This window comes from Vigna unguiculata, chromosome 6, assembly GCF_037176805.1.
Source record: "Vigna unguiculata cultivar grain cowpea cultivar isolate G323 ecotype 2 chromosome 6, ASM3717680v1, whole genome shotgun sequence".
Taxonomy (NCBI): domain Eukaryota; kingdom Viridiplantae; phylum Streptophyta; class Magnoliopsida; order Fabales; family Fabaceae; genus Vigna; species Vigna unguiculata.
In genome coordinates this window covers 45,861,842-45,919,908 of record NC_140797.1, presented here as the reverse complement: position 1 = coordinate 45,919,908, position 58,067 = coordinate 45,861,842, and the positions used below count along the sequence as shown (strand labels likewise).

Below are 58,067 nucleotides of genomic sequence, written 5' to 3'. Positions count from 1 at the left end.
TCACTAATTCATTTAAAATTAATTCCAATGAATTTAGTAACATTCATTTACATATAATTTAACCACAAATTCTTCTCATATCATAACATTCCGTTACTTGCATACAACCAATAATTTATCATAACACTAAAATTAAAACCATCGCTGCATGAACTTCATCGAACTAGATAAGGTTTAGTTGTTAAGCAAACAAAATTCATTGAACAAATTGTATAAATAAAAACTTTGGGTGATTCGGTTATTGATTGAAAATTTGAGAGTTTTGATTACTATGGGAGTTGTTTTTCATTGAATGAATGGTTTTTTATGAAAAGCTCCTAGTGATATAGTTATTGGACAAGTATTTTGTTCATTGAGCAACTAAATTTCTTTTTGCATTGATGCCTTTGGCTAGGCAAATAGAGTGATGGTTGGACAAATTGCAACATATGATTTACTAGATGAGCTAAATGCAAAAGAGTATTTTCTGAATTCTAAAAAACATGTTTCAAATGTTTATAAATGTTAAAATTTGTTTGTCTTTCACTAAATGATTATATTTTTATCGATATATTGTGTTGGATGTTACTAAATGATGATTGAGATATAGTATTGCTAATTGAATTGAGATGAATTGTATATAAATGAGATTATATGATATTATGATTGTGATATAACATGTGATGTGTTAGGTACATAATTATTTTCAGAGATGAAAATTGTACGGTGATGTTTAGGTTTTATGTTGAATTAAAGATTTTGAGGAATATGATTATGACTGTATGGATATTGAACTCAAATAAGAAAAATAACATGTAGGGAGAGTCTACGAGTGTTCTTATGACATAGTTTGTCACGTGAAAAAAAAGATTTGGTAGGTTATAAAAATTTATCTTATTAGTGAGTTTCTATAATTTTGTTATAGCAACATCCTAGTGAAGAGAATATACAAATGTAAATCTAAAAGTCTAACTCAACACAGATCTTTGAAAAATAAAATTCGAGTGATTGGGATATATAATGCGTAAAAAAGTTTTTTTAAGAACTAGTTTTTCTTGTTTTGTTTTGTGTGATTCTGATCGTAAAAAATAATCATCATATATTATACATTAAAATAAACAATGTTGAAAGATGATCATCTTAATAGAAATTGACAAAATAAAATAATGAGATTAAATGTTTATATTTTGTTTACTTCTTTTCTTGAAATTAAATGTTTAATTATTAACGTAACTAATAACACGATGTTACAACATTAATAACATATATTAGTAATTAAAAAAATTGTGAAAATGTTATAAATTATTTTTACCATTTTTTATCCAATAAATATTATATTAACTTGAATTCATTATCGGTTGTAAATGTGCAACTTTATGATCACAAAAGATTAATTATATTTTGGTTTTTTAATATTTAAAACTAACTAATTTTAGTTCTTTATTACTATGTTCTCTTATCTTAACAACAAAAATGTTAATATTTTTATCACTGATAATAATTTAGTTATTTATTAACATAAAAAATCTATATTTTTTTAACAATTAATTTTAATGTTTAAAAAAAGCTTTTAAGTTTGAAAAATTGAATAAGTAAATACGATATTAAATTTTTATAAGATTAAAATTGTATATTTAGTGAAGTTACGTGAACCAAATTCATGTCTATTATTTGATAATGTTACGTGTTAGCTTACTTTTTTTAATTTAATCATTGCTGCAACTATCTTTAATTATTTCTAGAAAGTAATTCCTTTAATGCATTTTAAACAAAAAAAATTATATGAATTTATGAAAAGTGCTTTTGAGAAAGAAACTAGCATTTGTTTGAAGAAGCAGTTATGTGGCGTCAGGCTTTTTGTGTGGTTGGAAAATGTGTGTGAGCAGCGAACTTGGCGTTTGGTGTGGTGCCTACTGCTGCCTCGTTACAGTGCTTCTCTGGTTAGTCAAAAGACCCTAACTCCGCGTTTGCTTCCAAATTACAGCTAAGCATTAACACTGCTCCCATCGCTTTTCCCAAGTCAACTCTCCTTCCCCATCTCTTCAAACCAACTTATAAAACTTTACCTAATGAAATTTAACTTATATCAAAGTTTTTCCAATCATAATCGATTTGATTAATTTTAATTCAATTTGGTTGAAATTCTATCTTTTAAAAGATTTGGACCAAATCCTGGGTCAGTTTTTGGTTCAGCCAATTGAACCGGCCGACCTAGTTCGATTTTGATAAATCAATACATTAGTGGAAAATAACAAATCTAATAATGAGAATTATTACTATATATTGTTAGAAGTGTCGATTTTTTATTCCATTGTTGACATTTTCACAATAATAATGAAATTTATACCTATTTCTATACATCCAGGTAAATGTTGTTATAGAAAAGAAAATGTGAATGGATCATTACCGATTCGGGAAATATATGTGCAAGAAACTAAAAAAATTAGACGATGATAAATGATCCTGTACCCATTTTCGAATTAAAGCAAAGGAAGTACTAATGAAAGACCTGAAAACGGTAGCAAATGCATCTACGAATGGTTTCTATTTTCTTGTATTGTGAGGGGAAAAAGAGACATGATGCACAGATATCAAGGAAGTGCAAACAGTGTGGACTTTAGGCAAATTTGAAATCATGGCCGAAGAAAGCAAAAACGGACGAAGGGCATCAAAGGCAGTACCTGGAATCAGACGCACTGTTCCACCCACAAAGTCAAAGCCAAAACAACACACAAAGACTCAAAACATCTTCGTCAATTACCGTTTAAGCCCTGTATGAAAAGAACAGCACTGTCTTTCTCAGACCATGCCAAGATGACCAGAATCGTAATTTCGTACAAAAGTGGAACCCTTCTTTTTTGGGTTGACAAGCCGAACCCATCTATCTATCTACCTATCTTTAACCCTTTCCTTTACTCTTTCCCTGTCTCGCTGCAAAGCAAAGCAAATCCAAAATAAAAATACGAAAAATAAAAAAAAAACGAATGGACTAGAATCTGCATGATCAATCCGTCAAACTTAGGAAAGTCCTTGTCACGCAGGCTGCATCGAAACTCCTACGGGATTGAAAAATAAGAAAAGAATTAAGGAAAAACGAACACACAAACAAAGTCTTAGCAAATTCACTCCTTCTTTCTTTTCTTCTCTAACTCATACGCGGATTTCCTCCATTTTTTATTTCTCCATCCCCATTGCATCTTCTTATTTCTTAACCCTTTCAACATTCAAAACCCCACCCAAAACAACAACTTCTTCATACTCTTTCTTTCTTTCTTTCTCTCTTTGCCAAGCTAGAGTTTCTTTTCCCGGAAAATTTATTCTCTCCCCCTCCCCAGATCTGAAACTTCCGCAAGTTCTTATATTTCACCTTAAGCGCTTTCTGGGTTCTTAAAATTGCCATCAGGGTATCGAAGACAGCAACGTATTGAATTCCTCGACTGTGTTTTAACGTGGAAACCCTAGAACTTCTTCAATGGCTTCAGGAGCAATTTTCTCGTCGCTCAGGCGGAGGAGGTCGCCGACGTTGGACGCGTTTCTTGCCCCAGTTGACTTAAGTGACGTCGCTTTGGTTCAGACCCTTCTCTCTGTTGCCCGCGAGATTGTGTCGTGTTTTTCGAACCGTTGCATCTTCTTCCAGCGCAAAAACTCGCGGTCTCTGATCCGAAGAGTCGAGGCTTTCCAGTTGCTTTTGGAGTATTTGCGTGATTCCGATTCAGGTTCTTCGTGTCTTCCACCCACGGCGGTGCTTTGTCTCAAGGAGCTTTACCTCTTGCTCTACCGCTCCAAGATTCTCCTCGATTACTGCGCCCAATCGAGTAAGTTGTGGCTCTTGCTTCAGAACCATTCCATCTCTGGTCACTTCCACGATTTGAACCAGGAGATTTCGACCCTTTTGGATGTTTTCCCCGTTAAGGATGTGTTGTTGAGTAAGGATATTAGGGAACAGGTTCAGCTCTTGCAGAACCAGTCGAGGAGAGCTAAGCTTTTTATAGATATGAAGGACGATGCTCTCAGGATTCGTTTTTTTTCCTTTCTTGAGGAGTTTGAGAATGGAAGGATTCCGGATTCTGCTGAATTGAGATCTTTCTATGTTGACAAGTTGCAGATTGCGGATGCAGATAGTTGTAGGACTGAAATTGAGGCCTTGGAGGAGCAGATTGTTAATCACGAGGGTGACATTGAGCCTACTATTTCTGTGCTTAATGGGTTGGTGGCTATGACTAGGTATTGCAGGTTTTTGCTTTTTGGCTTTGAGGAGGATGAACTTGGTCTAGAGAACGGGAGTCGGAAGAAGCCTAAGAAGAGGTTGATTACTCGGGAAATTGCAGAAACGTTTTATACTGTTCCTAAGGACTTCTCCTGTCCAATTTCGTTGGATTTGATGAGAGATCCTGTAATTATTTCCACTGGTCAAACATATGACAGGAGTTCCATTTCAAGGTGGATGGAAGAAGGGCACACTACTTGCCCCAAAACAGGTCAAATGCTTGCACACACTCGCCTTGTTCCGAACCGTGCTCTGAGGAATTTGATTGTGCAGTGGTGCACCGCACATGGAGTTCCTCTCGATCCATCGGAGGTGATGGATGCGATGGGTGAAGGTTTTACAACAGCTTGTCCCACCAAAGCCGCCCTTGAAGCCAACCGAGCCACAGCGAAGCTTCTTATTCAACAGCTTGCTGGTGGGTCTCAGGCTGGGAAGACTGTGGCTGCTCGGGAGATTAGGTTGCTTGCAAAAACGGGAAAGGAAAACCGCGCCTTCATTGCAGAAGCAGGGGCGATTCCCTATCTTAGGAATTTACTTTCATCTCCCAATGCTGTCGCTCAGGAAAATTCCGTGACTGCACTGCTCAATTTGTCCATTTTTGACAAGAACAAAAGTAGGATCATGGACGAGGAAGGGTGTCTAGGATCAATTGTTGATGTGTTGAGATTTGGACACACCACAGAGGCAAGGGAAAATGCTGCTGCAACGTTGTTCAGCCTATCGGCCGTCCATGACTATAAGAAAATAATTGCAGATGAGATGGGAGCAGTTGAGGCCCTGGCAGGGCTGTTGCAAGAGGGGACTCCAAGAGGAAAGAAGGATGCTGTGACAGCTCTGTTCAATCTTTCCACACACCCTGAGAATTGTGCTAGAATGATCGAAGCCGGGGCAGTGACAGCACTTGTAGGTGCTTTGGGGAATGAAGGAGTTGCAGAAGAAGCAGCCGGTGCTCTGGTGTTGATCGTCCGGCAGCCTATTGGGGCCAAAGCAGTGGTAAATGAGGAAGCAGCAGTTGCCGGTTTGATCGGAATGATGCGATGTGGAACGCCGAGAGGTAAAGAGAACGCCGTTGCAGCATTGCTCGAGTTATGCCGGAGTGGAGGTTCAGCTGCAACAGAAAGAGTTGTGAAGGCGCCAGCTTTGGCTGGGTTACTTCAAACCCTTCTTTTTACCGGGACAAAACGTGCAAGAAGAAAAGCAGCTTCACTTGCGAGAGTGTTTCAAAGATGTGAGCATGCATCTTTACCTTACGGCGGATTAGGTGTAGGCTACGCGTTTGCTGGCAATTCAACTGCAGCCAGGGATACCAGCTTTGCCGGTGATGTTTCAGTACCAATGTCCATTTCTGTTTTATAGTGGTAAAACTCCTGTGTTTACTAAGTTCCCAATTTTTGTTGTAAGTCTTTACAGATTCTTTCATTGAAATTTAAAGTCATAAGAAATTATAGCAATATCTTGTATCTAAGAGATCCACAAGTGTTGTGGAGCAGTTAGCCTCAACACATATGTAATGAGTTAAATTATGTAAGAACAGAGAATGCTCAACAAAAGAGACAGGAACCATTTCTGATATCATATTTGTTCAGTGCCACCCCTCCCATTTCTTTTCTACTTATTCTCCTAATCGATGATGTAATTGCGTTATTACTTTTTACCACAAATTCACAAACAATGTACCAACTTCTTACTACATGACTTGATTCTTTTATCTCCAAAAGTCTAGCGGTTGGACCAGCCTAGTGATTTGTGAGTATTGAATTAAAAAAACTGTTACGTTGAAGCATAGTGTGAACAAGTACAATATTTGTGTGTTTTTGTGGGTGGTGAGATTTTGTTTAACGTGTGTTTTCGTAAATTGAATCTGTTCCCCAGTGAAAGAAGGGGGTGTTCAGAGTGAGTTGCGTCTAGCTGGATATTATGTGGGAATAGCTGAAACGTGCAGCATGCGCGATTCTGAATTGTGAAGTTAAGTTAGCACAGTCCACTAAATCTGTTCCAAGAAGAATCTAGACTAGACCATGTTAGCGGTGAATGTTCTATCCTTTTTGTGATTGATACACTTTTTCTTGGCATAAAGTTAGAAGGAAGGTGGATCACACAGAGATGAGATGCTCTGTACCTCGACTCTCTATCCATACGTGGTCTCAGAAGCAATTGGATCGTGAAAAGGTACGAGGCTTTTTCTTTTGGATTAATTTTATGAAGATCCTCAAGACAATGTTAGGAGGTACATATTATTTCAAACATGGATATTATTCTCCAAATTAAAGTAATTGACCCCTTTCAGTGGTGCAGGATTGTCATCACACTCATCCTTATTCTTCAGTTCCATAATCATCACCCTCATCACCCAACCGCCTTTCCTCCACTGCGTAAAAAAACTTTATCACATTCTTTTTACTTTTATTTTCAATGCCAAAAATCACTATTTTATTTTATTCCTTTCAACTATTTGCACTACAAATATATGTTTTTCTTTCAAAAATTAGTTTAAGATCGCTTACCAACGATGAAGAAAAAGTATTGAATTCAGTAGAATTTTCCATGTGAAGAATAAGGTGTTTGAAACGTCACTCTACTCTCAAGCCTGGTATTTTTCTTAAGAAAATTCCTTATATTTTATCTTCCTTTTACGTGTATCTTACATCATAGATATTTTCAACAAACAAGAAGAAAATTCATAACCCTTTGATTTAAACATTCAATGCATGACTCGGTGGTAATGACTCTGTTGTAGCTTGTTTCTACCATTGTTTTTTTGGGCAGCGAGTGTTTGACTAAGAACGTCAGCTATATGTAGACAAGTCTTAATAAAAAAACTATAATTAAAATTAATTTAAAATATATTAATTTCACTTAGTAATTATTTGATCTAAGGTTGAAAATGAAGAGGAGTGAATGGTAAGGGTAAATTCCATTACAGACACAGTATCGATGAGATAAATGTTTTTTCGAGGATGAGGTAAGGTGGGGCATGGGTTCACGAGATGAGTATTTAATATTGAAGACTAAATGAATGGGAAAGAAAGTGGAGGAGGCACAGAGGACACGAAAATGAAAAATAATTGGAGTTTCCGTCAGAAACTTATAATCAGAGACATGGTGGTAGTTGGGGTTGAATAATATGGTACAGTTGGAGAAAGAGGGTTGTTAATGGTGACATTGTATAATTCATTTTCAATTGCTTTATTCATCCCAACCCATTATTACCTTTGTTGCTCCATCATTTTGTTAGACTAAGAACCAGCTCCAAAGGGTTGCTTCCACCCTTGAAAATGGACTTTTCTTAGAGTTCTTTTTAATCCAAATTAGAGTTTAATCTTAGAACTCTATGCTAATCTTTAACACAAATTTTAAATGCTGTTAAAAAAACTCTATTTATTACATTAAAAATAAGTAAGCAATAGATTCTTTTAAGATATAATTTGATTGATTTAATAAGAGATAAGAAATTTACATTAAATCTTCATTCACAAGAATGTGATTGGATCCATAGTTCCGTAGAAGAATCATTGAGAAAAAAATTTATAAAAGGTTCATAAGAGGGATGTGATTGTGAACACAAAGATATAGTAAAGTTGTAAGAGATGCATTTTAAAGTATACTTCACTTGTAATATTTTTTTACACCATTTAAATCATGCAATATTAAAATTTTTTTGTCACCATATATATGTGATAATATTATATATATATATATATATATATATATATATATATATATATATATATATATATGGAGAAGTTTAATTAATATAACTATGTAGCTTTATGTAATGGGATTTTGTATAGCTTGCATTTAACTGAAATGATGGGTGATTATCTATATGATAATTAATTTAATGTAATATAATATATATCAAATTATATATGGATATCACTTAAATTAAGATTTTAGATAGGGTGTCAATGTACGTCATTTGGATCCATTTAGGTTCAGTTCGCACTTGGTCCATAAAATGCATGTCAGGCCAGTTCGTTTTACATTCTTACCGCGAGTTGGAAAGTCTGGTCTGCTCTGTATAAGTGTGGGTTCATGGATCAGCGGGCCAGTCCACCTTTATTTTTTAAAAATCTTATGATAAAACTTTCAATGTTTAACAAATTAGAAAACTTTAACAACTTTACAAAATTAAACACAAATTTTGGAGAGTTGGATGATAAATTGATAATTTAACATTTTTATCATATTCATATTCATACTTTTGACATACACTATATATTATTCAAATTTTAGCACATTCAAAAATATATAATACTTATCATTTTCAAACATACAAGAAGTTGGAATAATCATTAAGAAATCCAGAAATAAAGTAATTGATATTCAGAAATGCAAGTTTTTTTGTTTTTTTTTTTGCAGGATGCGGGCTGAACTTCAGCATGCTTATTCCGTTTCACATTTTTTTTGACAGACCTATGAGCGTCAGTCAAACCAAGTTCGTATTGTCATTCCTAATTTTAGGATATTTATGTACTCCATTTTAACGTGCTATCTTCCCACAGTTTATAAATAGTAGTTGTTGTTATAAAATGTTGCCTGAAAGTCAATTTGTTCATGCATTTTAACTTTTATGCTATTGAGAATTACTATTTGAACATTCCAATTGCATATAAAATGATTATCACGTATTAATAATAAGCTTATTTGTTTGGTATATTACTTCTACGTTTTTTTTTTTTCCATACATTTAAATATCCATGCATCTCATATTTTATGTTACAAGTTATTATAGTTGTGAACATTTATATTTTACAGCATGTTACAAACTTGAAATATAAATAAATTTTTAATTAACTTAACATTTTAATAATATATTTTTATCTTTAAAACGCTTTCTATTATTAATAAATATGATTAACGGTAAATTAAGAATCATTTTAATATTAGATGACTCAAACACGAAAATGTCCGTTAATCTATGTATATTAATATAAATAAAATTGTAATAATTTGATTGTGCAGCATATGAGGGAAATAACTCTTGAACGGAATATGCAGTTTGAAACGATAGCTTATATTCTGTTTTCAAAAGAGCAAGATTAGTAATCAATTCTTCCGAAATAGAATAAGAATCCATGATTAAGACAAACGTGTAAAAGAACATAAACTGCGTAATACAGGGACACGATATGAATGCACAAGAAGAAGAAAAAAAAACCGAAAGTGTGGCACAACTGTTTCCAGAAATACTAAATTAAACATAGGACGATTAATTGTGAATTTGCACGGTAGATATATTCCAAGTGTTATCTGCATATTGAAAAGCTTGTTTGAGGCCCAAGAAGCCTTGCAAATGTGAAAGCAATTGATAGCTATTGGGCTTTCTTTTTGAAACTTATTTTCATAATTCCTTTACACTAATTGGTATGTGTATTTGAAATGGCAATTGTTTACGAACAGACTTTTTATTTTATTTTTTAATTCTTGAGCGGGTAAGATAATGTTTTTAGCCCTCCACATATTCATCATCACATCTATTCTCATGATTAATTCCTCTTAATAACATTCAGTGAACCTTTATTTTCTTTTTTAAAAGTAGTTTTATTTCTAATTTGTTGCCATTTTCTATTTAAAGAAGTTTGGGAATAGTTTTGGAATAATTATTTTAACGTAGTTTAAATTATTAATCTTGTCTTTTTTCTCTCTAGAATCTCATTTGAACAATGACTTAGTTTCAGTTTGACACGAAATTAGCACCTCGATCACTTGAGTGGGAATTTGTATGGAAGTTATGTAACACAAGATTACCTCAATCCCGCAAATATCTAAATATTTCTTTGGATGCAGGCTTCTCAACTGTTAAATTTCCACGACGAGTGGCACATATTAACTACCACCAACAAATAACGAAACTCATACTTATAAACATGATTTTAGTTTAGATTAAATTATATATACTAAAATCTTACTTACAAATATAACTTTATTTTAAATTATCAAAATTTGAAATTATGTTTAAAATACGATTTGAACATGAATATTAAAAATAACAAAAGTCATATTTGGAAATATGATTTTTTTTACCAGATCAATAAATTGTATAAATTATATTATTTTAGTGCTTTGACACTTTTAATTTATATCTGAAATATAATTTTTTATCTTTATTTTATTAATTAATTTTATTCAGAAAAAAATATTTTTAAAAATTCATATTTAAAAATATAGTAGTAGTTAATGAGAAGTTATTGAGTGATCTATAACTGCCATAATTTTTACTTACATTTATATGATTCATAATTGAGTATTACTAATTTAGCAAATTAACAATTTTTTTAATATGCATAACGTAAATATGATTAAGATTATAAATACTTAATTTTGGAACTCAGAAATATGATATTTTGGGATTTTTAGCGTTCAATTGAGCCTCGATTTTCTTAATACATTCCAGTGAAATGTTTCATTAACAATAAATTTTAGCGACCAAGAGTTATTAGTTAATATAGTAATCGATTTAGATACCAACTTACAAAAAAAAAATATAAGTTACTAAAATAGTCACTATTATGAATAAAAAAATATAATTGATTGCTAAATTGATCACTAATTAATTAGAGACTAACTTAAAAACTTCTTTTGGTGGCAAGAACTTTGGTAGTTAATGTTTAGTGACTAATTTCTTTTGGTAGTTAAAATCTTGATAAGTAAATTTAAAAATCAATTTAAAGATCAATTGTAATATTTTATTCATAATAGTGACTATTTTAGTAACCAATACTTTTTTATTTTACAAATTGATATCTAAATTGGTTATTATAATGATTTTAATAACTTTTTAGTCACTAGAGTTAGTTTTTAATAAAATATTTTCTTATAGTGTTACTCATTTTTGTTTCTAAACATATCAGTTAAGAATTTAATATGACTTTGTGTAACACCCCAATTTTGGGATGTCACGGAACGTTAGAAAATTTTTGCGTTTCGCGGAAAAAGAAATAAACATTGAAAATGTACTAATTAAAAACTTTTAATTTAAAAGTAAATAGGTAATCCAAATGTTAATTTGAAATAATAATAATATTAAATAAACAAAGTTCCAACTAAATACTAGAAATTAAAAGAAAATTTCATAGTCTTCACTGTTTGATTTAAATCAACAAAATAAACCGTAAATCCCCGAGTCCACTCCATCCTTTCCGATATCTACTTCGAGTCAGAAATATCTGCATTACCGTCTGCTCCCGCATAACACACACGTTATACGATCATCGCACAGGCAACAAACATACAACAAACAAATAGGGGTAAGCTAACCATAAACAATGATATTCATAAAAGAAATTTATACATAAAATATATGTCTAAAAATACTTAACGTCGCATTCCAGAAACAATTAACCAAAATCAAAATAATCATGCTAAATTAAGTATAACATCACACTCATCTCAATTCTTCAAATATAGTAATCATAACAATCCTTGGTTTTCCGCGGCCTCTCACCCCACAACAACATCTAGTTTCCTAGAACAGATGGTTTGATGTGTCCTGCTTAATGCAGCCAGACTGTCTCCCTTATTCCTCAAGGAATTATGAGTAAAAACGTCGATGCATCGCACATCGAGCACTATACTCGCAACGAGCCGAAATAAGGAGAAAACATCTTTCCCCTCCCCACTGCTTCACACAGGCGAGAGGGTACAACACTCTAACCAATCCTCTACCACTGCTTCACACAGGCGAAGAGGACCCCTTTCCACTGTTTCACACAGGCGAAAAGAGTCTCCACTGGGCTCCTAGGTACGGAAAACCTCACACAACATTTAATTCCACCAAGAGCTCTTCAAGCAAGACAAACACTTCCAACATACAACACATAAAAATCACATATCGGCAACAAAGTACTCACCACCACCTCATGCATAGCAACCCAAGTCCATAATGAAAACAAAATTCATATTCCACACCTAATTCATGTGATCAAATAATTAAACCATTGAAACACCAATACATATAATATATTCAGCCATGAAAACAAGAACCTGCTCCATGTTTTTACCAACCAATTACCACCCACTAACAAGTACATATTTGAAGAACAACAGAATGAAGCTGCACCAAGATAAAACTAACGTAAACAGAATACAAGCATCCCACCCAAACCATATTTTCCTTATCTCATACATATCCAATCAGTCACGCATACCGAAGAAAAAATAATAGACACCATTGTATCATGCATTCACGTGGGAAAACATAGAAAGAGTGAAGAAAGAGGAAATAAAAAAAAACGAACCAACATACAACGTAAAAAAAAGCTAAAGAACCACTGCACCAATTTAATGACCACGGCACCTCACAAATATCAAATGCAGTAATTTGTCTACCACAATCTCCTATTGGGCCCCACATGCTAAAGTTAAATTTAAAAGGGTTTGTTTCCATAAGCCTATTGGTGTTTAATGTGGATAGTCCCTGACACATAAAGAATGGAAAGAGAAAATAAAGAACCCGTATGGAAAGCTTCACTGCATCAACGAAAAATAGGAAAACCAGATTATTGGCAAGCACGTAACCTTATGCATGAATCAAACGTAACTGCAGCAACGCACATAACCACCTTGCACCCATGCAAAAAGATATGAAACACAAACCGCGACCCTACAAAACTGTGACAGCACCATGTATATTGACCCATAGTAATCTTCATGATTCATACTCGAATAAGTACCCATCCAACAGAGTATCATGAAAATTTGGAAAAAAAATAACCACCATGCATTAAACCCAACAGGAACCAAACCCCAACGAAATGCATGCGTCATTTATCAAAAACAAAGCCACCAAGAAATCATGCAGACACGCATACAGATGTTAACGGTAATCAAAGGAAACTACACCATTCAATTTAACAACAACCACCTCAAAGCTTTATTCATCAAATAATCAAGGAATAAAGAAAAAAAAAAGAAAGACCAAGAACAACAAACTTCAAACGAAAAGAAAAGAAAAGGTCAACTTCCCCTACCTCTCTAGATGATTCCTCTTCTCTACCACAGCCACTGGAAACTCTAACTTGCACCCTTTCTCTCTTTTCCTTCTCCGGTCTCCCTCTTTTTTCTAAAGAATATTTCTAGGGTTTTACTTTATCTATTCCCACCTAATAATTCTGTTATGATTCTCCCAGTTTAAATTATTTCACTGGCCCATTTTATTTTTCTTATCTTTTAACCCCAAAAGATAAAAACCAAAACAGAAAGATAAAGCAGAAAAGAAAAATAAGCACATATGAAAAATAAATTGGCTGCAGTGAGCTTGAACCCAATATTTCCGCATGCTGCATGCTTGGAAACCACAACCCTATTCACTCTCCATGGGTCCCACTCCTTTCAAGGAGATGAAAAATTGAATTTAAAATAAGACAACATTAAGGCCCTTTCCGTCCGCAAGGTTCGAACCCCTGCACCTGCTCATCAATGCACGGAACTCCCACCACCAGGCTACATGCCATCACGTGATTTAATTTGCATTATAAGCATTAAAGTCTTATACTCTACAAACCATAATTTCTTAAAGTAGATAAATAGCAACTCTAATTACCTATTTAATTAAATTTAGTCCTAGATCATGACTAAATTTATTTATAGATCCATACCAGAATATAAATCACTATTTAATTTTTACCTAAAATGTTCCAAGTTGTTCGTGGATCTTACACTTTGAAATTTCATATTTCATATTACCTAAAAAATGTGGTAAAGAGTGAATTTTAAGTCTAACTCAACTGACTTGTAAGGTGGTGAGGTTTACACCCACTTATATATATTATGAAATCGTCTTATTTTTAGTCAACGTGAGATTTCAAACACACTACCTCATGCTGAGACTGAGACATATGCATATAGAGAGTCAGTCTTGATATTAATAAGTAAGTAGTCTGATAACTGTTAATAGTAGGTGACATGATATGTCCAACAAATAACAAATTTCACTAAGATAAAATCTAAACTATAGCTTTAATAACGTGTTAAGAAGTGAATTTAAAGTCTAACTCAACCTTACAAAACTGATTTACAAAATAAAGTTTACACCTATTTATATATTATGAAATCATTGCATCTTTAGTTAACCTAAGGTCTACAACAAACTAGGTAAGAAGATCAATATATAAATAAAAAAAATTCATAAATATATTGTTTTAAAATTTTAGATTGAAAGTGGTAATTGATCTTTTATATAATCTTATTGATAACCTATTGATGTTGAATCTCCTAGTATCTCCTTCAAAAAATCTCAGAGTGCTATCAAAACTAATATCTACGAGTGTTTTTCTTGTAAGTAACGTCTTCTTATTTATGATGCTGCAACTTTCCTCTAAAGTTGGACGGAGTCTCGGACCCCTTTGTCAAATTCATATATTCGCAAGTTTAGAAGAAAGAAAAATAAACAAAAACTGTACAGTGGAAATTTATGCATTTCCTTACCAGCCATCACAGATAATGGCAGCAAACCAACTTCTTATACATTTACTTCACTTGCTAGTCCAAAAATTCTTAATTACTTCTCAGAACTGCACTGCAGTGCATGCAGTGACCACTTACACCAAAAACATGTGAAATCAGCACCTGCATGAAAGACAAACGAACTTTTCTTATCACATTGACTTGGTGATTTTCAGACCAAAACGAATGCTGTAATAAGCAGTTGGAAATAAATTACAAAAAGCAGAACGATAATGATAACAACTATCTTTCAGAAAAACTACCTTCTACTTAATACAACATAATGTTTCATTAGAAAAGAACAAGAACATTACATGCAAAGGGAAAGAAAAACATTTCCCATGGCTTTTAACCTTTATCTTTATCACTTTTCCTTACATTCTATATCACACATAAAAGACTTGCGTCAAATTTTTTGAGCTGCTAAATACACGTTCAGGATCTATAAACTTGAACATGTTCATAAATTTAGGTGGAAGTTAATGTTCCTTTGGTGTTTGTTTCTCTTTAAGGATCGAATTATGCATTTACTAGTTAAAAGGTGTTTTAATAAATGGTTTGATGAGGAAGGGAAGGAAATTTCAAAGAAAGACATAACTATGATTAGTGTGATCGATCCATCTATTTCAACAGTGATTGAAATTTGGCAGTTCCCACTCATTACCATTATCTCACCATTCAATGTGAAGCCAACACTTAAATAAATGAACAAGAGGCTTAGCTGTAGACCAGCGATCTCACCGTCATAATTTTGACCTTCAAAAGCAACACCCATTTTACACATGTATGTTATATGTGATTGATGAAAGATTAACTTTGGCTAATATTTCAATCAGCAATAAGGAAGATTTGAAATTTTACACCCTTCTTCGTGTATGTCATTTTACACGCGAATGCAAATGTGAATGAAGAAAAGATTAACCTTCGGTCTTAACTAAAAGACTTAGCTTTTGGTGTATTGGGCTAAATTTCAGTCGTTTTTGTCAGTGAAGTTCGATGATTGCTATTAATTATATTAATTAGATCTTAGAAATTTTTTTTCTCATGTATCAATTGAATCTCTGATCGGTGAAATTTAAAGGACAACCCGGGTCAACGTACAATTTAATTTCTTTCGGGGTAGCCCCTACTACTAAGGACTACTTCTACCTTTAGCTGTGGGTCACTCAACACTAACCAGCTTTTAATATAAGTGACCTAAAATCCCGCAAATCTGGTTATGGCATAAGTTAAAAAACACTTTATATGCTTCTTTAAGTATTTTTAAAAGAAAACTAAAAAATTAATTAAAAATTACTAGTTAAATAAATTCAGAAAAATATTTACAAATAAATTTATGCTTAGTTTATTTGTTTATTTATAAAAGAATGTTTGTCTTTCTCATTTAAAAATATTACTTAAATAAGTATACGTTAGAAACTTCTTTAAAATGATATACCGAGAGATTCGTCAAGTTAGCTGTACAAAAGACTTGACACTGTCATTAACAAAAAATATTAAAGTTTAATATTTTTTTAAGATTTTTTTACATGTCATTTAACTTTGTTATTTATATTTAATGTGAGATTTTTAATTGATACTTGTATTATTAATCGTATTTCAAATTGTTTTTAACTTTTTCTTTTGTTAGATAAAATTTCCTTGATACTTTTTAGTAAACAAAATTAAAATTCTGTCTATGATAAGATTATACAAATTATTTAAGTAAAATTGTAAATATAATTAAAATTAGTACGAAAACACTTGTATGAATTTTTTTATTATTGGTTAAAACTTATTAAAAGTTAAAAAACATGAAATAAGTTAATTAAAAAGGATGTAAGAGACATAATTTTATAATAAATTTTAACTAACAAAAGAATTCCATTCATGGGAGAGTATGTCTAAGATAAACATATCTTCTGTGCCCTTTTTGTTACGAATAGCAATTATAAAAGCACCAAAAGTTGGTAATGGTCACAGGCATTAGGTGGTTGTGTCTTTTGAAAAACTGCACAAGAAAACAGTAGGAAACCCACGTTCCTATTTAACATCCTAACCGTCCCACTACGTTTCACGAGTTATCTTATGCCACTAAGCAACATTATCTTCCACTTCATTTTTCATTCTTCTATTCTATCTTCTCCAAAATACTACAAACCTTAACCAAATCACAAGGAAGAACAAATGAAGTGGGGAGGAAGAAATCATTCTTCAACTTCCTCTTCCTTCATTTCTCATGCATCTCCTTTCTCTTGGTTCTCCAAGTTCAAGAATATGAAGCACAAGGCAAAGCCTAGTAGTTCACCTCAATATTTCTGTGAGATTGGAGATAGATGTTGTGTAAAGGAAGATGGTGATTTCTGTAGACAACCTTTAAATGAAGAGAGTTGTGAGGATAAGAAGAACAAAGATATTGATGAGAGTGTGATTCCATCCTCAAGTTGCTTTGCTGCTACAACGAATGCTAAAGAAACAAAGTTGTTGGATGATGGGAAGGTTTCAAAGAATAGAGTGAAGGAATATGAAAACTTAAGGAAGAGATTTGAGAGGAAAGCAAAAGAGGCTTTTCAAGACCAACTCTTGACACTTGAAAGACAAGTTGAGGAACTTAAGTTTGGATCCAGTAAAGCAGTGGAAAAAGATGTGTTGCAATTTGAATCACCTAGAACAATTTGCACCCCAAGAACACACGCTTTTTCATCTTCAGCAATTTCAAGGAATCCCATCCTTGGAAATGTTATAGAAAATTTTGAGAAAAATGAAAAGCTGTCTCACAAGAAAACCAGTTCTGAGAGGCAGAACTTGAAACAAACTGAGGAGACGAAGGTAAAGACCAACAGGAATAAGCAATCACATAATCTCAACAGAGAACATCAGAGGAGGAAACCAAAGCCGAGCTCTAGAGTCAAAATACATTCTCCAAGGATGGTTTCTAAGGTTGAAATTTGCAAAATAAAGGCCCTGGAAGACGTGAAGAAAGCAAAACTAAAGATGAAGAAAGAAAAGGAGGAGATTGTAGAGGTACCAGAATTAGAGAGCTTTGCTGTGATAAAGTCTTCAATTGATCCAAAGCAAGATTTCAGAGATTCAATGATTGAGATGATCATAGAGAATCAGATTATTCAGCCAGAAGAAATGGAAGATCTTTTGGCATGTTATCTGACTTTGAATGCAGATGAGTATCATGATCTCATCATCAAAGTGTTCAGAAAGGTATGGTTTGACATGAGCCAAGGTATTTTGGGTATTAAACTAAATATGCAATGTGGTTACTATGAATAACAACCTGTCTCAAGTTTACACGCTTGACCATTGCGTACATGTTGTTCTTTCCATGCTCTAGTTTTTCGTGGAACTCAATATTTTCTCAATGTAATAGTGTTTCCATAAATTCTTAATTACCATTAATCGGAGGTCTTTTTGTGCAATGTGCATGATCATAAACTATCTCTCTTAAGGATACAAAACCCGTCATCACAAATCGCAGCACTTCCAGAATATGGCACTTGGGATAACTGCTAAAATCAGAAGCAGTTATGTTTCATTATCTTCAATGCAACTGAAATATGTCGATAAAAAAATTACCTTCAGTGCTATCCTCTTGAACCATGCTACAGCTGGTTTTTTTCTCAGCAACTTCATGTTTTGAGTTGGTGATAAATCTTTGGCATATACATATAAATACCTGAAATAAACATACATAACGCCTTGATATTGAGTCAGAACTTTATGGCATTGAATCAACCAATTTCAAAATCATTAAAGCTTTCGCTTTTGCATTGTTTTCATGAACCCTGTATAAATCACAGCCTTACCAGCTATCTTAGAACATGGGCACGTATATTATCAAGCATTTAACTGCATATTTATCCACCATCACGTGTCTCTGTCCCCGAACCTCACTCAACAAAATTCTCTCATTATTTGAAATTGTGGCTTGCTGTTACTTTAGTCTTTTCATTCAATAAAAAGTTTGACATTAGTTTCGTTTAAGTCCAGTTTTTAAATTTAATCACTTTAATCATTTTAGTTCTTGAAAATATATTGACATTATAATTTACATCATACCTTCATGTAACTCTTTGGGTTAAGTGAGAGATAAATTATAGTCAGATTTGTTTTTTCAGATTTCATTAATTTTAGGGATTAAAATAAAAATAAATAAAAATGTAATGGAATAAACTGATTATTCTAAAGTCTCTTTTGGAATCACAATGTCAAGGAGTAAAGTTTACAGACCTAATATCCGTTACTAATCTAAACCATAAATTAATTTGTCTCAAAAACTGAGTAAGCAATTTATCATTAATTTAATTTAAAGTACAACAAGATGGTAACTAAATAAAATCTAGGTTTTTATCTAAAATAAATAAATTTAAGTTTCGTTTCATTCCTTTTCTAACTCGATTTAGAGATAAACTCTATTTAAAAGAGTTTATAGACCTAATGTCCATTACTAATCGAAATCGTAAATTAATTTGTCTAAAAAACTGAGTAAGCAATTTATCATTAATTTAATTTAAAGTACAAATAAGACGGTAACTAAATAAAGTATAGGTTTTTATCTAAAATAAATAAATTTAAGTTTTGTTTTATTCCTTTTCTAACTTGGTTTAGAGATAAACTCTTATTAAAAGAGCGTTTTTATTCAAAACCATAAATTGGGTAATCGTGTTGATTTTTGTTAAGTTCAAGTCAACTAAATCTCAATCATTTTGGCAATCAATTTTTTTTTCTAACACTACCAAATCAAAAACTAAAAAAGTTACTGCAATATTAATTATGATTTTCTTAATTAATCAAAAAACTAATTTTAAAAGTTAATACAAAGTGATCCTTTGATAAAAAAAAATTATAAAGCAACTAAGATTACATTACGCATAAGGACATTAGATAAATTGTTTGAGATCAACATTTAGCTACTCCAAAATCCTAAGATGCATTTTAGAAAAGAAAAAAAGAAAGTTAAGAAAATTGTTTGGTAATTTAATAGTTATAATTGTGACAGAATCTTTATGCATTCATACTAAATTACGATGTTTTTAAAATTTCAACCATTGATTAAAAAGAATCACTTTTTCCATCTAAAACGCACGTTATATTTTAAAAAATGATAATGTTTGTAGCAAATAAAAGGTAATATAATAACCATAATTGAGTCATCTTAAAAGTTTAAAAGATAGATATAAACTTAATTGTGAATGCATAAAGTGTAATTAAAGTTACGCAATCAAGAAGTTCAATCAGTAATAATGATTTTTAAAAAAAATTGATGTATAAAAGGTATCATGTTTATTCATGAGGTTTATGAAAAAAGTTATTTCAGGAGTTAGAGAAGTCCAACTTTATTCAAAGGAACTGTAATCAACATTTTGATGATTAGGTAAATTTGATATATTCTGTACTATCCTCTACATGGTGGTTTTAAAAATAAAAGAAATAGATCATCACCTCACAACCTTACAAACATGTTAAATGATGAAAATTTAAAAAAACAATTAAGATAAATAAAGAATAAATTAATCTTAAATATATATATATATATATATATATATTTAACTTAAAATAATTAATTATTATTACAAACCCTTTCATCTATCTTATTTAAAATAAATTCTTACATAAATTCTTCCGCAATAAAATATCTTGTATTTGAAAAAAAAAATTGAAGTTTCTAGTATAAAAAGGTAATATAAATAACCACAATAGAGTCAATTTAAAAGTTTAAAAAATAGATATAAAGTTAATTGTGAATCAGTAAGTGTAATTAAAGTTGTCCAATTAAGTTCACCCCATAATAATGAAAATTTTAAAAAATATCCATCGCAGGCATCGTGTTTATTTATAAAGTATATGAAAAATGTTATTTAGGAGTTATAGAGAAGTCCAACTTAGTTCAAAGGAATTCTAATAAAAATTTTGAAAAGGTGAATTTGATATATTCTATATTATCTTCTACATAGTGGTTTTAAAAATAAAAGTAATAGGTCATCACCTCACAACCTTAAAAACAAGTTATATGATGAAAAAAAAATAATTAAGATAAATACAGAATAAATTAATCTTATAATATATATTGAACTTAAAATAATAAAATATTATTATAAACTCTTTCATCTATCCTATTAAAATGGATTCTTACGTAATTTCTTCCACAATTATCTCATCAAACTATTTACGTTTTTTCAAATGGATTAAACGTAACGCACTAGCTTGAAATCATTAAAAGTTACATATCCTCATCGATAAAGTTAAAACTTTTAGTTGCAAGGTGTGATGTAAAATTTGACTAACTACATGTACAAAAGAATAAATAATAGAAAAAATTGATACCCTATTTGACTCTTGACTTAATACATCCTTGCAAGATTCGAAGTGATTTTCTTGAAGCTTTAACAAAATAATGACTTGATACAAAGGAACGAGACTATAGGAGTGTTAATATGGCCCATATTTATTAGAAATACAGGCAAAATACTACTTTATAAAGTTTAGTTAACCTTCTTTAGTCTAACTTTTTTTTTAATTGATTCTTTAGACTAATTTGGACTTTTGATATATTCTTTAGACTAATTTTTGGACTTGAGTTATTCCTATATATCAATGATTTTGTATGACTAAGTGGTATAGAATTCAATATGTGACTGCTTTTAAATAAATAGTTGAGTTAACAGCATGAGGCACGACACATTTAGGTATATAAAGAATTTATCACATTTTCCTAAATTATGTATTTTGCATGTGATTAAGTTAGTTTGGAAAGACTTTTTATGCTTTACCATGCAAGTCTATCGTAATAACTTCCACCGTCAGCAACCCAAAAATCGCTTAAGATTAACTAATCATAATTCCACGATGATTTCTTTAACATTTTTGTAATGCTCTTTTATTTCTCAATTCTATGCTCACAAAGATATTTAACATTCCATGTGCACAATTAAAACACGTAAACTGAACCATTTCATCATAAAATATTAAGAACAGTTGATACAAGCATAAAGTTGAAATAGGGAGTGAATAAAGAGATTTTTTAACATGCAGAGTCAAAATGTACATTTAGCAATGGATCACAGTTACAAACACAATGATTTGTGTTGTGGATGGATGATGCTTCGGTCAAAATCTAAGGTTTTAGTTTGACTTTGACCAAAGCGCTACTCCATTCAGACTCATTTTCAGTGGGTTCTGAAAGTGAACTGGATTACAACTTCTGAGCAACTTCTGCCTTTTCTCGTTTACAAGGTTGCAAGCAAAAACATTTTCATAATTATTTCATATTTGTTATTTTTATATCAAACTTTCTCAAAATTGAAAAGAAACAGAATAATTGTAATTTCACCAAACAGATTACTTGGTGAAATGTTAACAGAACCCTTTAATTTGACTTAACTTTTTATGAATGAGGTGTTGCTCAGAACAATTTCAGATTCCGTCTTAATACCAAGCAAAATAACAGCAACATTAGAATAATCAAATACAAAAAAGATGATTAGCTGTATACCACTTCAGAGTCAAATAACACCCATACCATATATTGCTTCTATGAAATTAAGCAAAGTTTTACAGATCACATGTCAGAGACGCTTCAAGTATAAACCAATATAAACTCATCAAATTCATGTTAATCAACAACTTAAATTCACAAGTCTGTAAATCTGAATTTCTTTTATTATTCTGAGAAAAATTATTAAGATGGACAACTTGTACACAGAGAAGCCAACTGGCATAGCTGACATGTATCCAGATTCGGTACAAAAAATACAAAAAATAAATAGATTGTCGTATAAAATCCTTGAAAAAGATAAAGTTGATATAAAAATACAAAACAAATGACCGGAAATAGATCACAGATTCCTTACATCTGAACAATCCTCCCTCTGTCATATGTAAACTACGATATTCTGTATGAAGCAAGAATATTTCCTGTTCCTAATTATACATATAAAACACTCCTTAATAATGACTATTATAAGAGAGAAATATGAACAAAATTAAAATTGACTTCTTCACAAGTTAAAATCAACTTAAAAATTAAACATAAATTAGATTATATACAAGCATCAATTCTATCCATTGAAATCTTTTATTGTCAAGGTATGTTACAACTATCAGTCAACATTTTTAAGACTCCAAACACAGTGCAGAAAATGTAATATAGACTAGAAGTCTAGAAGTTAATTTCACATCATTCACATAGTTGGTCATCACTGTGTGTGGACATTGATCAACCTTGCACCATCTATCCAGAACTTCTTTCCTTGTAGCCTGGAAATATATGTGGTCACTGATCAGTCTTGCATTATGTCTATGTAGTGAGATTAGAAAAAAAAAATGTGAAAATAGTTGAATAAAGGAAACAGAACTAGAAAAATACACCACAACCATAAATCATTACATCTTCTCTTCCCTAACAAGAAAAATTATAATTTTCAATAATATCTTTCTAAATACTTTCTGCATTAGTCTGTCAATAAATTAATTGATCAGAAGACTTTTGAAAGTTATTGAATGATGATATTAAAAGTGTACTCACAATACTTTTTGTTTCCAATACAAAAATATCAATTTGCATTAATCTGTTATAAATGTGATACTCTTAAACCTGGTTTCATTTAAATCTGGCAAATTCATAAGCAACAGTTTTTTCACTCTAACAGTGAGATAACATAGCCCTAAATAATCTACAAAAATAGTCATGATCATAGCAAAAGCAAGGCACAAGAACTGCCACACTTCAGACTTTAATCACAAACAAAAACTAGAGGCACTTAATGATATAAGATATGCTTTTATCAGCAGGATATGCAGCCATGTACTTTAAAGATTTAAGGAAATCCCATCATAGACCTCTTTTAAACATCAATATTTGGCAGTTTTAATATTGGGTACCTCCCTGCAGAAGACAGTAAGAGATCAAGAGGGAAAATTTTTAATATTTGGCAGTTTTAATATTGGAAAAGTTACAAAAGGAAATAAATCAGGGGGGAAAAAACATAATCACACATCAGCACAGGTTTTAATAAGGTAGAGCTAAAATAGACTTGATTGAACAATATAATAATTAACAAAATTCTATAGATGATTCAACCATTTAACCAAGAAAATGACATATGTATACATAGTAGATTTCATACCTACATTTATTACATGAAATTGGAGGGCATCTCAAGCTAGAAGGAATAATCATTGCAACTAAGTTGGCTCTGCTTGACTAAGAATGCCCCATCTGTTCTGGAGGGTTATTTACATTCCTAATATTCCACCAAAACTTGGCATTACTTCTGCCATCAGAATCTTTCCTTTCAGAATGCACTTCCTGATTCTCAGAACCAGGATTCTCTGTCAAGAAACGTTCCCAGAATATATCATTAACACCAGCAGCCACAGAAACTGTTCCCACAGGTGGTTCTTTTGATGCATCAAGATCAGAAACAGCAGCTACAGCGGACTCAGAATCCACGTTCATTCCAGGTGACTTAGGTTGAACTTCAACCTCTAGCTGCACAGAAGATATAGCTGGACTATCTGCACAACTTGTGGTTTCATCAAAATCCATGTTCACATGACTTTGAACATCATGTGCAATATTCTCCCAAAACATAATGGATGACTCAAGTAGATCAAATCGCTCCATGTTTGGGGAGAAAATAGAGGCACCCTCTGCATTTATCCCAGGTAATACAGAGGAAGTTTCCATATGATCATCAATGCCAGCATCGTCACTGAAGATACCACTTCTTGGCAACCTACGTTTTCTATCCCCTTTTTCTGTCAGTGGCAAGAGATTTAAGGCAATCCCAGGTTTCTGCAGCACTTCAGAAACAGAAGAAACCAAATTTTCTTGCTTCTTTTCCAACTGTTCCAATCGATCATTCGAATATTGTAGTTGTACCTCATACATTTTCCACTCCTGTTCATGCCTCTCTAGCTCCCGAAGAATTTGATCTTTTTCATCTTTAAGCTTCCTTATCTCATCCTTGAAACTCTGCCTTTCTGATTCAGTCAGTGAAGAAGACCCCTGACCCTGAGTATTTTGCAAAGAATGGCTATGAACTGGTTTGCGCCTATGAATATTCTTCAAAAGATGTGGCTGACCTCTCACAAAACCCTCATTTGCAAATTCCCATAGTTCAGGATCAATCTTTCTAAACCCCTGATCAAACAGAAAACCATGACATAGTTCAAAACAACCAATCCCTTTACCTAGAAACTAGAAAATAGTAATAATAATAATAACATCGAAAAAAATCATCAAATCCATGAACACGTAGAAGATTGAATTTACTTACATAAGTGTTGAGTTGCCTGATAAAACTGGAGAAGTTACTGTGCTTAAAGAATCTGGGTAACAAATCCCTTGAAAACTCTGGTGGGTTCCAAACAACGAAACTCTTATTGGTGACACTCCAGGAAACAATGGAATTGGTGGAAGGATCATCCACCATGTCATAAGTCTTGCTGAGGAAAGGAGGCAAGGAACTAGAATTGCCCTGAGCTTCCTCCATCATCCAAAACACAAATCTCAAAACAAAGGGAACCCACAAAAACCCTTCAGTTCAGTATACTGAGAAAAAAAAAAAAAAACCCTTTCACCCTTTCACAAATACGTCCACTACAAAACAAAGCACACACATGTATCTAAAAAAATACATCCTTGTCCTCCGCCTCTCCTCTCTAGCTAGGTTTCACCAATCCCAGCTAACTGAAAGTGATAATTCCCAAAAAAGGGAGACCCAAATTGACAATTCAATTCAGAAACACTCCTTCGAGAAAATTAGTGTTCACAGCCTTACCTTCACTTCCCCCAGCTACAGCTGGCGATGAATTACAAACCCAAAGGTGAAATCTTTGTCCAGATTAAAATGCTCAGACCCAACAACAAATATGAACATGGGAAGAGCTTATCACAAAATGGAAAGTTCATATCTTTGTCCATAGTAGCCAAAAGCTTAAATTCTGACCATGTTTTTCAACTATATTAATGACTTGAATTTCCCACGGAAAATGGAATTTCTATAATTTCACAAAGATAAAAGAGAGAGAGAGAGAACTTGCTCCTCAAGTAAATATATAATTATTTAATTACTATTTTTAAATTAGAAAGACATAAAAACTAAGTAAATTACCATTTTGGTGGAGAAGGTGCAAGGAAAAGAAGTCTTTCGGTCAATCCGTGCTTCCAAATAATTTTGGATCCTTCCAGGCTAAGAAGTAGACAATTTTGAATTTTCTTCTTTGGGTTGTTTTCTCTTTCAACCTTATTTATTCTGGTTAATTTAATTTGACAAAAAAAGAATAAACACTTAAAAATTACACCATAAATAATTAAAAAGCTAATTTCAAGAGTTTTTGGGCCATCGGTCACAGGATTTGTGTTGCCCTGACCTCGTACATGGATTGGAAGTTCATGAATAAGTACCATATATTAGAATCATGAATGGTTAGCTTTTTTTTTCCCCTTTTTTTGAATGCTGACTAGTCTAAAACTGAAAATCATACTCATTATATTAAAAAATTAAGATTTTAAAATCATTACATATCAGTAAATATAAAATGTAAGAGAACCAATTATTTTCCTTAATATAGTTGTGTTATTAATGGTAATTAAGTTTAGTTTACCTTTAGATTTTAAGAAACTAATAGTATACATAAAAAACTTAAAATAGTTTCGAGGAGATGGTAGTATTGGTAGATATATTTGACCCTGTAGGTGTTTTTGAATTATAACATTTAATTGTAACCTGTATAAAATTACAAACTTGAATGAGAAAGTTAGGTGTAACATGTGAAATTGTATAAAAGTGTTACATCTTTGATAAAAGGATAGAAGGTAATTTGAAATATGTGAATCAAAAGGTGGTAGGCGTATAATTTAATTTAATGAAATTAGGTTAGAATAAAAAATATATTATTTTTCACTAATTAAGATATATAATTATGCTATGTATAATTACATAATATTTGTTAATTCTAATTACAAAAATTTAATTAGTATAATTATAAAAGAATTATTTCTAATTAACTTAATTAGTGAAGAATAATATATTTTCTATCAAATTGTGATTTTATATGTTAAATGGATTTAAACAAAAAAATTTAACTCGTTTTTTTAACTTGTTTAAATTCATAATAAAATTGATTTGAAAAAATATAAAATATTTGGATAGTTGTTTTGATATGTCCAGATAAATGTTGTCATTTATGTACATCTTTTAACTGAAGACATCTTTCATGTAAATTTGAGGTTAAAAGTAAGATTATTAGCTTAAGAGATTTTCACTTAAACAATAAGTTACATTCTTCGAACAACAAACTTTCATTTAAACAAAGAGAAAGTCAAGAATAAGATCTATTATACTAGAAAATATTCTTGAAACCAAAACACCTTACTCAAATAATATCTCTATACTTAAAACATAATTATGTTTATTTAATACTTGAAATGGTGTGAATATGAAATTATCTTATTACAATGTTCTAAAATTAAATAATTATTAGTAATTAATAATAATACTTGTATAATTATGTGAGAGGTATTTGTGTAAGTGATTATATGACATGAATTAAGTACAATGTAGTGATTGCATCATCCATTTATCAACTAAATAAGATATTTGTACTTTATTAATAATGAGTTGAATCATTTAGATGAAAATATCAAGTAGAAGTCATTTTGTTGAATGAGTGTAATAGAAAAACTATCCTAATTTGATGTTCCTTTTTCGTTGCAATTAAAATTGTAGTTTTGATACTCAAGTGCATCTTGATTATAAATATTAGTCTCATATGAAAATACTTAATATAATTTTTTTAAAATAGTAAAATTATGATTTTTAGTGTGGTGTAATTTTTTTTGTTGTAATAAAAAATATATTTGATATAATTGTAAATTATGTGATATGATATTTACATATCTGGATTAAGTAGTGTTTTCAACTTTTAAAATACATATTTTTATCATTATTGATTTTTTTAAATTCAAATAATAAGTAATTTATATTGTATATATAAAGAGAGGTTTGTTTTAATAATTTTTTTATTTTAGTTTTAATAGTTGATGATTACAAGTGCCATAACATTTTAAGGAGAAATTATTTACATTTTTTAATGAAATACAGTTAAAGAAAACACCACTAAAAAATTCATATTTCTTACTATAATTTTATTTTGATTTTTTTTATAAAATACTTACGAATACGAATTTTGTTATGAAAAAAAAAATCACAAGAAATTGTTATTAATTTTTTTAAAAAATATTTTATATAAAATGATTTTCGCAACAAATTTTATAGGAAATAATTGCCAATTTTATAATTGTGTAGGAAATAATTACCCACAAAAAAAATACATACTAAATAAATTCTTAACAAATTACAGAAAAAAATCCTTTTTTTGTAAATATTTTAATAAATTTACAAGAAAAATATCATATAATATGAGAATTTTTAGCAGTGAAATCTAAGATCCCACAACTAAATTATGAGTTACGTACATACAAATAAAAATATTTTAATAAAAAATTACAAAATTATAGTTATAAAATTACTATAAGTATAATGATTGTGATTTATGTTTTTTTCTTGTAGACGTGAATTCATTTTTAAAATGATCTAAAATATAAAGTTTTGAAATTTTAAAATCATTAAGTGATGTATGCTATGAACTGTAGTGATTATATTACAGTTTTACATAATTATATTCTTCTTTTTAAGTTCTATTTTTTAAAAATGATTTATAGTATAAGTTTTAAAAACTCAAAACACTATTAGATAATTAAAATAAATGGCATTAATTTCAGAATATGATCATATTTAAAATATTTAATATTTTAAAATCATTTAAATATTTATTATTCGACAATAGAAAACGCAATAAAGTATATTCAAAATAAATTATTACAGCTTTAATAATACATTTTTTTCAGTTTAAACATGTTCAAAAAATTGTGGCAATTAAAAAATTACTATAACTAAAACTACTATGAGTATGATATTATATTTTTTACATTTAACTTCTTTAAAATTCTGAATTTATTTTAAAATGATTAATATTATTAGTTTAAATGCTATTATTCCTTTTAATATTTTATTATTTATTATGGATATTTCATATTTGGCAAACTTTGGCACATGGATTTGGGGTATCCCAATTAGTAGATAAATTACTAAAGAAGTATGAATAGAAAACCTATTCATTATCCATTTATGAATATATAGTACAATCTATAAATTGTTGTTGTATTTTATGACTTTATTATGGCACAGAACAAATTTATTGCAAAAGGACTGACTGCTACTGTATATAAAGCACATGCATTGTTTATGCTTATTCATTTTAATTTTATGATATATCGGCTGGGTATATAAATGAAGATTTTGTAATAATCAACATCATGCAAAGATCAATTATATATGTTGAACAGATGTGGATGAAACAAAATAAACAAATAATGTATTTCTCACTATATATTGATGGATTTGACCAATCTAATGAGCATTGTGTAAACAAATCAATCCCTTTATTCAATTCTATATCCATAATATATATGTAAATGCAATAGAAAATAGGGTTAAATATATTTTTGGTCCCTCAAGTTTCAGTGAATTTTGGAATTAGTCCCTCATCAAAACTTTATATTAATTTAGTCCTTCATCTTTCAAAATGCGTGAATTCAATCCTTTTAATCAAATTTTGTTAAGTTTATCTGACGTTTCAAGCACATTTCATGATAGTATTTAAGTTAATATTGAAGAAAAAATGTGTCAAAAAGTGTAAATAATTTAAATACTATCATGAAATGTGCTTGAAACGTCAGATAAACTTAACAAAATTTGGTTAAAAGGACTAAATTCACGCATTTTTAAAGATGAAAGACTAAATTGGTCAAAACTTTTGATGAAGGACTAATTCCAAATTTCGTTGAAAGTTGAGGGACCAAAAACATATTTAACCCTATAAAATATGACATTGTATAGCACCAGAATAAAGTCTATTTCAATAAAAAAAAATCAATTTTCAAGACATGACCGCTAAATAAATAATATTGTGTGATATCATACAATATTTATGTGATAAAATAAATGTAACTTCCTCTTCTATATAATATTTATAGTTTAAAGTCTATAACAAGAACATCTAATAAATTGATAAATGATAATGATATAGTTTCGATCTTAAGTCTATTGAGTGACATCATTAGAGTTAATTATTTCTCATTTGAGGTATTGTGCACTTTGCGGCATGTGCTTTATCATAATTTTATCCTTAAAATGTGTTTTAGAGGAGTAGAAGAAGAAATAAATATTTAAACTGACCATCAAAAGTATTATCTGTTTTGAAGTTTGTGTTCTGTCACTGTTTTATCCTTAAAAAATGCATCAAAGAATGAAAGAAAAAAGAAATATTTAAATTATTTTTTACCTCAACTCCTAAATAAAATTAGATTATTAGATATGATAGAAAGACATCAAATTTCAAATAAATAGATCTCGGAATACTAAGATATAAATATAAATATATATATATATATATATATATATATATATATATTAAGAATTTTAAACTTTCAATTATTGGAAAAGACATCAAACAATCTTGTCATTATTAATAATTATACTAAAAATTTAAATAATGTTAACTTAATTTATGATTCAAGAAGTTTTTGGGATACGTATATTAACCACCTCATTTGTACATTCTTTACTCGTTTAAATCCTATTCACCCATATCATATTTTATAATCATAATATTCGAATGTATTTATAATAATTTTCATAATTTTTTCTTTAGCTTTTATAATTATAAGAAAATAAAAGGTTAGTTATAATATTTGATTAATACATTTAACTTTTTTAGAACTCTTTTAGTAGGATTTAGTAAAGAAGAAAAGTTAGGAGAATAAAACATGAAAAAAGTAAAGGTAGTATAAGATAGTCTTTTGCTTATATAACATGACTTGTTAAGTCAATTTATAGACAAAAGAGTGTCATGGTCTTATCCAGCGAGAGCTAGAGAGCTAATTTTAACATAGTAAGTTTTATTGACAAAAAACATAAAAAAATTACTTGGAGACCTTCTCTCAAACCCAAGTTCTAACTCAATAAATTATTTATGAAAAGATAATAATATTTCGATTTATTTTTTTTGATTCATTTTTTACTCATCACTCTAATCACCCTTGAATATTTTTATTTTTATTTTCTTTAATGGTATGATGTGATAATTTAAGATTGGGTCAAAAATGGGTCAAAGTATCATTATCCCTTATAAAATGTTCTTTTATTGGCTTGATAAATCATAAGGGAGGAACATGAAAAAAAAAAGGCAATAGAGACACCATGCATGACTTTTATCTCAATTTCTTCTTCATCATCTTTTATATAAATTTCATGTTATTCAATTTTATGAGTAGCTAAATTCTATTAGATGCATGTAATAACTGAACTCTCTTTATATTTTGGATATATAAAATGTTATATTATTCTTCTTTATTAGTGTTTATAATTTTTGTGCTTATTTTTTATTGTAATAAAGCATAAATAAGTTGAAGTTGTAAGAGGTTAAAAAATCCTTATGAATGATTGACCTAAGATAAGACAATAAATCATTTGTTTGAGACAATGACTTATCAATTAATCATACTTAAATCGTTAAGCTTAATGCAAATTATTTTTTGAGTTGACAAAGAATTATAATTCAATATGGTAAAATATGTTCTATAAGGATTAATGACAATGAAGAAGAGAAAAATCTTTATTTTTTAGCTTTTTGATGAATCTAATCCTAACAATATTAGAGTGTTTCTATTTAACTAGTTTCTTACTCTAAAAAAAAAAATGTAATGTTTAAATCTAACTTATCTTTTAAGTTTTTGTTATTCATTTCCACTTCATGTACTATCATTTATTTCATACCTAGTAAATGTAATTTTTAGTATTATACTAGGTATACGTGAATTCGACACTTTTATTTACTTTTGAAACTAGTAAAAGACAATAATAAGTTTGCCAAATAAATAAAGACATAATCAACTTATTTAATTATAAATTACATTACACTGATGTACGTGGTATGAGCGAGATACTCTCTCCATATGCAATATTAAAGTTATTTCTTCATCATTTAAACACCAATTTTCACACTTGAACTTCTACCATTTGAATATTCTCATATTGCTTAAATAACACACATTTTGTTGGACATATCACCACTTTTACGTATCTACATGATTTTTCAAAATTCTAGAACATTGACAGCTTCACTAATTTCACTTACATCATACATATAGCTTTACTAATTTTACTTAAGCGACTATCATATTATGAGCAAAATCCTTTAAAAAAAAAAAGAGAATTGCATATCTGTTTCCCTTAATCTATAATCACTTGAGAAATGATGAAAAATGAATAGCATCGCTTCAAGCTAGTCCAATATCACTGGTTCTTCTTGTCTCTGTCTCTTCATTAAATATTCTTATATTGCTTTTCATGATTATTATATTTAGGTTCTGGATACTGCAAATTGGAATTTTCTTTGGGCGAAGATGGTGGTTGTTAGGATCCTGTGGATGCAGCTGAATCAATTCAGGACTCTAATTTTGGACCAATCATAAAATATGAGAATATTACATTACATACGAAGACTAATAGCAATATATATTCTATTTTAAATAGCTAATACAATTATTATATGTATAAAACTGAAATTCAAAATTAGTGATTAAATTAAAATTACGCGGATGGATTCACATATTCTACGATAAAACGCGGAAAGTTTGAAAGGTTTCTCTACAGCAAAAGCTTGTTTGGGTAGTAATGAAACGCGTGGCTTGCATCTGTATGGTTTGAGATAATTTACCATAACAATGTTATCTCAAGAAAATCGATGTTAGAACAATGATGTTATTTATGAGATGAAAATAAGTTCTAAAAACAAAGAAAATAAAAAATAGTTTCAAAGATAAATTTGTGTTCCCTTACTCACTTAAAAAAAAATGTGATGAAGGTCTGAGTTAAAAAAGAAAAATACGTTAAATACAATTATTGGCTTTAATATATCTCCAGTGTAGACCATAGAATCCAAATTGGTTGTAAAAAATTGTTCTTATTTTAAGTAAAGATAAGATGGTTGTAATGATCATTAAAACGGTACGCAATACCAAATTTTGAGTTTTCCATGTTTAATAATACTGTCGTGGAAGTTCTTAAAAAATAATAACACTGTCATAGAAAAAGATTAACCATCTACACAAGTAAAGATGCAACCAGTTGACTTTCTTCCTTCTCTTAACTTCCAAAATCAAGGCTTTGTTAACTTCTCTTAATTGTTAACAGAATAATAATCATAGACAAAAAGAAAAGCAATATTATTGTGCCCTGTGTGGGTCCACGAGAAGAATTTAAACCACAATGATTACAGAAACTATTATCTTAATACTCTCATCTCACATTTTCCCCATCCAAAATTAGCTCACCGCACGTTCGTTATTTATCTAAGTCCCTGGAAGTTTTAAAAAGAAAAGAAATGCATGACTGAAAGTGATTGTTATAATGCCATGGTTGAAGCTGCAGATCGAAAAGAGAGTAAATGTTTTAAAAACTCACTCACGATAACGAATTTTAGTTATTTATTGAACTATTCAATTGGACTATCCACAATTTGCAATTATTCCAGGTTGATTAATCTTTTCGCTTTTATCATGTATTAAATAAATTACATTGTTAAAACTATTTGTGCTAAATAGACTATAAAAAAAGAATGAGAGATAAATGCCACTTTATTTTTTTGGCACAAGTCCCGTGTGCACATTTTTTATTTGGCACCCAATCTATGTCCCATAGTTAGTCGTTAGATCCGTTTAAATAATTTCTCTATCAAAATTTATAGGGAAAAAAAAATATTCTCTTATAAATTAAAATTAAATAATTCAAAATATAATTTGTAAAATCTTTTACGTTACTTTCCCATATCTTTGTTTTAAACCTTTATGCATGAAAATTAATTTATTTTTCCTTCCTATTTTTTTTTACACAAAAGTTTATTAAAACGTGTCCTCAATCGCATTTACCTGCAGAAAGAATAACCGTAGATTGAGTGAGTCTTGAGAAGATCCGTTATAATTCCATAACATTACGAATTACCAAAATTAAACGTCAATAACGAGTTGCTCTCACCTCACTGAAATGCCTAATTGTCACAACTTTGATTGAAATCATTTCAAGTGATATGCATTTTTTTTTCTCTAAATTTTGTTACTGGATTAACTACTTCTCTATCAAAACGATTACATCTATCATTTTATTCTATCTGTGTCATTCAAACATACAAGTTGCAACCAAATTTGATCATTACAAAGTTTTCGAGGTATAACTCTATTACTCTTTTACAGTAATGCTCTAATAATCAGGGATGGCAGAAAAGCGGTATCCTTGAGCACCCCTCCATGCATAATATGCAATTCGAGTCTCATAAAAACCTGTTTCCAGAAATCAAGAAAAATTATGTTTCCAGCAAAAGATCCACGTAGCAGATATGTTAATATCTGCATAGTCATGGTAGATACAAACTAAATTAAAATTTATAGTTGAAGAAACATCTATGGACAAAAGAAGTGAGACATGAAACAGGCTAAAAATTACGGCAAGAAACATCATTCCGTATATATGAGATGGAAATAATCATTTATTCATAATTGTAAACATAAAAATAATCATTTACCTCCACCCATTCCATGCCCGTCTCTTATTCTAAACTCATCATTGAATTAAACATTAAAGTGCTTTTTTAATAAGCGAGTAAAAGTGTTAGCTAAAGAAATTGTGTTAATACAGTATTAATGGCACGTTAATGTGAAGTTTGCATATTTTATGGGGTGGCATAGGCAAAGAGGACAGCTGATATGGATCATACCAGTATGCTTCGTATTGTATGCAATGATATTCTCATCAGGTAAGTATTGGTATGTCACATTTCTTTGAAACATTTTTAACTGATTCATTGTATAGGTTTATGATTTGTGAACTATCTATCTGCTAATAAAGAAGTGCATCCAGTACCCCCCGTTTCACCAAATTCAATTGAACACTGACAAAATTGGCATGCTTTATGTGTTTCTCTGGGTAAAGATCAAATGCAGTTTGAGCTAAAAAATCTCTACGGCTCGTAATGCATAACTAACAACCAATTCGTCCAAAAGGATATTAGCTCAGCAATCTCAAAGAGTCGTGAAAACCATTAATTTTATTGTTCTTATATTCATTAAACAAGATACTTAACATACATAATGCATATCACTCATTCAAGGAATCCAACATACCTGGGAGAAAGCTAAGGAAGCCAAGGGCTAAAAGGCCATATGCTTGAGAACGCTCTCCCCCCATATGACCAGTGAAGATAAAGTATGAAAGAAACAGAAGTCCTGTACCAAGGAATAGCAAGAAGAGTGCAAGGGCAATGGATTTCCAGGGAACTTTATCCAAGGCCTTCGGTGTATAATCAAATCGTGGGTCAAATGATCTATTAATAGCAACATCATTGTCGTCTGTGGCAAGAGGGGAGTAACGAACACGTCTAGTAGCCATATCTTGCCAGAGCTATTTGCTCCTAAAATTTTTAACCCCAATAAAAAAGAACCATATTAGATTGGGATCTGATGAGAAAATCAGAAACTTTAACACAACAAGGGATGAAAAGACTTGCAATTAATTGGCAGATTCTTGAAGACTGAAGTTCTTGGAGTGAAGGAAGGTTGTACTGCATAAGAAAAAAAGATTCATCACTTCACCCTAAAATATTCATAAAAAACAGAAATACAGAGATACACAAAAAATCAAGTTTTCAACAACACAAACTCAGATATTCAATTATATGACCACAAGAGAATTGAGCGTCAGTTTATAGAATATGTACATGTCGCTATCAGGTTATCAAGATCGCGAGTCAACTCGTAAACTCGGAGGAATTTACGTTCCCACGCCCTCAAACCTAGTTAACTCGGAAGTAGGTGTGAACTCGAGCAAATTCGCACGAGTTTAGAGTCGATTCAGATAAGAACGCACCAGGGTTACAATTCCGTGATTCTCTCTTGCAAGCGTTCTCCTATCGCAGGAACAGATCCGGGTCGGTGTCTTTCTCAGGTCGTCGTTTTACTTTTCTACGTTCTCCTGAACAGCCAGCGATCTTATTGCTCTCCCGTGTTTCCTTTCTCTTGTCTCGCCGTTTCACAGACACCACCACTGCAAATTAGTGGGTTGGGTCATCTTAGAGCTTTAGTATTTTTTTTTTGCCTGTGTTCTATTTTGGAATCGTTGGGCCTCCCTCACTTTAAGTCCATTAACTTTTTTTTTACGTAAAAAAATAATATAAATATAATCAACCAAATAATAGGTGACAAAAATATATTACTATTATAAAAATATAAAAACTATTTAAATATAACATATAATGTGATCAACTAGTGATAAAAACAATAGTATATAAAAATTATTTGTAGCATAATATTTTTAAATAGTTTAATCTAATGTTGAATTATTATATTCTTTAATAATATTTTGATGTAATTCTTTATACCAAATAAAATGTCAAGAGTTTATAATTTGATTTTACAGGTCTAGTTTATAACACTCTCACTAATTTACCTAAACTTTCGAGTTTGTGGTATTCACTTTTATGATCAAAATATGCTTAAACTATTCCCAAGTTGAAGAAATGAATTTACTCACTGGTATTTACTTTAGCACTGATAAATGGCAAATAAATTCAGTCTTGATCATAGGGCTATGATCATGCAGGAGTTATACTAAAAATAAATTAAATACATTATTTCTCTTATCTCGCTTTTTCTTACTATATACCATATTGTTTCGTGGAGACAAGACTTGTTACAGGTGAAATCGCATGCCACTGAGAAGTAATGAAAAACAGGAAAGTGTAGCAGGAATTAACCAGGTAATTAATTTGAAAAATTAAATCACTAACCTACGATAACAAAAAGCAGAGGAATTTGTGAAACGAAAGACAAGACTTCATCAATTCACCTAAATGCGACATTTTTGTAATTAAAATAATGCCAACCAAGACAAGTACCCTGTTATAACTTAAGTTCATTGTTGTGATATGCTTATTGCTTTACACAAGGTGGAAGAAAGTTTTTCTGTTAATAATGTAATATTATGAGAATGATAACCAGCAAAAAAGACAGAAACTGCTGTAGCAGGCTTGAAGTAGCAGAACCAACGAATATATACTTGTCTTTTAAGGAGAAAAAAATAGAGTTGATCTAGCTGTACTTGCGTGACAGTGTATGAATCTTTATTTCATTACAGTGACTGAAAACAATACAAATATGTTGATCTCAAATTTGTAACAAGTTCATCCCTAAGAAGAATCTCAACATATGAAGATTATATTTTGTTTCTTTTCTGTGCATGTGAGAGTATTAACAAAGCCAGTCCAGTCCAGCAATTAGGGGAATACATAATGTTGGAAAGCAAAGGGAAACCTCTGACTTTAGTTATTCTTGCAAGCTTATTCACTTTGTGAATTAATTAAGCAAAGCACATATGCTGAAAATGGTGGCTTCTGGGTTACGACGGATACGTAATGGATTCTTTTCCATGATATAAGGAGACAGACACCAATGGTTGGATGAAGTGAAGGATCGATGAGTGAGTGATGAACGAGGAACAGGCAGCGAGGAGGAAATTAGAGGTGACAAGGCAAGTAGCCTTGCACATAGAAAAAATGAAAAGGCCATACATATTGGCGAAGAGATATGACTGGGAAGGTTTCAGGAAATTTTTCAGCAAACACAAGGATCTGTTGGATAAGAGAATCGATTTACACCACAGCACAGCTTTTCACTACGCAGCACACTGTGGGAACCCAGAAATGTACAGGGAAATGATCGAGTGGGTGGGTGAGGGCGACATAAAGCGTGTGCTGAGGTTGCAGGATGACATGGGGAACACGCCACTCCATGAAGTGGCCTTCACAGGGGAAGTGGAGATGACAAAGAGCATTCTGGAGCACGAGGAGGAAGCAGGTTCAGATCAGTATCAGGCATTGATAGAGATGAGGAACAATTTGGGAGAAACACCGGTTTACAGAGCAGCTGCTCTTGGAAAAACAGACTTGCTCAGCTTCTTCCTTGAAGATCTTCAACTTGATCCCAACATCCATTTTCACCGCGACGATAAGATGTCCATTCTTCACACCACTGTCATTGATCAGTTTTTTGGTCCATCTCTCTCTCTCTATCTCTCTCATCATTTCATGCATGTCCACACATAAAATGAAGTTGGTAACATGGTTATGGCTTTTTCAATGCAGGCACTGCTTTATGGCTTCTGAGACGCTATGACTACCTCGCTCATGAAAAAGAAGACAATGATCTCACAACTCTCCAATTGCTGGCAAAGATGCCCTCCACCTTTAAAAGTCAGACCCAAATGGGTCCTTTCAAAAATTTAACATACCTTTGTATGTTTTCTTCTCCATCCATGTATATAATTTAGCTTTTGAATTACAGACATGCATGTGCTGATAGTTGCAATATGGTGACACAGTGCTTCCTAAATTTCAAGATTACAAATACTACTCTCAAAGTAATGGATACAATACAAAAAGGGAAGATTTGGAAAGTGGGAGAAACAACATAAATGAATCATCTTCAACTCAAACGCAGCATGAGGAGAGCATGAGAGAAGGGCAAAAACTGGAAAATCACAAGAAAGGGAAAAAGGAATCACCTACAACTCAAAGGAATCTCTCAGGTATCCAATTGATATGTTAAAACATATATAAATAACATCTTTGGAGAAATATCTATATAAGATTAGTTTTGTAAGAAAGTTTTGAGCACACAATGATAAACTCATTTAATGTTGTTGCTATACCATATAATTTTTGCAGCTTGGTCAACTGCAGTTTTTTCATGGCTGTGGTATTCCATGTGGAAGCTTCTAGCAAAAGGTGCACTACACATTTCTCCCCAAAAAACAAACTATTTAGAACATGTTTGGAAAAACTGTTTTACAAACTTTATTAAAAGAAAAACTAAAATATTTGTATAGGTTAAAATTAATTTATAAAAGTTAACTTACATAATTTATTTAAATTTTAAATTTTTTAATTTATGCATGAGTTAGTTTTAATTTATGAAAGAATTTTTTTTTTTGTATTGGTAAAATTGTTTATGGATAAAATTATATACAATATGCTTAGACTTAATTTTTATGGGGGTGTGTTTATTGTTTGCTTTGTTGATGTTCAGAATGGAAAGAGATTGATAAACTTTGGAGGAAAAAGGAAATGCATAATTTAGCAAAGGAACTAGTGTTCTTGCTAGCACCAAAAGACTATTCATGGCGAAATACTGCCATAGCAAGGGATAAAACAGTTTCCATGGGGAGATCGCAACATGAAGAAACGCCCAAAGAGAAAAAAAGTGAACAAGAGGAAGAAAAGAAACAAGAGGGTGCAAGCAAACCTACTGCATACACCCCCTTGCTTATGGCAGCTTGCAATGGAATTACAGAGATTGTGGAATTAATAATTCATTTTCATCCTCATTCAATTGAGCATGTTAGTGAAGACGAGCAAAACATATTGTACATGGCCGTCAAACACCGGCAGAAGGAAATCTATCGAATCTTAAAGAAACTGAAAATGGTGAGAAGTCTTGCTGGAAAAATAGACAAGGACAATAACACTGTCCTTCATTACACTGCAGAATTTCAAGGGGGTTCCCAACCTGGTTATGCTATGCAGCTGCAAGAGGAGTTGCATTGGTTCGATGTAAGTATGCTTTTCAATTTGTCATAATCACAAATTATATTCCAATTATTTACTGTCTGCATTCATCATATATAATAATGCAGCGCATAGAAAAGAGACTCCCTTATCATTATACCGTTCACAAAAACCAAAAGAACCAAACTGCAAAGCAACTTTTTGTGAAAAAGCATGCCTCACTCCTTAAGGATGCTCGTGAATGGATAAAAGAGACTGCTCAATCATGTTCTGCAGTAGCTGTTCTTGTTGCCACTGTTGTCTTTGCAGCAGCATACACTGTCCCTGGAGGCACAGATGACGGTGGCTTCCCTAGATTCCTTCATCACCCCATATTCTTGGTCTTCACAATCATGGATATTGTGGCTCTTGTAGGTTCTCTGGCTTCTGTGATTATGTTCCTCTCCATCCTCACATCACCCTGCGAGATGTGGGACTTTCGAAAGTCTCTCCCTCGAAAATTAATGGCAGGTTTTGCCTTGTTGTTCTTCTCCATGGCCACAACAATGCTGGCATTCAGCGCCACAATTTTGATCAACATCAAGTTAGAGGGGAACACATGGACTTCAACTTTGACATATTGTGCAGCTTTCTTCCCTGTATGCATATTTGCATTGGTGCAGTTCCCACTGTTCATGGCCATCAAAGGATGTACTCGTAGCGTCATTAGGAACCTTAAGAAGATAGTTCCTCGCTTTCTGCTTAAGTTGGTCAAAAGGAAAAAGAAACTATGGGACATTTGAATTGAAAACTATCATTTTAGTGTGCCTTCTCCCAACCCTTTTCCATTTTCTTCATATTTTTTTTCTTCAACCGTAAATTATTTTAGTTGTGTACATTTTATTATTCACGTTACTTTTTCAAGGATGTAATCAATCATGCACTGTATATTTGTATGGATTATTTAAAATAAACACCATTGGACATAGATGTGCATGAATTAAAGCATACTTTATATTTTCTCTAAACTCAAATATGAATAAAAATAGTAGTACTTGATGAATTTAAATATAGATAAATTTCAACTAATTCAACTTTATTTAAAATTATTATTTTAATCGCATTAACATCAATAAATACTATTGAAGGTAATCTAGAAAATAGATTTTTATTTTTAGGAAATCAAGAACATTAAAAGAATCAACTGTCATTCTAATAAATTAGATCATTGTCGCTATATTTGAGTCCAAAATAAAAAATCTTTTATCGTGATATACAAGAATTAGCCATCTATGATGGGGCTTTTAGGCATTCAAACCAAACATTTTTAATTGGTCATCTAGTCTAGTTAAACCATATTTTTAATTACTCATCTAGTCTAGTTAAACTCTTCATCTAGTAATGCGTTTTTTTTTCAGAAAAATTGTTCATGCACCCCATCTAGATATAAGAGAACAAAAATATATGGTTTTATAAAATATATGGTGTGATAAGTAACTTTCAAAAGAAAATGAATGTATATCATTGTCATTCTTTATATATATAGAAGTAACATTACCTTGAAACTTATTAATATCATCAAGTCAATATTGAATAGTTTACATTATGAAATTTAATTCAATATGCCACTGAATGTATAAAGCCAAATATTATCAATTGTTAATTAAAATATATATATATATATATATATATATATATATATATATATATATATATATATATAGTTGATAAACCTTTCTTACGGACATTAATATAGTTGAGGAAGTTGAGGCTAAAAAATCATCAAAGGCAATTCTAGCAAAATAAAATTAACCTTAAAGCAGGTCACCAATCCCTCCATCTTGATCAACAATGTGTAAAATATCAACGTCTGTATATATATTTACAAGACAAATAATGACGCGATGGTTTACAGTGAGTGTGACTTAGAAGCTGTACAAAATATGTACTTAATGGCAATGTCCAGTGGGTGAAAGGAATGATGTTGAAGCATTGAATCATCCATCAACCTTGGAATAGAGATCAGCAAGTGCACGGTAGAGAATGGCAGCAGCAGGTGGCCTAGGCAACGAGCCAAGTATCTCTGTTGCAGCTATAGACTGGCTGCCATAGAAACGGGAATTTTCTTGCGTGCGAGTAGTCACCATACTCCCTTCAAGTGAACATCCAACAAATGCACCTGCATGTAGTAATATTGTCGGTCAAACACTATACTATAAAACTAAAAATAGACTCCAGTCAGGTCACCTAAGTAAAACATCCAAATGAAACAGAGAATCATCAAGTTCATCCGATTCTAGGTATAAAGGTTACATTAATATTAACTACATAACATCAATCTATGAAGTTTATGAGCGAATATGGTTTTTTGAGATTCACTCGCAGCATGCTTGCAATCGCTAAAGTACAATTTTCAGTGGGTCGTGTTAAGTGAGAAACAATCAGGTCCCAATCAGCCTTCCAAGGGTTTCATACTGAATGAAGTCAACTTTAGCCATCATGTGGTGACAAAAACCTAAAGAAAATGTGAAGAGTTAAGAAAGAAAAATAGAAGGGAGGAATCTTTGTTGATTCGCTCTCCTGTTTTCTGTAGCAAAGCAACCAATGAATTAAGAAGTTGGGCACGCTAATGACAAATGGGATTTGGCAATCAGGGTTAATCTCAGATTATGCTTTCCTCTCACCTCTTCCACCCTCAAGAAAACTTTCTGCCTAATTGCTCACTTAAGAGTGGAACATTAGCAGCACACATATCTACCGAAGAATTTTATCTACAAATCAATGGTAGCATCTTCAGTAACTAAAGTTTTCACCAGCAGCATTGATATAGTTTACAGCTATTCCAATTCAAATATAAAAATTCATAGGTAGTTGATGAAAACAAGAATCGTATGTTCTATAGGAAGACACTAAGATTATATTGAAAGTTGAACCACCAGACTAAGAGATATTTACATAGAATAACCAAAGAGAAGATCCAGTTGAATACCGCTAAAGGAACCAAGGCTTTCAGTACAACACTACGTCATCAGAAATAACATACCTTTACTGCAGCTGTAGGTATAACAAGCAGCATAACCACCATCACCAGCTCGAACATCAGCTTCAACTGATCTACCAACAATGCCTACTGCAGCACTCAAACCAGCTCCAAGTGAAACATGCATATTGCCACTGAATGTCTTGACAGCATCATTTGTTCTCAAGACAATAATGAAGTCTGTCAACTCTCCTCCGACCTGTGCATAAACAAAATAAGACAACACTTCAGAATGTCTAGAAATAAAAAAAAAAAAAAATATCAGCAAAACCTTGAAATGTCCAACATTTGTATGGAGTAGGAAGTCAGAGTCAGTGCTTGGTACAGTTGAGGAGTCAAATGGAATAATATCTTTGCGGAAATTTAGCTATTGTGTTCAATAAATTTACTGGATATTACTATTTTTTTTTTTACTGGATATTACTATATAATTCTAGAGTCTAAACAAAATAAATGTTATGGTGTTACAGTTGACCGGAAACAGTATGCACAGCCTATAGTAACAGATTTTGGCAATTGATCCATAGTCATTCATAAGAAAAGTCATTGGTAATTGCAGTGTTTGGCCAATATTGTTACAGAATGGTTACTTCACCTGAGCCCCCCACCCTACACCAAAGGTGGACACAGCAGATGGAGCAGACCATGAACCATCTTCCCTTCTTGCGACCACAAGTCCTGTTCCAATGTTATACGTAACCACCACTCCTACTCTAACCACAGTGATAATTGCAAGGCCTTTTGCTTTTCTTAGAATGACATCTGGAATTGACTTCTCGGGCTTTAGAAAACCAATCTGCAAAAGTGAAATTTTGAATAAAGACTTGTTTTAGCACAAAATAATGTAATAGATCTCCACATTCACAATAGTGGATTTTCTAGTTCAGAGCAGCATTAGAAAGTTCTTTATGCAAGTAAAGCCCGTGATAGTTAGCACCAGTCGTAAATGTTTGCTGCTTCAACAATTGAAATCGATACCTGATTATATGCCTTGATAGTGTTAGTTGCCTTGTAAATTTCATATTCCATGGACTGCCCCCAAGGAAAATTAACCCAAGATCTCAAAGTGCTCAGATCTGTCAGGTCATGGGTTGGCAACTGAGCAGCATTGCTTACATGATCCATCAAATAAGGCTGTACAGACTCGAGTCTGACACAGCATACATCACATACTCTTTGGGGGTCAGAGACTCTGAATTTTGATGGCAACAAGCTCCGCCCTTTAGAGCACTCACCACAAAAAATTCCTCCACAAAACCGGCAGTGATGTCGAGAGCACAAGATGGGGTGAAACCTCACACCACAAAGCATACAAGAAGCAGCAGCACTATCAGCTAACCATTTTGGTGGCTCAGCTTCTAATAGTTCCTTCACATTACCAAAATTGGCCTCTGTGAGAGTTTGTGCCATCTCTCTCCAAGCTTGTTCAAGTAGTACGCGGCTGGATATCCACGAAAAATTACACATATTAATATCTCCTGATGCCAAAGAAGTCACTTTTCCCCGAGCCACAAGTAACATTTCTGTTAGCACATCCCACATAGTCAATTCCCTTTCATCTCCTACATATTGATTCCACCCCAAGTCCTCATCAGGAAAATAGCCACCGTTTGAGTGAAAACCTTTGGCCCACTCTTTATGATCATCTTCTAACATAGGTGGAACTGAAACTGGTATCCACACTCCAGTATCTTCCTGCAGTGGAGTATCGTAATAGAAGTACCTTCCCTGTTTCTGAAGATTAGCTGAAGACTCCATCTCTTCGTTATGGTTTTCCAATTGTTTTTCGGGGAATTCAGGATACAATCTAGTAGAATTTATAGAGTACCGTCCAGTACTAGTACTATCAGAGGAAAAAGAATCAAAATACTCTTTAGTATCGCAATTCCTCCTCCTACCACCAACCTCATCATCCTGTCAATAATATTAAGCACCACAAACAAAATCAAACATGGAGACCCAAACTATACCCAGACTCAAAGGAAAAATCGATATAATTTTAACTTCAAAGTAACATATCAATTTAATGTTTGCAAATGATCCATGAATAATTTCCCTTATTCCTCTCTCTCTCTCTCTCTTCTAGTCTCACTTTTTAAATGCCACATGAACACATCAACCCCCATCCAGAAAAGAAAAAGGTATTTAAGGTCGGATTTCATACATACAGAGACAACAAAAAATCCGAAATGGCGCAGGAATTCCCAAATCCCTAAACAAAAACACATGCGTATAATCTAGTCAGGAAAGGAGAAAGTTTACCTGAGGAGAATCGGAATTGGATATCTGGTCCCTAACGGAGAAACTAGAAAGCCCTTGCGATAAATTTTCCACAGCTTGTGCTTGCACCTGATTCTGATGATCCAAGATTTTGCCCTCCATTGGCAAACCTAGAACAAACACCAAACTAGGGCATGTATGTGCGTATAATATATGCAATTATTATCGGGAAAAAAAAATGCACTGAATTGGAAAAGAACGAAAATCTGAAGAGCAAAGGAGAAGGATTGATGATAGAATTGGAATTAGAGCTTCAATGGCATGTGATCAAAACAGAGTCCCCCCAGGTTGTACGTCTCCCTTGCGTGCTGCCCTGATTATTATATTTTCCAACTCCCCCTATCCTCGTTGTATTTTTTGTTTTTAGTTGTTACTGTTATTTTATCCACGTATTTCTTTTGAAGTCTAAGAAATCAAAATTATATTTCAAAGACTAAAATATAATAAAGGTACTAAAGAGAAGCATGATTTTTTTTAATGTCACCTACATTTTTCAGTTTTAATGATCTCCATTTTAACAATAAATAAAGTGCTAAAATAAAATCCTTTTAAAGAAATAATAATAATTTCTTTTTGAAATTTCTTTTAATAAAAATTAAATAACCATTTTACATTGATAATAAATGAAAACAGAAAGTTATTCAAATGAATACTTGAAATAATAATTTTTAAACCGTAAATCTTAAATTCTTTAATCAATTGTTTAAATTAAAATTATAGTAATTAAACATTCAAATTAAATTCTAACAGAAAACAAAAATCTACACCGAATGCCGAAAAAAAAATGTTGCAGGGTGCAAGGTTGTAATAGAGAGGAAGAAGGTTGTTAAGAAACAACTTCCTTTTTCTGAAAAGTAAACAGTCTGAAACTCCTGGAATTTAGGCATTCTCCAGTTTCTCAACAACTAAACTGTCTAAACACGTGGTCTGAAATGGATACAACAATTTATAAATAAGTTTTATAAAAGGAAAATGTTTGAAAATGACAGATTAAACTCACATTAGATGGGATTATTATTTTTTCTCTCGTATGTATTTAATTTAATTAGTTAGATTTTAGTTAAAATTCATCATTAATATATGAAATTGAAAATGTGTGTTTTTACAGTATGAGACTGTCATTAACGGTCATAAACAGTGCTACATGTCACTTTTGTGATTTTATTGAATTTTTTTTATTTATTTTTTAATTCTTTTGAATTCACAATTATTAATACACAATATTTATTATTACACTATATCTTTTTTCTTACTAAGGGCAAACTCTTTACACTATATCTTTCTTCTTATTAAGGAAGGTTTTCGGTTATAACAACCCACGACTTCTAAATTGGTTATGTGTAAACTTTTAAATGTTTAAAAAAATAAAAAAAAAATTAACAAAAGTTCACAAGATTAAACAAATATTTTGGAAAATTAAATAATAAATTGATAATTCATAATTTTCATAATGTTTATATTCATACTTTGTAATACATGACATACAAGATGTATTTTTCAAATTTTAGTACATTGAAAAAAATATAATAGTTGCCTTTTTCACTCAAACAAAAATTTGGAATGTTCATGCAAAAGTCCATAAATAAAGTAAATAATATATATAAGTGCAAGCTTTTTATTTTTTGTGCGGGTCACAGACCAACCTACGTAGACTGCAAGTTATGCAAATTGAACTTTTACATACCAACATGTTCAATATCTTGGTTCACTCTACATTTATTTTGACAAACCAAATTCATATTATCACTCTAACAGACTGAAGAAAATGTCATTTTCATATTAACATTTTTAATAGTTTTTAAACACTAAAAAAAATGGAATGCACGAAGAAATAGCCTAAAATATGTCATTGACAAAAGCATATGTGAATTATTAATGAGCTAATATTTAATTAACAACATCATTTAAGATAACTATGTTTGCTTATACAAATAGTGCTCGAATTAAATTATGACACTTTACAGAAATAATTGGTAACAATACCTGAGTTATGGTAATACCACTTCAAAAATAATTGGTGAAAATAAAAAACATGCCTTTTCCTTTTATCTTTTGCATTATTATTTTTATAATATAATGAAACAAACAAATGAAAATAGAATGTATTAATAAAAAGAGTAATAGTTTTATAACTATTATTACCAGAGGTATATTTATATACTATTAAATAAAAAAAGTTCAGACATTGATATGTATTTTAAATCCCAACGCTTTAGTTTAGTTTATGTTTTGCCATTTATACCAATAACTAATTCATGAACTATTTTGTGGTCATCACAAAAAACAGATACAATGTCGCTATATGGAAACAAGGTTTCTTGTGTTCAACGACATTTACGACATCTACCAAGAGGTAGAAAAATTCGTTTTGAAAAAAAAAAAATCAAATATGCGAATATAAAAGAACCTTTTCTACTCAGTTCTAATTTTTTCGTTGTATGCTTGTTGAGAGCTTTACCAAATTCAAAACTTTGAGATTTACATTTCCTCCATGGCGTTCTCCCTCAACCAGCCGTTCACTTTGGTGTTAACCTTTCTTCTTCTTCTTCTTCTCTTTAACGCTTCTCTCTGCGAATCCTCTCACGGGTTCTCCAGATACCGCGCTAGAATTTCTGGGGATGGTTCCAGTCGGCACCTGTTGGAGTCCAGGAACACTCAGCACCCCAACAACTGTGGAGAGTTGGTGGCGCAGTCTCAGTGCTCTCGGAACTCAAAATGCAGCTGGTGCACCAGTGAGGACCTTGATGATATGTGTTTCAGCAAATCTGAGGCGTGGAGGTTGCCACAACAGGTTTACTCTTGCGCCTTGATCCGGTGAGATCCATTCTCTTTTGCTTTTTTCTCTTCGGGATCTGTGCCACCCTAAAGTGCAATATGTGGGCTGCAATTCATATGAAATCCTGAGTTGATGGAGGGTGGTGATGTTGTAATTGTAATTGTTGTTGTTTTGTTCGTTCGGTCTATGATTTGTCAGATTCGAACCATGTTTAGGATAGAGAAACAGAAGGAGAGGACTACGTTTGATCTTGTGCCGAGTAATTTTGTCTTCTAAACTGATTTTTTTTTTATGGCGAGCTACTGACATTCCAAAAGCTTCATTGCGATGAGATTAATGTTCATCAATTTTTCCTTTAATGTGCTAGTAATAACGAAATCATATTGATATTAAGGTGAAGATGTGATACAAAAGATAAAACACTTAGCTCTGTACATTGTAATGATATACTTCTGATAATAATTAGAATAAGGACGTGAAAAGAGAAAAAAATGGAAACTTATTCCTAAGAGATCAATTAAGATACCCCAAAGCAACATGAAAGCTTCAAACAAGAGATTAAATGTGGAAGTGTACTATGGAAATTGAGTTTCTTAAAAAGTGGACTTTTAAGCTTAACAAACTTGCTTATCTATTGTTAGACCTTCAACATATCTCCCTCATTTATGATGGTTCAATAAGAGTTCAATAATAGGTGAACAAATCTTCCAATAATTTACAAAACCAAGTTGTAAGATAAGATTTGTACCCATTAATATACTATAAATTCGTCTTATTTCTAGTCGATGTAAGATCTCCAACAGAAATATAAAAGATTGGGTGTGTCTAGAATTAGGAACCAAGCTGGACAGCATTTGAGACAGAGCTTAATGGAGTGACAATAGTCAAAATAACAACAATCCAGCTATAATCACAAGAAACAGCAATGTGAAATTAAAAGGAGAGGGAGGATGTCAGATTCGAGCATTAAACATAAAACACAGTCCGAGAGAGTCAATTAGACATCAGTAAAAATGAAGGTTGGACGTGATCAAAGATTGTATGGTAAGGCTAACAATGGCAAAGAAGGAAGACGCTAGGCAGGACAATTAAACTTAGGCCTAGCAGATTCCCTCAAAAATACCTATATGACGGACAAGAGGAAATACTCACTAATTGAATCAAAATCCAGGTTTGGATATTTATCAACAAAAATTTTATGGCAGCGGCTGCAGGTACAGATTTTACTAATCAGTCATCTTACACTCGCCCATATTTAATATGTTAATTTTAGAATAAAACTAATATTACACATGCATCCCTGTACAACTTTCTGATCACAATTTGCAAATCTTGTTTTAACAATTTCCCGTTTCACAATTCAAATGTTATATTGAAAACTCTAACTTCTTATTGCCACCGTTTGACATATTTGCCGATGTGTCTATTTCACAACGTCATTGCAAGGTCATTCTTCAAAATCTCCAGTCAAAGAGCATTGTCAGTTGCCTGTCTAGCAATTTCACCTTTATAATATGGGTACAAAATAGTAACTGTTAAAAAGATTTGCAAGTAATTGGTCTGAGCATGGCTGTTTAAGATACTGAGATACTACAAACAATCTATAATGACTTTATGAAAGTATGGTTATGAGGTTTGGTGCTTCTGAAAACAGAATGTAGGGACATTGTTATAGTATTCAACCCAAACCCACACGGATGTCATTCCTATATTAAAGTTTTAGAACATCTCTCAGGGATGTGTAATTTACTTTTCCTGTCAAGCTAGCATTCTAAACACAATAGCACTATCAGAGGTGTGTGAGGTGGCATCTGAAATAAGGAACCGGGTCTTACAGAACCAATGGTAGTAGTATATCAGGAAAAATTGGCCCAGCAATGCATGTAAGGAACTAGAGAAAGAAATCCAAGAAGTTGAAAATGCGAAGCAAAGATCATGACAATTCTTGTTTTAATGATTTAATCATCACAATTCACATATTAGATCTTAAAACTCTAACTCCTTTTTATCAATGTATGACATATTTGTCCTCGTGTCTCTGTCACACCACTGTAGTGAGGTTATTCTTCTAGTTCGATAATAGAGAAACACCGCTGATCAGATGTCTAGCAGTTTCATCTTTATAATTAGGACAGGACATAGTAATGTTGTTCAAACAGATTTGCAAGTACTTAGTCTAGATATCGATCTTTAACTCACTAAGATGGAAACTTAGGCTTTAGGGTTTAAGTTATTATCTATGAAAGTATTTTTCCGAGGAAGATACTTTCTGAAAACATGGATGTAGAGACACTGCTATACTATCCTGCCAATAGCAGATTTGATCCCCTAGATAGGCAAAGTAGTAGTGTCTCCAAGAGGGTTTCTTAATTTACGTTACTTGATATGCTACCATTCCTAAACACAAATAGCTATTTATAGTGTGAGTTAGCATCTGAAATAAAGAACCCCGTCTCACAGAATCAATGGTTGTGTATCAGAAAATTTGGTCCAGCAATGCGTGTAAGGTAAATCAACCAAGGCAGCAACAAGAAAAAATAAATGTAATAATATTTTGAAAGAAAAAATGAAGCTAAGATGATGAACAAAACCATGGTTGAATAAAAAAAGCAGTCATCAAATTGAGAATATAACAGATTCATGAAACACTAGCATTAGAACACCCTCGCCTTCACGCAGACACCAATAATACAATCTCATGACCAGAATCGTGGGAGGACCAAGTGTCTTCATCTCACTGGTCACCTGCATCAGAACAGCATTTGCCCCTCTGCACGCTCGAGTGATAGCCATGTTAACGGTAACACGAGATTTGTCCTCAGTTGTGATAAGATGCGAGTCCAAAATAAACAATATTTTGAACATTCAAATTAAGAATGGGTTACGCTTATGATAACTGCTACTGCTCAAACTTATAAAATTGAATGTTAGACTGGGATAAGCCAATAAAAGAATAAATTCAATAACGCAGTAAAGGTAAAGATGTTGCGTTTAATGAATGAACGTACTAGATATGATGGGATTAGAAATGAACTTATATGGCAGAGTTGGGATAGCACCTGTTGAAGAAAAGATTGTAGGGGCTGTGGAAGAAGACTTGCAGAGTAGAATCCCTTTAAGGATTGTAAGCTAAAGAGGTTTATGCTAGTCCATTTATATGGTGCCTGAAATCTGGACTTTCAATATTTGATAGATTGACCAAGATTAACACGAATACGTAGAAAAGAAACAAGCTTTGAAGGAAAATAAAGAGTTTTTATTACGTTGTGGTAGTTGAGAAGGAATCGTCAGAACTTCAAAACCCAGTTTGTTCATGACAATTAGTGTTACGTTAATCTGTTACAAATTGTGCAGAGATGTCAAGTTAACTTCTTCACATGCATCTGCATCTTTCATTTTCAGAAATACCTCAATAGTGTGTGTTAAATAAGGATCAGCCAGCACTGGTAGAAAATGTGGTGGCAAAAGAATATACCAAATTTTTTGTAGACGCAATTTCTCTTTCTAGCAGCAGAGAGTGCCCAGATATAAAAGCGGTGGCCTAGAGCTCCTCAACAAGTTCAATCTCAAAAATGAAAAGAGAAAACGAAAGTTTCGTGTGTGAAAAAATGTGAGCTTCAATTACAGTAAGGCCGACGTTGGATAGAACATATAGTTTTATTTCGAATTATAATGGATTAGATATAAAAATTCATTAATACATTTTGGTTAATTAAAAATTTAATCTATTTAATAAAAATCAATCCAAGCATTTTTTTTATGGATATCCATAAAAATAATACTTTAAAAAATAAAGTTATATTTTTTGAAAGTTGACAAAAAAGTTTGTAAAAAATTTAAAACTTTAAAATGTATATTTAAAAAAAAAAAACTTCGAAAACAAATTTTGTAAAACGAATTTAAAAATATAATTTTGAAAACTTTTTAAAAGGTATATTGAAGAATGAGTTAGTGAAAATTTTGATTGAGTTAATTTTGATATGCTTTGTATTAATTAGAGAGAAATTTTGTATTCACCTCCTAGGATATTATTATGCAAGAATGAGCGTTGAAATCATATCTAATCAGTTTGGAAGATCCTTTTTATTTAAGAAAAACTTCGTGATTATTACGAATTAGAAAAATGGATACAGATACACTTCATCTCAAGTGTTGATAATTATTGTAGGTATTCATGAACCATTTTTCGTTTTCTGAGTCCTTCCTTGGGCCAAAACTGTTGTAGCGTTATGTGACAGCTTAGATATTGCGTTTTCATCGACCATGGCCTCGCAGCAGTCTTGCACAATACAAGAAAGGCACTTGCAAGCAAACCATTTTTATTAGATTTTAAGGTCTTGATGGAGTGCATACAATCAATCTCTAACCAGTGCAATCTAAACGAAAAGGGTGGGGAATTCTATTAAGAGTTTGTGTGGAAAAGAATACACAGAAAAGGATACATATTTGGATGAGAAGAAAAGAATATACAGAAAAGAAAAAAAAAAAACATGAGATAGTTCAATTCCATTTGTTTGATTAAAGAGAACAAGGTAGAAAAATGAGAGAGAAGTTTAACTCTTAAAAGCAAAAGTTCAAAAGTATCTGTTCAATTCAAGTTTAAATAAATTTCCCTCCTTGTCCTAAAATGTTCATAGAAGTCAAAGAATGCAACCATGATTGTAGGATTCTTACATTAGAGGATTATCATTTGCTGCAAATCCTCATTGAAGCCATTTTAGCCATTACTAGAAACATAGTGACAGAGAAAGAACCAATAACCAACGCATCAATTAAAGTTAACTTAAGAATTAGTAATACACAGCATTTCCCCTCCCTTCTCACCATACATTGAACAAACCACTCAGTTCAACTCACACAGGGAAGGGAATAAATAAAATAACAAAATGCAAATAATATTCCAAGAAATCTAACGTTGCTGATAGCGCTTAACAGCATCTCTCATGTCATCACAGCAATCACACCCATCAAAAAAGCTTCTCAATTTCCAAAGTTCCCGGTCGAAAATATCATCCACGAAGGGCCGAATCAGAATCGCATTCTCGGGTTGGTTCGAAAAGGAACTCGGGTTATCATCCACTATAACCACCCGTTTGAGATCGCGACCAGTTTCTTTAAGGTCCTTCACCAGCTTCCCGTCTATGTGGCGGCATGAATCGCGGTAGAGCCGGTGCGAGATGTACCGGTTCTGGTCAAGCCGGTCCAGCACCATGGACGCGTACTCCCTTAGCGCCGCCGTGAAAACGACAATCTCGTACTTAGAGGCGAGGGTCTCAAGGAACTCGTCGACGCCGGGGCGCTTGACGACATAGAAGTCCATGGGCTGGCCGTCGATGACCGGCCGGACAACGAAATCAAAGTTCTCCGGTGGCGGCGAGGGGTGGGAGTGGACTAGCGTTTCGTCAAGGTCAAGGAACACGGTTTTTCGGACGGAGAGGGAGGGAGGGAGGAGTGGTGTGGCGGTGGCGTCGTCGAAAACCAGGGTGCGGCGAATGGCATCGAGTTGTTCTTCGTGTTCTTCTGTTGTTGTTGTTGTCTTTTTGAGGATCTTGTAAGAGGTTGCTTTTTTCTTGTGGGTGGTGCTGATGCGCGCGATCTTTGAGAAGAGTTTTGTGATACGGCGGCGGATGGAAGCCAGGGCAGCGGAGGATGCCGCCACCACATTTTTTATGGGAGTTTTCCGGCGCCAACGACGGTTGTTGTTGTTACGAAGGTCCTTGATGGACTTCACTGGTCCTCTCTTCACCTTTGATACCATTTTTGGAATTTTTTTGGATATCAGAGAAAGAGAGATAAACGCAGAGAATGATGCGTTTGTGATTGTGTCTGTGTTGAATTGGGGCCAATTTTAAACTCTAGGTACGGTGCAACGGTAACGAGCAGCTTCGGAACCGAAGCTATCTTATTGTTTTCTTGTTTCGAATTTTTGCCTTTTGGTTTGTTAGTCATGTTGTTTCTTTGCTGTGTTTATCTTTACTTCAGATTCCGAAACTTCCTTAATTTTGTTTTTTATTTTAGATTAATAAAAATATAGGAAGAAAATTCTAAGAGTGTAAGAATTGGTTTTGTTATTAATGAAATTGTTATTTACACACCCAGAAAATGTAATTTTAGAAAACAATTGAAATTATTAGTGGGACTGTATATATATTTTTTTATTTAAAATTAGAAAGATTAAGTTATCTAATTTGATGATGATGAGCCTATAGTTCTTCAATTGAATACATAGAAGGTAAAAGGGTGAAAAATAAAAAGTTTCTATCAGAAGATTACAATATAAGAATATAAGGTAAGACTCATTATAGAAAATAAAGAATTTGCTATGTTTCTAACAATATATATATATATATATATATATATATATATATATATATATATATATATATGGGAAGATTATTCTTAGGGTTAGATATGTTTTTATGTTTTTTAAGTTTCAGTGAATTTTGAAAGTAATCTATTTCAAAATTTTGAATCAATTTAGTCTTTTATCTTTTGAAATACGTGAATTTAATCTTTTTAATCAAATTTTTGTTACGTTTATTTGATTTTTGGTACACATTTTATGATTATATTTGAGTTGTTTATAGAAAAATGATAGTTTAATTCACTTTTTTTGACCCATTTTTAACCCATTGCTTTAATCACCATTGAATCATCTTTTTTATTCTTTTTAGTGATGTGATGTATGATCCAATGGTGATTGAAGTGGTGGGTTAAAAGTGGGTCAAAAAAAGTGGGTTAAAGTATCATTGTCCTTGTTTATATTATTTGACACATTTTTGCTTTATTGTTAAGTCAAATACTATTATGAAAAACATTTGATGATTGTATTTAAATTGTTTATATTATTTGACACATTTTTGCTTTAGTGTTAAGTTAAATATTATTATGAAACGCGCTTAAAACGTCAAATTAACTTAATAAAATTTGATTAAAATAATTAAATTCACATATTTTAAAATACAAAGAACTAAATTGGTCAAAACTTTTGAAATAAAGTAACTTCAAGTTAGAAGAAAAAAAAACATAATTAACCGTTACTTTTATTATGATACACGTAAAAGTTGAAAATGTTAGTATATTTACACGGGAAACGTTGATTTGATAGAATTATACAGTGAATATTATTAATGAGAACAAAAAATATAATTTTTTATTTCGTATTGATTAAGATAAATTTCTTGAGTTGGATTGATTATAATAAGAAAGTTAGACATTGTTTCCGTTTCATTTAACATTAATAACTTTATATCATAACTGGTGTAAACAAATAAATTTTTTAAATTTGTGTGATATTATATCAGTAAATGATAATAATGTAATGTTATTAAGTTAATATATAAATAAAATTATATTTATTAAAAAATGTGAAATATATCAGAAAAGTTAAGAGAATAATTGTTGATAAATAGAAAAAAAAAACAGAAATAGATGGTGTTATAAAAAGTTTATAAAAGTAACGATCAATTTTCAAAAATTTTATAAATCATTATATTTTAAAGGGTAAAATTGATATTTTGAAATGTAGACAAAAAAAATCATCTTTATAGATTATTATAGATAAAGGACTTCTAACCGTACTTTTTTTAAATTTAATTAACTATTTATAATATAAAATTTATTTGTTTAATAAAAATAATATTGTACAAATTATTTTTTTAATTATTCTTTATTTCAATAATTGTTATGATGAAAAAATTATTTTTAATTATGAATATAAAAGTGTATTTTCACTCATTTTAGTTTAAGTGTTTTATTAATTAAATTATTGTTTAATTTTCTTGTTAATAAAGTGGTATTTTCTTCTTCTCTTTTATGTTTTAAATTAAACAAAAATATAAATTTTTTATATTAATGGTTAATTAATGCATATAATTATTTGAAGGACATGAATTATATATATATATATATATACATATATATATATATATATATATATATATATATATATATATATATATATATATATATATATATATATATATATATGAAAAGTCATTGATAGATATTCATTATTACACAAAAAGAAAACTAATACCTACAGAAATGGAATAATTATCACATTGGTTATGACAAAAATATATTAATTAATGGACACAAATGTAATAGATGACGGTTATTTTAAGATGTAGTTGATGGTTATAAATTTGTAGTTTATGACATATAAGTCAAGATTTAACCATATTCATGCCCATCGGTGCATCGGTGGAACAACAGCGACGGACCCTCTAATCTTGAGGGCCCATCGGTGCATCGGTAGAACAACAGCGATGGACCCTCCAACCTCGAGGGCCCATCGGTTAATCGGTAAAACAGCAGCGACGGACTTTCTTAAACACCTGTCGGTTGATCGGTAAAACACAGATTGTTAGTTTGATGGAAACGTAACCCAGCCAAGCGGCTATCGGTCGCACAGTTAAATGACTTAAGTCAATAATTATCGGTTAAACGAGTCACTAATCTTCATTAAGGGACCATTGGGCCGTGATTAAGAAACCCTAATTACAGGCCCATGTCGAAAGCTATAAATAGGGTCCAAAGGTAGGTTGGTGAGGATCTTAATTTCGCATTTATTACACTTGATATTCTGATATACCGATCGGCCCTTTCTGACTTAAGCATCGGAGTACTTTAGACAAGTACCCCGATCGTCGTCTCAACCGATCGAGCTAAGGAGTGGATTTCGCTGAAGTTACTGGAGAGGAGAAGGATAATGTGAAGTGAAGAAGTTCTTTTAGTAGGCTCCTGGTCCCTACCCCGAAACAATTATGAATTAAATCTTAATATGAATATCTTAGTTTACTCCAAACTTATCATGTATAATTCGGATATGATACGTGTATAAAATATTATATATATTTAATACATTAATATATTTATTTTAAAAATAATAATAGAATATAATGATAAATGATGTATGCATATTGAAAAGTGTAAATTTTTAAAAATATAATTATTGAGATTTCTGCAATATGCCATCAAACAGCAAAACGCAAATATATGTGTGATAAAGAGAAGGGAGAAGAAGAAAGCAAACGTATGGAGCACAAAGAGGAAGGGAAAATATTATTGATGTGTGTTTACAGGAACAAGAATAAGAAATATATAAGGGAGAAACAAAGGAGAAAACATATAAAAACCACTGAACATGCAAGAGGGAACGTTGGACGCCATGATAGAATAAGAGAAATCTGATTATTCTATCAATGATAAATAAAATTATTATTGTTTAAATACAAATTAAATTCATACATTAAAATTGTTAATATAAAAAATATAAATTATTTTTATCATAAAAATATTATTATTTTATAAATTAAACATTGATAAATATTACTGTATCATAAGAAATTAAGTCGAGTGATGTATATATATTTTTTATTACTTTACTATTACTTTATTAAATAATATTTCTTTTAGTACATTTCGGCCTACTATTTATGTAGGTTCAAAATGTCTTAATTAATTAATAATACATGTTTCGTTTGACAAATCTACACTGAGTCGTAGGTTTTTGATATATGGTATTGTGTAATGAAAAAAATATGATGAATATGTCTAAAATGTTTTGCTTGGATGTTTTATGATCTGGGTCCATGTTAAGTTACACATAATGTTTCTGGGCCTGCATTCTCAGCTAGTTCTCATTAGTGTAATCAATGATAAATAAATTATTTTTATGTCATTCCTAAACCTTCAAAGAGAAAAAAATAGCCCACCATTACATTGTTAAACCTGAGATGGAGAATCACATCAGTGGAATACTTTTCATTATTTAAAAAAAAAAAAAAAAACTAACTGGTCCAAAAGAGTCAAAGTAAAAAAAGCAATGAAAGAGACCAGAGATTGTAATTGGTTATAAGTCACTGCGACGCCAGACCACATGATGAACAAAACAACAATAAAAACAATCAATTATTTAACGTTGTTGTGTTGTGTGACGTAGTAATAGTTGTAATTGAGGAACAAATGAATATACCAGTGGACACGTTGAATTCAAAATACAATTTCTTCTTCTCTTTGTTCAAGAGCCAAACTCAAGATTGGAAACCAACGGCTCCCATCATGCCTTTATCTCATCCTCTAAAACACGTCTTTTTTTAAACAAAACAAATTTTACTTTTTTATTTCATCAACTCAGTCACAATATAATATATTATTGTTACTTTCTTTGGTTAAGCAGTTTTTCATTTAAGATATTACACTCTAGCAACTAATTCATTGGAGTAAGACACTTTTGAGAAGGAAGATAACTATTGAAAAATTCATATTTTATTTAATATTTACTATAAATATCTGATATTTTAACATAATAAAATAAAATAAAAATGTATACTAATTATTTATTCTTTCGGAAAACAATGTGCTATATATTCAGTTTTTTTTTTTTAATTTATTAAAAATGCAACTACATATGTAAGCGTGTTCTTAGAACATCCATGTATTGTACTTTTTGTCTCACTTGTAAGATGATAATTGAAAAATCAGTCACCTTTAGATTTTTTTGGCCCATAATATGACACGAGTTAAACGGTGTCTATTATCAAAATTTTATACAGTTTCTGGCT

At 31.5% G+C, this 58,067-nt stretch overlaps 8 protein-coding genes and 1 long non-coding RNA gene across 12 annotated transcripts; 4 read left to right on the top strand and 5 right to left on the bottom strand.

Moving 5' to 3' along the window:
* The first annotated feature begins 3,004 nt into the window (after window positions 1–3,004).
* Window positions 3,005–5,821, top strand: LOC114188053 (U-box domain-containing protein 17-like). Its single transcript, XM_028076548.2, has one exon. The coding sequence runs from the start codon at window positions 3,452–3,454 to the stop codon at window positions 5,600–5,602; it is 2,151 nt and encodes a 716-aa protein (XP_027932349.1). The 5' UTR covers window positions 3,005–3,451; the 3' UTR covers window positions 5,603–5,821.
* Window positions 5,822–11,250: 5,429 nt separating this feature from the next.
* LOC146885922 (uncharacterized) lies at window positions 11,251–13,294 on the bottom strand. Its single transcript, XR_014995707.1, has 2 exons — window positions 13,219–13,294; window positions 11,251–11,427 (listed from the first exon to the last, which is right to left on the bottom strand). It is a non-coding gene; the product is annotated as an uncharacterized LOC146885922 (long non-coding RNA).
* A 3,473-nt stretch (window positions 13,295–16,767) lies between these two features.
* LOC114188610 (uncharacterized) lies at window positions 16,768–18,501 on the top strand. Its single transcript, XM_028077180.2, has one exon. The coding sequence runs from the start codon at window positions 16,859–16,861 to the stop codon at window positions 17,954–17,956; it is 1,098 nt and encodes a 365-aa protein (XP_027932981.2). The 5' UTR covers window positions 16,768–16,858; the 3' UTR covers window positions 17,957–18,501.
* A 4,170-nt stretch (window positions 18,502–22,671) lies between these two features.
* LOC114188059 (heat stress transcription factor A-4c-like) lies at window positions 22,672–25,828 on the bottom strand. 2 transcript variants are annotated; one of them, XM_085675243.1, is made up of 3 exons: window positions 24,964–25,828; window positions 23,813–24,827; window positions 22,672–22,939 (listed from the first exon to the last, which is right to left on the bottom strand). In XM_085675243.1, exons 1-2 carry the CDS (start codon window positions 25,180–25,182, stop codon window positions 23,886–23,888), a joined length of 1,161 nt encoding a protein of 386 aa, XP_085531369.1. In that variant the 5' UTR covers window positions 25,183–25,828; the 3' UTR covers window positions 22,672–22,939; window positions 23,813–23,885. The 2 variants fall into 2 exon arrangements, with proteins under 2 accessions (XP_085531369.1, XP_085531368.1); XM_085675242.1 differs by having other exon boundaries at window positions 23,809–24,827; window positions 24,964–25,827.
* An 8,112-nt stretch (window positions 25,829–33,940) lies between these two features.
* On the bottom strand, window positions 33,941–35,932 carry LOC114188062 (transmembrane protein (DUF872)). Of its 2 annotated transcripts, none has more exons than XM_028076561.2 (4): window positions 35,731–35,932; window positions 35,372–35,425; window positions 34,989–35,275; window positions 33,941–34,148 (listed from the first exon to the last, which is right to left on the bottom strand). In XM_028076561.2, exons 3-4 carry the CDS (start codon window positions 35,251–35,253, stop codon window positions 34,069–34,071), a joined length of 345 nt encoding a protein of 114 aa, XP_027932362.1. In that variant the 5' UTR covers window positions 35,254–35,275; window positions 35,372–35,425; window positions 35,731–35,932; the 3' UTR covers window positions 33,941–34,068. The 2 variants fall into 2 exon arrangements, with proteins under 2 accessions (XP_027932362.1, XP_027932363.1); XM_028076562.2 differs by having other exon boundaries at window positions 35,582–35,911.
* Window positions 35,933–37,173: 1,241 nt separating this feature from the next.
* LOC114188052 (uncharacterized) lies at window positions 37,174–40,391 on the top strand. 2 transcript variants are annotated; one of them, XM_028076547.2, is made up of 6 exons: window positions 37,179–37,910; window positions 38,003–38,152; window positions 38,239–38,445; window positions 38,585–38,644; window positions 38,946–39,469; window positions 39,553–40,391. In XM_028076547.2, the coding sequence occupies exons 1-6, from the start codon at window positions 37,346–37,348 to the stop codon at window positions 40,204–40,206; spliced, it is 2,160 nt and encodes a 719-aa protein (XP_027932348.2). In that variant the 5' UTR covers window positions 37,179–37,345; the 3' UTR covers window positions 40,207–40,391. The 2 variants fall into 2 exon arrangements, with proteins under 2 accessions (XP_085530702.1, XP_027932348.2); XM_085674576.1 differs by lacking the exon at window positions 38,585–38,644 and having other exon boundaries at window positions 37,174–37,910.
* Window positions 40,392–41,182: 791 nt separating this feature from the next.
* Window positions 41,183–45,067, bottom strand: LOC114188233 (RING/FYVE/PHD-type zinc finger family protein). The gene is made up of 5 exons (XM_028076800.2): window positions 44,706–45,067; window positions 43,422–44,357; window positions 43,039–43,239; window positions 42,447–42,642; window positions 41,183–41,582 (listed from the first exon to the last, which is right to left on the bottom strand). The coding sequence occupies exons 1-5, from the start codon at window positions 44,823–44,825 to the stop codon at window positions 41,401–41,403; spliced, it is 1,635 nt and encodes a 544-aa protein (XP_027932601.2). The 5' UTR covers window positions 44,826–45,067; the 3' UTR covers window positions 41,183–41,400.
* A 1,994-nt stretch (window positions 45,068–47,061) lies between these two features.
* Window positions 47,062–47,830, top strand: LOC114188780 (uncharacterized). Its single transcript, XM_028077420.2, has one exon. The coding sequence runs from the start codon at window positions 47,215–47,217 to the stop codon at window positions 47,539–47,541; it is 327 nt and encodes a 108-aa protein (XP_027933221.2). The 5' UTR covers window positions 47,062–47,214; the 3' UTR covers window positions 47,542–47,830.
* A 4,419-nt stretch (window positions 47,831–52,249) lies between these two features.
* Window positions 52,250–53,385, bottom strand: LOC114188743 (uncharacterized). The gene has a single exon (XM_028077378.2). It carries the CDS (start codon window positions 53,255–53,257, stop codon window positions 52,409–52,411), a length of 849 nt encoding a protein of 282 aa, XP_027933179.1. The 5' UTR covers window positions 53,258–53,385; the 3' UTR covers window positions 52,250–52,408.
* Window positions 53,386–58,067: the final 4,682 nt, after the last annotated feature.

Coding starts and splice junctions, on each gene's coding strand:
- LOC114188053 (XM_028076548.2), top strand. CDS start 3,452: ATGGCTTCAGGAGCAATTTTCTCGTCGCTCAGGCGGAGGAGGTCGCCG.
- LOC114188610 (XM_028077180.2), top strand. CDS start 16,859: ATGAAGTGGGGAGGAAGAAATCATTCTTCAACTTCCTCTTCCTTCATT.
- LOC114188059 (XM_085675243.1), bottom strand. CDS start 25,182: ATGATGGAGGAAGCTCAGGGCAATTCTAGTTCCTTGCCTCCTTTCCTC. Junction 24,828..24,963: donor TCAGGCAACTCAACACTTAT/GTAAGTAAATTC, acceptor CTGTTTGATCAG/GGGTTTAGAAAGATTGATCC.
- LOC114188062 (XM_028076561.2), bottom strand. CDS start 35,253: ATGGCTACTAGACGTGTTCGTTACTCCCCTCTTGCCACAGACGACAAT. Junction 34,149..34,988: donor CTTCCTTAGCTTTCTCCCAG/GTATGTTGGATT, acceptor TTCTGGAAACAG/GTTTTTATGAGACTCGAATT.
- LOC114188052 (XM_028076547.2), top strand. CDS start 37,346: ATGAACGAGGAACAGGCAGCGAGGAGGAAATTAGAGGTGACAAGGCAA. Junction 38,446..38,584: donor AACTCAAAGGAATCTCTCAG/GTATCCAATTGA, acceptor TAATTTTTGCAG/CTTGGTCAACTGCAGTTTTT. Junction 38,645..38,945: donor GTGGAAGCTTCTAGCAAAAG/GTGCACTACACA, acceptor GTTGATGTTCAG/AATGGAAAGAGATTGATAAA.
- LOC114188233 (XM_028076800.2), bottom strand. CDS start 44,825: ATGGAGGGCAAAATCTTGGATCATCAGAATCAGGTGCAAGCACAAGCT. Junction 42,643..43,038: donor GTGTAGGGTGGGGGGCTCAG/GTGAAGTAACCA, acceptor GTTTATGCACAG/GTCGGAGGAGAGTTGACAGA. Junction 41,583..42,446: donor TACCTACAGCTGCAGTAAAG/GTATGTTATTTC, acceptor TACTACATGCAG/GTGCATTTGTTGGATGTTCA.
- LOC114188780 (XM_028077420.2), top strand. CDS start 47,215: ATGGCGTTCTCCCTCAACCAGCCGTTCACTTTGGTGTTAACCTTTCTT.
- LOC114188743 (XM_028077378.2), bottom strand. CDS start 53,257: ATGGTATCAAAGGTGAAGAGAGGACCAGTGAAGTCCATCAAGGACCTT.